This window comes from Gossypium raimondii, unplaced genomic scaffold (genome assembly GCF_025698545.1).
Source record: "Gossypium raimondii isolate GPD5lz unplaced genomic scaffold, ASM2569854v1 Contig00257, whole genome shotgun sequence".
Lineage (NCBI taxonomy): Eukaryota > Viridiplantae > Streptophyta > Magnoliopsida > Malvales > Malvaceae > Gossypium > Gossypium raimondii.
Genome location: NW_026291357.1, coordinates 76449 through 148537, shown reverse-complemented (window position 1 = coordinate 148537; position 72089 = coordinate 76449). Strand labels below are relative to the sequence as shown.

Here is a 72089-nt window from a genome sequence, read left to right as displayed (position 1 = left end):
AGAGCTGACCGAGGTAAAAGCGCAGCTTCAGGAACTCCTTGATAGAAAATTTATTCAACTGAATGTGTCTCCGTGGGGGGCACCAGTATTATTTGTTAAGAAGAAAAATGGGTCGATAAGGATGTGCATAGATTACCAGTAGTTACTCAAGTTAACAATCAAGAATAAGTATTCGTTACCGAGGATTGATGACTTGTTCGACCAGTTTCGAGGAGCATCCGTTTTCTCTAAAATCGATTTACGCTCTGGTTACCATCAGCTCAAGGTCAAAGAGACTGATGTGTACAAAACTTCCTTCAATACTCATTACGGACATTACGAATTCCTGGTAATGCCTTTCGATCTAACGAATACCCTGGTGGCGTTTATGGATTTAATGAATCGGGTGTTCCAACCGTGCTTTGATCAATTTGTAGTGATTTTTATCGATGATATCCTAATTTACTCTAAAACTAAAGCTGAGCATGATGATCATCTTCGCATTGTACTTTAGATACTCCAAGAAAAATAGTTGTATGCCAAGTTCAGTAAGTGTTAGTTTTGGTTACAGAAAGTCACTTTTCTGGGTCATGTAGTGACGGTGGAGGGGATCTGAGTTGATCCTAAGAAGATAGAAGCTATTGTTAAGTGGAAACAACTGAAAAATGTATCTGAAATTCTTAGCTTCCTTGGTTTAGCCGGTTACTACCGTAGGTTTGTCAAAGGATTTTCTCTGATTGCGTCGCCTCTGACGAAGCTGCTGCATAAGAATGCTCCATTTGTGTGGTTTGAGGCACAACAGTCTAGTTTCGATAAGCTTAAGTCCGTTTTGACACAAGCTCCTGTCTTAGTTCAACCAGAATCGGGTTGGGAGTTTATGGTATACAGTGATACTTCACATGTCAGGTTAGGATGTATGTTTATACAAGACGGTAAGGTGGTCGCTTACGCATCACGACAGCTTAAGACACACGAGGGTAATTACCTTATGCACGAACTTGAGCTGGTTGCGGTTATGTTTACTTTGAAGATCTAGAGACATTATTTGTATGGTGAAAGGTGTATTATTTACACAGATCATAAGAGTCTCAAATATTTGTTAACCCCAAAAAAGTTAAATCTTCGGCAGCGTAAATGGGTGGAATTACTTAAAGATTATGGTTGCACGATAGAATACCACCTGGGTAAGGCTAATGTGGTAGTCGATGCTCTTAGCCGTAAAGTAATGACTGATTTGAGAGTAATGTTAGCTTGTCTGTATTTGGTTGAGGATGGGGGACTGTTGGCAGAATTACTAGTTAAACCGATTTGGGTAGAACAGATTCGAGCTAAGAAATTGAACGATGAGTTCTTAGTTAAATGATTAAAACAAATTGGTTCAAACGAGGCTGTTGGTTTTAGCTTGAATAGTGATAATGTACTATGCTTCAAAGGTTGGATTTGTGTACCCAATGATAAGGAGCTAAGGCATTCGATCCTACAGGAGACATATAATAGTCCCTGTACTATGCATCCTGGTGGGAATAAAATGTACCGAGATCTTTGGGAGTTCTATTAGTGGCTTGGACTGAAATGGGAGGTAGTTACTTTTGTATCCAATTGTCTGACGTGTCAAAAGGTTAAAGCCGAACATCAGTTGCCCTCTGGACTGCTTCAACCAATTAAGATTCCACAATAGAAATGGGAGCAGGTAACAATAGATTTTATTACGGGGTTGCCTTCAACCCCTGCTAAAAAAGATTCAATTTGGGTCATCACTAATCGATTAACCAAATCGGTGCACTTAATTCCCATCCGAACAGATTACTCCTTACAGAAGCTAGCTAAACTGTATATCGCAAAAATTGTGAGACTATACGGAATTTCAGTCTCGATCATCTCTGACAGAGATTTACGATTTACGTCCCGATTCTGGAAGAAACTCCATGAGGCTTTAGGCACCCGATTTAACTTAAGTACTACTTATCACCCTCAGACTGATGGATAGTTGGAGTGAGTTATTCAGATCCTAGAGGATATGCTTCGGGGTTGTGTGATAGATTTCAAGGGTAGTTGGGAAGAGTACTTACCGTTAGCGAAGTTTGCATATAATAACAACTTTCAGTCTAGTATTCAGATAGCACCCTACGAGGCCTTATATGGTTGTAAGTGACGTACTCTGTTATGTTGGACAGAATTAAGTGAACGTCGGATATTGGGTCTTGAGCTAGTTTCTGAAACTAAGAACATTGTGAAAGTGATTCGTGATCGCCTGAAAGCAGCCTGTGACGACAAAAGTCTTATGCATATTTAAAAAGAAAGAATATTGAGTTTTCAGTAGGTGATCAAGTGTTTCTAAAGGTACCACCTTGGAAAAAAGGTTCTCCGATTTGGACGCAATGGTAAGTTGAGCCCGAGGTTCATTGGATCCTGCCGTATTCTAAAGTGTGTTGGACCTGTTGCATATCAATTAGAATTATCATCGAAATTAGAACAAATTCATGATGTGTTTCATGTCTTGATGTTGAGACGGTATCAATCTGATCCATCATATATTGTTCTTGTCGATGAAATTGAATTGCGACTGGATTTAACATTTGAAAAGGAACTTGTCTAGATCTTAGACCGTGATGTTAAGGTGCCGAGGAAGAAAATTATTCCTCTAGTAAAAGTTCTGTAGCAAAACTACGGTATGGAGGAAACCGCATGGGAACTTGAAGAATCAATCCGCCGACTGTATCTATATCTGTTTAACTGAGGTAAAATTTCGAGGCTGAAATTTCTTTTAGGGAGAGAGAGTTGTAACGCCCCAAAAAATTTTAAGAATTTAATTGTGAGAATTTGTAGTAATTAATTTTTGTATCTCTGGTTCTATACTCTGCTTCTGTGTTTAAGGTCTGAAGTTCGAGTGACATCGTTAAAAGCTTTGTTATTATTTTTAAAACAACCTTCATCCATGTGTTTCGTAGTTAAGTCAAATTCTGGGTAAATCGGTGTCAATAATGAGCCTGCTATTCACTGGTTAAGCTTCTGTCTATATTCTGTCTGGTTTTGAGTTTGAACCCCATTGTATGCATTAGGAAATATTTTTTTTGCAAATGCCGGAAGGTGGGATGGTGGTTAACTTAAAATAGTCTGAAGAATTTCTATCGTACCTTCTTTTTTATTTTTTAAAAGTTTATTTTCTTTTTCGGTTCTCCTTTTGTTATTTTACTTTTCCTTTTACGGTATTAAATTCTGCGTTAATTGGAAGTTCTTCGTTGCTTGTAATGTTGACTGTGCAATTATTAAGTAAGTTTCGTCAATACTTTTCTCTCGTTTTACGAGTTTTGTGGTGTTAACAATATTCTGTCGAAACGAGATTTTGCTCGGTTGCTTGAATGTTCTGTTTAATCATTCGATTGGTTACCTTTTTAGGCAAGGTTATTGCAAGAGACGTTATTCTACCTTGTTAGTCTGATTTCCTCTGTTTCATGTGAGGTGAGTATGCGAAATGAGTTGGGATTGCGTTGAAACTTTCAACATAATCTTGGCGATAGGTTGATTTTGCTAAAATATTGAAATCAATGGTGTAATTGATTATTGAATGATTAATTAGGTTCCAGGCAGTCTCTGTGTTGTTTTCCGTCAAAGCAAAATCAGATGCGTACCGGAAACCTTAATTTTGCAAGTTTCGGGTAGCTAGAAATGGTGGTTGTTGATGTCACACAGCCAGGCACACGGGCGTGTACCCAAGCCTTGTGATTGGCCGTGTAACTCACTATTTAATGATTTGAGGCCTCACAAGCGGGGACACGGACGTGTGTCTAGGCCGTGTGTGGCATATTGGTGCAGAGTTCACACGGGCAACGGACACGGACGTGTGCCCAAGACATTTAACTCACTATTTATGGTATAAGACCACACGGCTAGGACACAAGTGTGTGCCTTGGTCGTGTAACTCATTTTTTATGATATAAAACCACACGTTCAAAGACATGGACGTATACCCAGGCCATGTGAGTCACATAGGCAAGGACACGTGCGTGTGCCCAGGTCGTGTAACTCATTGTTTATACTTCAGAACCACACGAGCAAGGCACATGGGTGTGTGACCAGGCCGTGTGTCATGTTATTGGGGCTCGAAACCTATTTTTGAGGCCGTGGATGTTGTTTAACATAGTTACTGACTTCCTCATTATAGGAATAGTTGAATTTGATCGTATGAGAGCTAATTGATATTCTGAGACTGACGTGTGAATAACATAGTTGTATGTATACTATGACACTTATTCTGAGGTTGAACTGTCTTATCTGTTGTGACGTGAAATAGAATAACTGAATATTCAATATGGGTACTTGTGCTCTGCATTTGCATGGGTTGGGGTGCTGTGAAGAAGGAAGTAATCTGTTCTGAATTAGTGGCTATGCCACAATACGTATAAATCTAATTCTGGCGCTTGTCGCATAATGAACTAGCAGCTAAGCTGCGTTTTTGTAAAAGTGTCAACGAACATTTTAAGGTGTGTAGGGTTGGTTGGGCAATGAATGTCTTTAATGGTGTGTTAGGATTGCCGAATATGGTGTGTAGCAGACGAGGATAGGCATATTGCATCTAAGTCTGATCTGTATCAGATATGAACTAAAATTGCATATATATATATATGTAGTTGATTTGCTCTGAATCTGAACTGAAATTACTTCTGTATCGAACCGGATCTCTGAATTTGGAACCACTTTATAAATGAGCATTAAATGAATAATTTCTTTTACGCACTGAGTTTATAACTCATTCTGTTATTGCTTGGATTTCAGGTGGTTCGCAGACTTAAACGGGTCGGTGCTGCAGGAGCTCGGTCGAACTATTAGCTTTCTTTAAAATATTTCGATAAGAGTTTCGTTAAACTATAATAGTATGACTTTGGAAGATTATATACTTAACTAGTCTTTGTGTTGAATTTTATGTGAATCATGGTTTGGTATTATTGTGTCTTGCGTAGTATTTGGGTTTTTTAATGACTTCCTAAACTTGGACTAGACGTCTAGACCGGGTCTAGGGTGTTACAAAGAGAGAATAAATATATCAACAAGTGTTGGGTGTATTTATTTATAAAACACATTATACTGTAAAGAAAAAGTTTAAGCTCAAACTTTAGAGATAATATTGTTTGAAAAAATCAATTTTGATTCTCTCTTAGAAAACTTGAATGTCTCAAATTAAAGAGTTCATGAGTTGTTTATAATGCTTATGTCTGACAGAATTCTCTCAAAAGATATCATACCCAATGATATGGTGCGATAAAACTTGTTCTATTTACATAATTAACATCGACATTATAATATTTGGGGTTCACAATCTAAATAGTTCATAGTTTCAATTATAAAACTCATAAACTTAATTTAGAGAAAGACTTATACTAAGTTATATCTATTTTTATAACACGTAAATTAAGTAAAAGTTATAAAATTTATAATATATAAACTTTATAAAAATTGTTTTCATAACACTTATTATAAATAATCTAATTTTTATCATAACTTTAGAAAGTTACTTTTATAAATAAGTTATGATAAAAAATTATAATGTTTTTTATGAATAAGTATATTAGCATCGACATATAAATAAATTAAGTTCATATTTGGCCATAGCTTTATATAAATAAATAAATTACAACATGTAAATTATTTTTATAATAAAATATTTTAGGATTTAAATAATATAATTTTTGCTATAACTTTATAAAATACATAATTTATTTTATAATATCGTTTTAGGATTTATAATATAAGAATTTTTGGGTTTTTACAAAAATAATATAAAAAATAAAATTTACCAAAATATTACAACTCTTTTTTATTTACCAAAACATATAAACTTTTTTTTATTTACCAAAATGTATAAAAAAACAAAACCTGCAAAAAAAATCAGACTGATGTGACAATTTACTAGTCACGCCAATGGTATTGGCGGCACCAATGGTATTGGCGGCACCAATGGTGCCAATGCCATTGGCGGCACCAGTTGGTATTATGGGGGGGTCGGTGGTGGGGGTAGAAAGAAAGAAAGAAAGAAAGAAAGAAAGGAGAGGAAAGAAAGAAAGGAAAGGAGAAGAGAAAAAAGGAAAGAAAGGAGAAGAGAAAAAAGGAAAGAAAGAAGGAAAGAAAGGGAAAGGAGAAGAGAAAAAAGAAGAAGAAGAAGAGGGAAGAAAGGAAAAAAAGGGAAAAAGGTAATTTTATTTATAAATTTGAATTTTTTTGTAATATTTGTGTGTTTAAAATTTATGTAATGTATATTATAGTTATTTTATTATTTTATTTATCATATATATTTTATGAAATATATTTAGAATGAAAAAATAAGTTAAAGTACATTGTATGTTGATTAGGGAATTTTTTATGAAATTTACTTATGAATTTGAAATTAAAATTTTAGGAAAATAGCATTAAAAGAAAATGACAAAGAAGTATGTTTAAGAAAACATAAAATACGAAAAGAAAAACGAGAATTGTATATTTATCGAAAATAATAAAATGCGAAAAATGTACATGTAATAAATGTAAAACATAATAAATTGAAATAATGTAAAATTATAAAATAAAAATTACGATTTTTAAAATAATAATATGCGGATAAAAAATACGAATAAATGGCAAGTAAGATCAGTATTAGTAAATGTTTTAAAAATTCAGAAATAATTTATACAAATAATTGGAAAAAATGTAGTGAAATAATATAAAATAATAAAATACAAAAGAATATAGTTTTATTGAAAGTAATAAAATCGGAAAAATAATAATACGACCAAAGGGCGGGGAAAGGGTTTATTTCGGGTTATTTACCAAAATATTACAAAAAAATCAAAATATTATAAAGTTTTATTTTATTTACCAAAAGAATAGAGGAAAAAAATGGTTATGGAGGGAATAAAAAGGCGGTACTAATATGTGGGTACTTACTTTTAATCCCTCCTTATTTATTAATAAATTTCAAACATTATGCACTAAAATAATGTAAAATGATAAAAGACTAAGTTAATGATATTTTTAAAGTAATAAAATGCGAGAAAAAATACGAACAAATGGCGAAATAAGAGTGTATTACTAACTTTTTAAAATTCGAAACAATTAATACAAAATATTTCAAATAAAATATACTGAAATAATTTTAAAAAATAAAATAGGTGAATAATATATTTTTATTTAAAGTAAAAAAATTGAGAAAATTATATGAGCAAAGGGCAGGGGTAAGGGTTAATTTTTTACAGCAAATTAATTTAAATAACACACTCGATTAATAAATTTCAAACATTATGCACTGAAAGAATGTAAAAATATAAAATTAGGAATTATGATATTTTTAAAGGAATAAAATGCGCAGAAAAAAATACGAATAAATGGCCGAAGTTAGATTTTTTTACTAACTTTTTTTTTCAACTTGTAGGCATCGCAATGGCTGAATTGATTCAAAGCGGTATTAGACACATATCTGATGCGGCTAATAACGCGGTATGATTTATTACTTGTTAATCAGGAGTTTTATTTATTTAAAAAGGATATACGCAATATATAGAAATAAATTATGCAATCGTAATATTTTTATGTTATTTAACACTATCAGGACTCATTCCGAGTATTAAGGGGCCGCGTGAGTGTTTTAAAGATAGCTCCGGATGCACGATTTATGCTGTACCTGGAGCTAGCCGGATTTGGGTCAGTAGCATTGATCCGGTCCTCCGACTTGCGATTTGATTTATTATCTGCGCTAGTGGAGCAGTGGCGTCCGGAGACCCATACTTTCCATTTTTCGTGCGGGGAGTGCACGGTGACGTTGGAGGACGTTGCAGTGCAGCTTGGGCTCCCAATTGACGGGAGTCCCGTTACAAGACTATCTTCATTAACCGATCCGACTGCAGTTTGCTATCAACTCCTAGGAGAGTCACCAGAGGACGGTGATAAATATTTTTTCGGCATAAAATTTACATGGCTAAGAGCCAAAATTTGTCGACTATCAGCGACCGCCAGTGAAGGTGAGTTGATGTGCGCTGCTCGAGCGTACATCATGCATTTGATAGGGGTACTACTCATGCCTGATGCAAACGGCGACAGTGTGCATTTGTCGTACTTGCCTCTGATTGCTAATTTGTCCACGGCTAGGTCGTACAGTTGGGGTTCGGTCGTTCTAGCAACGCTATACAAGGAGCTTTGTCGGGTGACAGAGCCGAAAGTTAAAGACATCGGCGGATGCCTCATACTGCTGCAGTCATGGGCACTTTATCGGATGCCATTTTTGGCACGCGTTAGTTACCAACCCTATCTATATCCACTGCCACTCAGGTGATAAAATAAAAATTGTCATTATTGTAGTCATAATATATTGAGTAATGTTACCAACCCTACACCCTATACTATTTTTGGTAGGTGGACGACCCGTCCAGGCATCGAGAAGTCGTGTGATGTCCCGATATACCGTATGAGGATTGAACAGCATGCCCGGGAAGGGGTAAGTTTCTATTCTAATATTCATGACATACATGGTATTTCTATATGTTACTCACATGTTATCGGTCTAACTCGTTACAATGTTATTACTCATGCAGTTTATATGGATGCCGTACCGGAGGCCAGAGATTACAAATGTTGTACCCCCGTCCGCACTCGTTGATTCTTACATATGGTGCACAAACACACCAATTATAAATTTCAACGTCGTTGAGTGGTATCACGACGATCGGGTGCTTCGGCAGTTTGGCTGCATCCAACCTATCCCGGATCCGCCGTGCCAGTTAGGGGAAGATCACGGCTTGACAAAGAGAGGAAGAGTTCAATTGGACTGGGGAATATATCACCGGAAATACGTCGCACTGTGGTACGATCGATTGTGCCGAATTCCTCAGATGGTTATGGCTACCGACCTGCAGCCATCTCGACAGTATACAGAATGGTACCATAGTCGCAGGAAGCTGTATTTACTTAGAGCGCAATCGATGATAATCCCCCCGTACGTTCAGCAAGTTGGGGGATCGGAAGCAGACGGCTCGATGGATCCGGATCCGACGGCATTTTATCCTCCACAACAGGCAGAGCCTGGACAATCAGAATCAACTGAGGAATTACATGGCTACCGACCGGATTTGTTGGGCGGTGAATATTATCTGAGCTACGCAGAGGGCGAATATGCATACGATTTTGAACTGTTTGGCTCCCCCCAGCCGCAGTACGGCATGCCCGGCCCATCTGACACGTATCCGCCGCATTATGGGACTCATGATGGTTCATGTTTGTCAGCGGCGAACAAGCGACAAGACATTCCCTCTATGTTTTCCACGCCCCCACCTGCGGACAATGAGGATGTTGGTCGTCGCCCAGGCCGTGAGCGTCGACCTCCGCGTAGGTATACCCCCCGGACAACACCATCGAACCATCAACTGTAGGGGTTTAATGCACCTTTTTTATAACTTGTACTATTTGTATTTTAGATATCTCGGATGTTCTTAATTTTATGTATGATATCAATTATTCAATTTTTTCATTATATTAAAGCTCAATCGAATTATGAATGCCTCTATTTTCGATATAATCTTAATAATTCCACAACGCTCACATGGTATCTTATAACTTAATCTGGAAACAATATGGATACAATTTTATAACAACATACATAAAAATTTTATAGCTTTAGCTCAATTTCGCCCCGATCCCGACGACTGTCCAACATGAAAGTTTCGGTTAGGGCATTTATTCCGGCTATGACCACTTAACCTACATATTCCACAGCACTTTCTGTCAGATTTCTCCCTAATGTCCATCTCATTACGGATTCTACTTGATTGCGGATGACCCCTTGGATTCCTCCGTAGCCCTCTATCTGGGAGAAGCTCGAAAGTGATCGGCGGCACCTCTCACGTAGATAGGTCCGGCAGGACAGGGAACTCATTTTCCCAGACACGCAATGTGCGCTCCAGCGTGTACACATCATCGACATATTGTTCAGCATCAAGGTTGACTTTAGCACACGCTGCCACGACATGCGCACAGGGGTAATGAAGTGTTTTGAACTTCTTGCACTCGCACCGTCTGTTCCGGAGATCAACTCCGTAGGACCTAGGTCGACGACCGATGTTCTCAGTAACTCGAAACGTTTCCAGTCATCGTGAATATATTTCCACATTCATTGACCTCGCCAACCGACGGTTTACGACCATTGCATCCCTCACATGTTCAACAAACACATGTCCCGCCTGAATCTGGTCGACTTGCTGCTGACCCATTCTTGGCATCAAAGTGGCCAGCCTGTAGAAAGTAGCAGAAAATACCGATGCAATTGGAAGATGACGTGTTTTCAACAAGACTGCATTGATCCCCTCAACTAAGTTTGTGGTCATGTGGCCATAACGAAAGCCCTCGTCAGCACTTTGAGCCCACTGCCACGGCTCCATTGTGCGCAACCATTGTCGAAAAGATGTGTTTGTCTGCCCCTCCATGTCACTCTCAAGTCGGGTCATTCTTTGCCGGAAAATATGTAGCTCTAACTCGTACGCTGCATGCGTATTAACGAAAAATAAGTTAAAGTAAGTCGATAACATCAAACATTACAACTTATATTGAAAATATAAGGTTATCATTTACCCATTGCCACGACTTGTCTCTTCCAATCTGCATTCTTATAATCTTTATGGAAGTTTGACGCAATGTGATGAATGCAGTAAACGGATCTCCACGGCACACCGGAACGCCTAATAGCTGCAATTAAACCCTTCCCTCTATCAGAGATTATGCAAATGTTATCGTTCCTAATAACATACCTCCGCAGATTTGTGAGGAAGAATTCCCAAGACTCCATGTTCTCTTTATCTACGATAGCAAATGCTATCGGGAGCACGTTTCTGTTACCGTCTTGAGCAACTGCAATAAGCAGTATCCGTGTATATTTTCCATACAGCCAGGTCCCATCCACCTGCACAAGTGGCTTGCAGTGGGGAAATGCCCGCAGACATGGATCGAACGTCCAGAACATCCGATGGAAAATCTTTTTTACCGGCTCTAACTGCTCATCCGGGCCGTAAGATGGACTGGTTTGCAACTCAATCACAGTCCCCGGTACGTACTCCCGCATAGCAGCTATCCAACCTTGAATCTCGTTATACGACGAATCGTAATCCCCATACAGTTGCTCCATCGCCATCTGTTTAGCTACCCATGCCTTCCGATATGAGACTCGATACTGGAATCGTGCTTGTATTTCCGCAATGAGTACCGAAACTCTAATGGTCGGCATATCCTTCACCATTGGCATGATACACATACAAATAGTTTTCGAATCAAGTTTTCCATGATCTTCTGTTATACGTGTTGATGTGCATGTATGAGGACCAACAAATTTTCGTATCTCCACATCGAGAACTTCTAATGAATGCAACAGACGTACCCAATTGCGCTCTTCCACGCCTTCCAACACTCCCAACATATATTGTTGGAGTAGATACTGAGACTTTATAATCCACCGATATCTTCATGCTGCATGCTTAATGGCATATACGCAATCTTCTTTACAACCGAATCTCTGGCCTATGAATAACTCATCATCATCAGATGTTACGGCCAACCCGTGAGAATGAACTATTTGTGGTACTCGAAACTCGGATACATACGTTGCGTCGGGATCTATGAGCGACATGTGTGGCCCAGGATTATTATGTATCACAATACGCCGTATCTGCTCCCCGATCGAAGAAGCGTTAATGCCTTCATCGTTGTTGACATCTTCAGCGTCAATATCATCAGGTACATCGTCCAAATCGGGATCAGCGTCACTATCGACCTTTTCATCCCAATGATTGCCACCACCTTCTTCTTCGCCGGCACCTTCTTCTTCACCACCAACCATGTCAACATCGGGTGTAATATTCAGGTCGATACCGATCCCACCCATAGTTGATTCACTATCAACGTATGATATTGGAGCCACCATTCGCGGTTCTTCAGCCCCGTCTTCTTCATCAGATGCATTTTGCTCCATACCAACTAACTCAGCAAATAAGTGAATCGGTGTCTTCTTCTCACTCTCATTCCCACAGTAGAGATTGACCATTGTCTCCACGTCTTCGTCGTCTACAAGTTCCATTTCGACGAATTTGACCAGGTTTGTCGAAACTGGAAACTTGTAGAAAATTTTTGATATCCTTCTCCCACAACGTCTATGGTTTTTTGCATTAATCCTTGCCTTCATTTCATCGAACGATACATTTCTATTAAATCTCATTGCTATTTGTTGCCGACATTCAAATACACATCCAACACTTGTTGTCAATATGACTCCATCGAAATAAACGCATACAAGAAACTTAGCATCCATCTTCAATATTTAATCTGTCAAAAAAAACAAAATCTCATAAAAAATCTCGAATAGTAACTGAATTATTTAAAAAAAATTATACTCAAAATAATACACAAAATAATACACACTAAAATTATTAAATTTATACTATGAATAATATTAATAATTTTATACTCAAAATAATACACACTAAAATTATTAATTTTACTAAAAAAAACTAACTATAATAATAATACTAATTTTTACTAACTAGTTTATTTTTGTAAATAAAAATAATAAATAACCATAATAATAATACTAGTTTTCTCGCTAACAATAATATTACTAAGTTACATCTTAATACATTAATAACATCTTCATACTAACAACAACAACAACAACAACAACAACAACAACAACAACAACAATAATAATAATAATACTAACTAATACTTTTATTTTGAGTTTTATTAATCTTAATAACTAAACTAAAACAAAAAATATTACAAAATATACAAAATAATAACAACAATATAATCAATTATTTAAAAAAAATACCTCCTTTTTATGCTCTTTTTCTTTCTTTTTCTCTTCTTTTCCACGCCAACTCTTTTTTTTTTGATTTTTCTCTCTTCAGCTGGGTAGAGGTCGTATTTGTAATACGAGTGGTGCCGCCAATTAGTATGGCACCATTGGTGCCGCCAATGGCATTGGCACCATTGGTGTCGCCAATTCCATTGGCGTGACCAGTAAATTGTCACATCAGTCTGATTTTTTTGCAGTTTTTTTTGGTTTTTTTGATATATTTTGGTAAATAAAAAAAAGTTTATATATTTTGGTAAATAAAAAAAATTGTAATATTTTGGTAAATTTTTATTTTTTTATAATATTTTTGTAAAAAACCCGAATTTTTTTTTGCTATAGCCATCCCAAAGGCTCTTATGTGTTCATAACTATAATATAATTTTTTGAATAAATCTATAATATAATTTTATAACTTATATAAAATATATTTTTTAATTTAGATTTGAATGTAATTACTTGTGTAATTACGTAATTCACACTCTCGCTTTAAAATTGAAAAGTGTAATTGAATGCTTTAATTACTTCAAAGTTAGTGAGATTTATCAATTATAATGTTGATCCAAACATATTAGTATTATGTAAGTTGATTGAGTCTTAGCTCGATTGACATGGGTATTGTTGCTAATATAAGAGAATTAGGGTTTGAGTGTGCTGAAGCGCATTATCCTCTTATTTAAGGGTTGAGCAGGGGCTATGGGTAGACTTGTTCATGGGTCGGGTTACTCGACTCGACCCGAAGGTCCGTTCAAAAAGTGGGAGGGTTTGGGTAAAAATATAGTCCCCAAAAATGGACTTGAGCAAAAACAAAGGGTCAAGCCTTGGGTAAGACTTTTTTGGCCCGAGCTCGGCCCGAATTTGCAAAAATAAAAATATGCTATTTTTTTATTGTTTTACTGCTATTTTCTTGTTATTTTCTTACTATTTTGCTGCCATTTTACTATTATATTGTTATTATTTTGTTGTTATTGTTTGGATATTGTATAACTCTTGTTTTATTGTTAATTTTGTTACTATTTTAAAGGTATTTGTTTATTAAGTTGCACATATCTTAATGTTATTTAATATACATTTTTTTTAAAATTTATTTTTAATTTGTTGGGAAACATTTATTTTAATATTTTTAGTATTTTTATGTATTTTATTTTAAAAAATTATATAAAAATTAATATGGGTGAACCGAATTTTACAAAATTTTAGACTTATTTTTTAGGCCAAGCTGATCTTGAACCTAACAATCGGGCCTAAAATTTTAATTGAGCTCAACCCAAATCCAATCCCGCATGGACACTAGGGGCGAAGTTAGAACAATTTTTTGGGGGGGCCGAATGAAATTTTAATTTTTTATGATCTATCATTACAATTTTTAAAGAATTAAATCGAATTTTTATAATTTTATAAGAGCTAAAGTGTAATTTTAATTTTATTAATTAAAATTTTAAAAGAATTAAAATTAAAATTTTTTATTTTAAAGGTAGGGGCCCCATGCGCTCCCCTAGAATCGCCTCTGATGAACACCCCTAGCTATGGGTAAGGAGAAAAACGATTACACTACCTAAATAAACTTCTAGAGTAAGTAAAAGGCGAAAAACGATTTTTTCAATTTTCCTTATTTAAGTCGGTCATGCTTATTTACTTTTTTGTTCAACTTCTTCGATGGCAACGAAAGCACGGCACCGCCTTAAAATTTGATGGTTTTTGCCTTTCTGTTGAAGATTACTGTAATTTATTTATGGAACTTCCCGTACAAAAACAGAAGTAATTTTTCAAAGAAAAGAAAACCCAAAGTAATAAAAAACAAAGGCAATCCCCCCAATTCATACCTTCACGAACCACGAGCAAGAGCACACAGTTTTTATTTTATTTTTTCTTTTCTAGTTTTCTTTGGTCCCTGGTTGGTACTTGGAAAGAGAAAAAGAAAGTGAATAATAAAAAAAAGCAATGGCGAAATCAATTGTTTCAGCCGTTTTGGAGAAGTTGAGTTCCTTGTTAATGATACCTGGAGAGATAAAACACAACTTTGAGTTGGCCTTAGCTCTCGAAGAAGAAATTGGAAAAGTGATTGCTCATTTTCAGGATATTCAATCAGTACTTCAAGATGCAGAATCAAAACAGGTACCTGTTGTCGCTATTCATTTTTTTTTTTGAAGTATTAGTTTGTGGGTTATTTTTGTCTTGTGGATTATTATATATGGATTTCTGAGTTGACCGTTTCAATCATGGGGCCCTAGTATCCTTTCCTCTCGTACATAATATTTATATCTAACATGGAGAGGGATAAAGTTTGATTTTAAAATCTAATTCGGGCACCTTCCTCGAAATATCAGTGTAAGCGGAAAATAAAATGTATTATTGAAATTGAAATCCCGTGTTTAGGGTTTGAAATTTTAATTCTGGAAATTAAACGATCAGTGTTAGATTTGAGATCATAGTTGACTTAAGCGGGTTGAATAGTGGTATTCGATTCCTTACTGAAATTATTGGAATTCAAGATATTAAATGAAATTTATGTTGTCCATCGTAAATCTTATCTTACCTTTCAATAGGTAAAGGATGCGAACGTGAGAAATTGGTTGAAGAAACTGAAAGATGTAGCCTATGATGTTGATGATGTGGTGGACGAGTGGAATTCTGAGAAACTGAAATCACAGATTGATAAAGAACAAAAAGGAGCCAGAAATTTCCCCTTGCTGAAGAAGATGCGCAATTCTATCTCTTGTTTTACCTTTCAAACTATTTTATACTATAAAATTGCATCCAAGCTAAGCGGAGTAAATGAACAACTTGATAGTATAGCCACCGAAAAAGATAGGTATAAGTTCGGGTTAGAGAAGGTAGTTGAAGAACCCCGAAGGCTAATAACTGCCTCTTTCATAGATGATGAAGAAGTTTATGGAAGGTGTCAAGAGACAGAGATTCTAGTGAATATGTTGGTGGGGAACAGTAGTAGTGGAGGAGGGTTGAAGCTCCCTGTCATATCTATCGTGGGGATGGGGGGTATTGGGAAAACGACGCTTGCTCAATTGGTTTACAATCACAGTGATGTTGAATGTCATTTTGGTAAGAGAATATGGATATGTGTCTCAGACCCTTTTGATGAGATAAGGATTGCCAAAGAGATCCTTGAAGCATTTAAAGGCGAAAGTTCGAATTTAGTTGGAAAGGATAACATCTTGCAGGAAATTCGTAGCCATGTTTCAGGGAAGAAAGTACTTCTTGTGTTGGATGATGTGTGGAGTGAAGATGCAACAAGATGGGAGCAATTGAAAACCTCCCTCAAGCATTGCTCTCCTGGGAGTAGAATTTTGATAACCACTCGAAACGAAAAAGTTGCTATAATAATGGGAACAACATCTTCAAACTTATTTCTATTAAATACTTTGTCTCTAGAGGAATGTTGGTCATTACTTAGCCGTAGAGCATACTATGGGAGGACAAGAGAGGAAAGTGAAAATTTAGATGATATTGGTTGGAAAATTGCTGACAAGTGCCAGGGCTTGCCCCTTGCTGTGAAGATTCTAGGTGGTCTCTTGCGGTTCAAGAGAACCAGAGAACAATGGCAAAATGTATTGGATAGTGAAATGTGGGACTTTGAAGAGGCTGAACAAGATCTTTTCCCTCCCTTATTTTTGAGTTATTATGAGTTGCCTTTGGCTCTTAAGCAGTGCATTTCATATTGTGCTGTCTTTCCGAAAGGTATGATCTTAAGAAAAAATGAATTGATCAAGCTGTGGATGGCGCAAGATTACTTGAAGGGAGTGCGGTGTGAAGAGATGGAGATTGTTGGTGAGGAATATTTTGATGAGCTACATATGCGTTCATTTTTTCAGGATTTTGGAGGGGGTGAACTAGACAGCGGTATTATGAAATACAAAATGCATGATCTAATTCATGATTTTCTTCTAGTTTTAATGAAAACCGAATGTGTGATGCTAGTAAACCATGATTCTGAAGAGTTAAAAGTGGACTTGTCATGTGAAAGGGCTCGCTATGGAACATTGTTTCGTAAAGAAGCTGCACCAACAGAATCTAATATTTTCCGTTTCAGAAAGTTGCGTAGCCTCCTTATTGACTCAAGCTATCATGATACCTCATCACTAAGACTATATTTGCCCAGGTTGTTTGATCAATTGACTTGCCTAAGGACTTTAAATTTGAGTAACGGTTTGTTCAGAAATTCAATTGAAGAACTTCCTGATGAGATAGGAAAATTGGTTCACTTGAGATATCTTAACTTGAAGAACAATAAAAAATTGAAAGAATTACCTGAATCACTGTGTGGGTTATGTAATTTACAGACCTTAAACCTCAAATGGTGTGATAGTCTTAAAGAATTACCGTGTGGAATTGGAAAAATAATCAACTTGAGGCATCTTGAGAATGATCAAACAAACTTGAGCCTGATGGCAATACCAAGAGGAATTGGAAGATTAACAAACCTTCAGACACTAAGTTTGTTTGTTGTAAAGGGTAATAGCGATGCATCTACTCTTGGAGATCTTCAAAACTTAATTCATCTTCGAGGACTTCTTAAGATAAGTGGATTGGGAGCTGTGTGTGATGTGACTGAAGCTAAGAAAGCAGAGCTTGAAAACAAGAAAGGCCTTCGGACTTTGATATTTGATTTTACTATTTCAAAGGGGTTAATGTCAAATAGGTGGCAGAGAGATGATGGAAGACTCCTTGAAGCTCTGCGACCACCTCCTTGCTTGGAAGAGCTAGAGATATGGTGGTACAGTAGCCCCACCATTTCTGCCAACTGGATGATGGGCTTGACCAAGTTGAGCCGTGTTTCATTGGGTTATTGCTTGCACTTGAAGTCTTTGCCTCCCTTGGGGAAATTGCCATCCCTTGAATCACTCTATATAGGGGGAATGAGCAGAGTGGAAAAAGTGTCAGTTGAGTTTCTGGGTGTAGAAAGAGAAGAGATATTAGCACCTTCATCATCTTTGGAATCACCTTCATCATCTGTTATTGCCTTCCCTAGTCTAAAACATCTTGAATTTGAATTTTTTGATTTGGAAGAGTGGGAGGATTGGATGCCATTAACAAGCAGAGAAGAACATATTAGCATCATGCCTCGGCTTTGTTCCCTAACTATTAATTCCTGCCCAAAGTTTAAGGCACTGCCCTGCTACGTTCTTCATAATACAAGTCTAAAGCAATTGAACATCAGTCAGAGTCCAATTCTATCAGAACGTTGCAGAAAGGAGACCGGGGAGGACTGGCTAAAGATTTCTCACATCCCAAGCATCATGATCGACAGCGTACGCATACAAGTAAACTGCTCTTCTGTTGAGGAGTTCGGGGTATTGCAATTTCAACCACTACACAGGTGTTCTTATATTTCATTAATAACAATATTATTATTGTCTGTCCAAATTACAGTACATTCAAATATATATTTGCTGAAATTTGTGGTTGGATTGTCTAAAAGTTTTCTAATATCTGAAACCGTTACTCCATAACTGGCATGTGATAAGGATTTATCTTTCTGATGTGTTACATTGTGCTAAAGATGGTACCCTTTTGATCTTTTAATAACATTTGAACTCCATTCTTACTCCTTTTTCTTTTATTTTAGTGATGCTTTTTTCGCTATTATATTTTAGGTTTAGTAATGCCCTCAGTCTATGTGCTGCTTGAACTTTTGAAAGTTGTATTTTTAATTCTAGGTTTAATTTAAAATTGAAGTCCAGTTGGTAATACTATTAATGAACATACATTAGATTTGAATATGTGACATTTAATATTCGAAATTCTGAATTAAAATCAAAGTTTAAATGATAACACGGGTTTAAATTTAACAGGAGCCTGTGTTATCAATTGAACTTCAATTTTTAAATCAGGCAAGTAAAAAACTTCTTCGAACCATTAAAGTAGAAGGATCAAATTTCAAAAGTTAAAAGAGTACATGGATTAAGGGCATTATTAAAACCTAATATTTTAACATTTGACTTTTAGCAAAATGAACTTGTGAATTTTATTGTTTTTGTCAGCACTAAAAGAAAAGAGAAGCTGTATTGCATCAATGGCCTTATGCCTTTACCTTAACTAATTATCTCCGCTACTTGTTATGTTTTACAGCTCTTCGTTAAGTTCGAAAAATTTTCTCAAAGCGTTCAGTCAGAATTGATATGTATTACAGGAGAGGTACGTATGAACTCTAGTTATCTTTATGTCATTTGTTGTCAAACGATAATAAAATTTTTGGAGTACATGATCTTTGTTTAACCCTTTCTTTTACCTTCTTAGCAATCAACTTGATGTTAAGTTCTAGCAAGAAAATCTAGTAACGATCGGAAACTTTTAGAACGTTTGTTTTGTTTCGAGGGCACATTTGTAAAATTTTCAGAATGTTTTCTCGCTAACTTCTAATTAGTAGCATTTGAAGTTCCATGTAACATCAAGGTTTATATTTTTGATTTCCAAGCATGTGATGATGAAATTTCATTTGTAAACGCTTAGGTATTGCATGGAACATAGATTTGATAATAATGATATCTTAAATGTTAATGATAAATGGAACCAAGTGATTAGTAGTTTAAAGTTTAGGCATATTAGTTCCGAATTGATGTTCTCTAACTATTTGCCAGATTGATGCTGTGAAGACAGGAACTGTGTTTTAAGGCAAGTTACATGGGATGCCACTGGCAAGAAGGAAGGTGACTGGAGCATGTTGTGCCTCTTTGTATCTCACGATTTTTTCTTAGTAGAGGTCGACAAGTTCGTTGTACAAAGGGTTATCGAACGAAGGTGTGATCGCTCATCCTTCTTGGAATTGGTTATTCAGCCTTCTTGTATGTAAAATATTTCTTACCGATCACCTATTTCCTTTCTTCAAGTTACATTTAATTGGTCATTTAATTTTAGAGGACTAGGAATGAAGAAAGCTTTAAAGGTGGAGATTACGCTTACACATGACAATATTATGTATTCGTATGTATTCCTGTTCATCCAATCCTGTTGGCGTCATTTTCAACTTGTATATTCCAAATTTTTATATTTAATCAGTTGCAGCACTAATTATTCAAATAGTTTCTCATTACTATTTTTATCCAATTAACAAAACCCATATATACTTTTGACACGAAACGTGAGAAGGGAAAAAGAAGTCATGATTTTCCCTTGGGTCATATACAGTAACCAAATTTAATACAGTAAGCAAACAAAAAACCCACCTTCCTCTCAACAGCACAAACACCTTTTCCTTGCGCACTATTCTTTTTTAAGCTGTGTTCTTGTAACCTTTTTTAGAAGTGAAACTTCAACCTAATTTTTTCTGACGGTGATATTTTTTGTTAGTCAATTATTATTCAATAGTAACGTAACTCGCTTTGTTTGTTGTGATTAACATCATATGTACATTTGAACTGAACTTTCAGATTAAAGATAATGTATTTTCTTTTAATTAGGCGGGATCACGGATGATATTGTGGAAAGAGTCTATGAAATAATTTCTCTAGTTTTTATATAAAACAAGTCCGTGAAGAGAGGAGTATTTCAAAATCATAGAGAATCTCTACTACTATAGAACTACACTATATGTTTCTTCAATAATAATATAATGATCAAATTGGTTTTGGTCTTTCTATTATGCTAACATTTTTATTTAATATTTATATTTCAGTTTGACATAATTTGGTTATTTTCTTTTACAAAGACATTAGTTAATCTAAATAGTTAATATCCTTTAATTATTTTGGTTGATATAGTGAGCTTGAATTTTTTTATTAAAAATACTTTTTGATACATAGTATCAAAAGAGATAGAGGAGAGGGATAGTATTGAAGAAGGTTGGTTTATCCACCCTAGGGTCAAGAGCTGGATAGGTAGAGGGATTAAGGATGAATGCTTAATGTATTAGGGTTTTGGGAGTGGAGAGGAGTCCCTTTACAATATTGATGCCTTTGGGTATTTATATTGAAGTGAGAGTTCTTATTCAATTATGTTACTTAGTGGGTCCTAAGTGACCCAATGGAGGGTCCAATTAAGTCTAAGTTGAAGTAGGGATATAACAATAGTTTTTCCTATCGAGAGGTAGGTTATAAAGTAATTGTGCCTTGAGCCGATCTTTAATAATGCGTTGGCGGATGATACTTCTATTCGCAATTTGCTTGTATAAGTTTTACTTTGTGATTTAGCGGATTTAAAGGATTTGGAGTTATGCAGTGGAGATATGTCATAAATATATTAGCGGATGTGATTATGGGAAATGTAAACTAGAAGAGAATGAAGTCATCTTGTAATACCCAAAAATTACTACAATAAGAAAGTAGATATTATCCTTGATATAGTAAAATAAGGAAATAAAGTGACAAAAAGGGAAATTTTGAGTTATGTCAACATTGGGAAGTATATTATGATATATTAATTCAAAAAGGATCAAATCATAAAAGTAAGATAAGTTTTGTGGCCCAAGAGTACATACTCAAAATTTGAGGGTTAAAGTGTGAATATGAAAAGTTGAAGGACCAATAGTATAAATATTTTAAGGGTGGAAAAGTAAGAAAATTGGTATATAATTATAAATAAATATTATTATTACTATAACTTACATCTCCAAGGGTTGAAGGCAAGAGGATCCTCATAGGTATCAAGATGAAGGGCAACAAGAATAATCAATAGAATCCAACCTTTTGGTATGATATACCCTACAATGGAAAAACTTATATTAGGATGATTGTAAAATATGTAATTTTTAAGCATTAATAAAATAATGTTACATCATCAATTTTAAAGACATATAAATATTATTCTACACTCAATCATATATGATATCATCTCTAATTTAATTTCACTTTAATTAAAATAATTAAACATTTGGGGGAAAATGTTGAAACTGTGCCCCCCAAAAAATAATCAGAAAACATTGAAATTATATGCTGGTTCGAACCTTGGAGACAACATTGCTGGAATGGACAGTCACGAACCCCTAACATGGGCCGTGAAATGAACATAAATAATACAAAAAAAATGATAAAAATCATAAGCAAAAGTTGAAAAAATAACTAAAATCAACCATTAAAAATTCAGAAAAAAAACACTAGTAAAAATTGAAATTTGAAAATTATAACCACCATATGGTTTTATCAAATTCTGAAATTTGATTAAAAATAAAAAAATAGAAATAGAAAATTAAAATTAAAAAAGAATAAATATTAAAAGAATAAAAATTTTGACTACATAAAAATAAAACATAATTTGAAAGTAAAGAAATAAAAGATGATTAAATTTAAAAGAAAAACTAAAAATAATTTTAAAATTATTGAAGAAGAAAACATGTTTGTTTATTTATTAATTTTTTAATTTGTTAAGTAATTTGTTAAATTAAATTAGAGAAGATAGTAAATATGGATGAGTGTATAATAAAACTTACATTTTAAAAAGTTGATGATGTGGCATTATATTATTGGTACCTAAAATTATATATTCTAAGAGTCTCTTAATATAATTTATTACCTAATTTAAATTAAGGATTATGAATGACCAATTAATTAGTAATGAATAAATAGTTAAATTTTATTTTTGTTCAAATTTAAAATTTAATTTTTATACTTTTGATTTCACATTTTTTTAAACACATTTTTTCTCGGTACAAAGTGAGGGAGGGAAATTACATCGATAGAGTACAAACCTTGATTATTAAAGTGTCGGCAATAAAAATCATAGACGAAGAGTAGAAGAACATAAAACATAATTTAACTACTAAATAATCATATTATTATTTAAAAAAAAAGAAATAGATAAAGACTTAAACAGGAATGTCAGCTATGGTTCTTCTGAAGATCCTAGGAAGGAAATTGTCTAACCTAAGCGTCTTCACTCACTATTTATCTTTTAGATAATTTAGAATTTATAAATATATTCAACGAAATGCAAAATTCAAAAATAATATAAAGAAAGTTGAAAATAAATTCAAAAAAATTAGCATGAATTACAATGGATTGCCATGTGGGCTACCGTGTTTAAAATTTGAACATGTTAGTGAGTATTTTTATTGAAAAACAACAATTCAACTATTTTTAAAATGTTGATGTTCATGAACTCTTTTTAAAAGGTTAGGGAACAAATTTAACTAAAAAAAAGGGGTCAAATTGAAAAAAAGATGTAAATGTTAAGAGTCAATTTTAGCTTAAAAACAGAATAAAAACCAATTGACAAAACGACATAAACATTGAGGGTAAACCTTTTATAAAAGGGTTAGTATATATTGAGGTATCTAACTTGACAACTTATACTTAGTACCTAAACTTTTTTTGGACCTAATTGGTATTTGAACTTAGAAACTGTAAGTTAATTTGGTACTTTTTTAAGTACTTGACTAATCGTTAAAATATGTTGATGTGGCAATCGATGATATTATGATGGACTAAATTGTAATTTTACCAAATTAAGTGATGACTCAAGGATGAAATTTTAAAAGATCATAAATGGAAAAATGGTCAATTAGAAAGAGAGAGTACTAGAAGGCAATGATGATATTAGAGATATTTTGATGATATTTAATTAGATAAATATTATTTTATTAATATTTTAATGAGATATTTTATTTTATTTTATTTAGTATATAAGAAAAGAAAGATGAAGAATTCTCTTCATCTTTCCATGCACCCACGTGAGAAGAGAAGAGAAGAAAGAATTTTTTTTTAAAATTTGGTCATTTTATCAAAAATTCATCATTTTCACTTAGAAATCAAAAGAATTTCCATAGCTACCAAGAGAGTAAAATAATAAGGAGACTATGGGGAGCTAGAATACCAAGTTAGATTCAAGAAATAGAAGCTGGAGGAGAGAGAAAATCAAGTTAAAGATTGAAATCAATAGAATAAGGTAAGAACATCAAGATTTTAATATATTTTTAAGTTTGATCACTACACAAAAACAGGCTTTTAGCGGCGTTTGGATAAAAAACGCCTCTAAAGATCGAGCATTAGTGGCGCTTTCTGGAAAACGCCGCTAACAATAAGCATTAGCGGCATTTTCTAAAAAGCGTCGCAAAAAACCTAAGCCCAACGACGTCGTTTTGTGAGCTTTCGGGGATTTAACGACGTTTTTGAGAAAGCGCCGCAAAAAACCTAAGCCAAAAAGACACCGTTTTGTGAGCTTTCGGGGATTTAGCCGTTTTGTGAGCTTTCGGGGATTTAGCGGCGTTTTTAAGGAAGCACCGCTAATGCTCAGGGCTTTAGCGGCGTTTTTGAGAAAGCGCCGCAAAAAACCTAAGCCAAAACTACGCCGTTTTGTGAGATTTTGGGGATTTAGTGGCATTTTAAAGGAAGCGCCGCTAATGCTTAGGGCTTTAGCTGCGTTTTTGAGAAAGCACCGCAAAAAACCTAAGCCAAAATGACACCGTTTTGTGAGCTTTCAGGGATTTAGCGGCGTTTTTTAATAAAGCGTCACTAATGCTCAGGGCTTTTAGCGGCGTTTTTTAGAAAGCGCCGCAAAAAACCTAAGCCCAACGACACCGTCTTTCGGGGATTTAGCGGCGTTTTTAGGAAAGCGCCGCTAATGCTCAAGGATTTAAAATAATTTAAAATATTTGTTAAAAATGGAAAAATTAAAATACTATTATTTAAAATAATTTTAAAGTTTTTTGGATACATTACTGATTTTTTTAATTTATATATTAAATAATTTCTTATATAATCGTAAAAGAGATAGTATTAATTTTAAAATATTGAATTAATTATCACTATAGTTTAGGGTTTTTGGTTTAGGGTTTTTGGTTTAGGGTATATGGTTTAGAGTTTAAGGTTTAGGTGTTACCATTTTAAGGCTTATGGATTATGGGTTTAGGGGTTATGGTTTATGGTTTAAAGGCTGGGGTTTAAGGTTTAAAGGTTATGTGCATGTTAAGGGCTTATGGTTTTAGGGTTTAGGTTTATGGTTTAGGGTTTAGATTAACTAGTGTTTTCTAATTTATATATTAATTAGTTTCTTATATAATTGTAAAAGAGATAATATTAATTTGGTTCTTCAAAATCATGTGAAGATTTGGTTCTTCAAAATCGATATAAGCTATATTCAAGGATATCCCTATATTATCCCATCCCGGTTCAGTATTTTTAGCTCTCGGTTCAATTTTTTTATCCAGTTCAGTTTTTTTCGTGTTTTGCCTTGCCCCCGCCGTGATCAAATAATTATATATGGATTTAGGGATTATGGTTTAAGGGTTGGGGTTTAAGGTTTAGGGGTTAGTAGTTAGGGGTTAGGGGTTAAGAGTTAGGGATTTAGGAGTTAGGATTTAGAGATTTAAGGGTCGGGTTAGGGTTTAGATTAATTAGTTTTTTAATTTTTATATTAAATATGTTTTTATATAATTGTAAAGAGATAATAATAATTTTAATATATTAAAATTATGAGTATAGTTTATATTATTTAAGAGATATATAATAGATAGACTTTATGTATATTGAATGACTAATTTAGGGTTTAAGGTTTATTTGAGATTTGCTAAATGATACAATATTTTTATACAATTAATTAATGCTTTTATATTTAAAAATATTTAATCTAAACCATTTGATATATTTGATATGGATATATAAGTAATTATTTAATTTGGATAGGACCAAATTATAAGAAAAAATACAAAATAAAAATAAAATAAAATGATATGGATATATAGGTAATTATTTAATTTAGATAATTCTAACTTAATAATTAATTACAACCATTTTATCATTTGTTTTCTTATTAAAATATATAGTATTTATTTTGAGAGTACTTGGTTTTTTTTATTTTATAAAAAATTAATTTATAAAAAATAAAATAAAAAAATTTTAGCATAGTAAAACAGCGACATTTTATTTAAAATAAAAAGATAAGTAATAGCGGCATTTTTTTAAAAACGCCACAAAAAATAATTTCACTTTTAAAAATGGCGCGTTTTATCCCAAAATTCCCCCTGAACCCCTAAACTTTCCCCCCTAAATTTGGTACCCTCAAAACACCAAGTGTTTCTCTCTGCCACCACCGTCATCATCATCATCTTCCCCTCTCTCCCTCTTTTTGCATACATCTCAGAAGTGATACTGTTGTTTTTACTTGAAAGCAAGCATATCATAGCTTAAATGATCTATCATTTCCATCGTGCGTTAAGCTATCATAACTGCCATTGATGTTAGATTGGATTGTCTTAAGCTTAGACCTTTTTCGAATTTTCCCTCTCAACTACTCTCTCTAAATCTCTCTTCTTCTTCAGTTGTTTGGCTCTTTTACTGTTCCTCATTAGATCCGATTTCTAATTTCAAAGGACTTTCCTTTTTTTCTTTTCCTTTTTGTGAAACGCTTGCAAAACTCTACTTTTATCCACTCTTCTTCATTATTTTTTCTTTTTTTGTGTGCTTAATCTTAAAGAAGGGATAAAACCCTAGAAAAAAATGGGGGAATCCATGAGAATGATCGATGTGGAGAAGCTGATATCTTACAGTGACGACCTGGTGGAGGTATTGAACGACATTAACAACTTGACGCAGTGTTTTCAGCACTTTAACGATCTCCGCTCGCATTGCGACGCTGATTCCAACGAGGTTCATCAATTGCTTCGAGGTGTATTTCCTTTTCTACTTATTCTTTTTTCCCCTAGAAATTAAAAGGAGAACTAAGAAAGTAAAGAAAGATCTTTTATTCTTTTTTGAAAAAAAATGCAGAATATGAGGAAAAGATAGAAGCTTGCAAGAAGAAAACAGAATAGGCAAAATTGGAGGTTGCTGATAGTGCTGAAATGGAGAGTATCTGTAGAAGGAATACCAAGAAGAGCTTGAAAAAGAAAGTGGACTTGAAGAGGAGCTTAGATAAGTATATGACTTTTGAAATATATTTAATGTTTTGGTGTTATGGTGTTTGATTGATTTGTTAAATCTTATTCTATAAGAACACAGCTGTTAGCAATGAGATAATTGAACTGGAGCGCCAGAGGGTTTCTATTGAAGAACGCAAGAAAAACCTAAGGAAATATGAGTAAGACAAACTCAAAGAACAGTAAGTATAGGAACTGATGTTTTTGTTAGCTTGAATGTGTTTTCTTGGACAAATAAGAGAAAGATCTTGACTTTGAGTTCCATGTCTTTAACATTGGTTATCTGAAATAACATCTGTAGTATCTTGGGATTTGTCGGAACTGTTTTTCGAGGAACTTGAGATCTTTTGCTATGTTCAACAACATTTTCTTATTCAAGAATGTGTTGCAATAGCTACCATACTTTCCCAAGTTGTCTTTTGCTTGGTTGATGTCTTGAAAACGGGGGAAACTTGTTATGTGTCTCTAGGACAGAGAAGAAACTTTGATTTACATGTATATGCTCATTGCTCACACCATTGCTTTCTGTTCTGTATGTGGTTAACTGAGGTTGTCTTTTGCTATATAATCAACAATATTTACTCATTCAAAAATGTGTTTTGACAATAAACATTTTAGCCTTATGTTCGGTCTCACTGTGGATAATGGCATGTGCATATAATATAAGACTAACATGCTTGTATAGAATATGACTAACATGCTAAAACTTAATGATCATGCATTCTGTCATTTAAAGAAAAATTGTCCCACGAGCACCTTTGATCTTTATTTTCTTTGTTACAATTCTCTTAGTATTATCAACTAATGCAGTCTTTTTGACTAATATTTCTTTTCAAATTCTCTTCTCTACTTCTTTTTCCCTAATTGAAGATAATCTAATATTGATTTGTATTATTGTTTTCCAGCCAAGAGAAGGAAGAATCTCGGGTTTCAGATTTTAAGGTATGTTGAAATTAGAGTTACATGTTAAATTTTCTATTTTCTTATTATTATTGGCTTAGTTGATTAATACGTGAAGGTTTTGTTTGGTTCAACTGATGAACGTGCTGGAAAGTATTTTCATGTATATTTTTGTCCTTTAATTAAGACAAATTAATCTTTTCGGATTCTTTTTTCTTTTTAAATTGCATCGTTTCTTTTGCTATCATCCTTTACCATCTCGATATGGTGTGGGTGCTTGAAAGACGGTTATACCCTCGGCATGTATTTTTCGGGCTATCCATCTTTCACATTCACTGTTTTTCTCTTCCTCATTTCTTTGCGGAATTATTATGTTCATGAAAATTTTGTATTATTTGAAACTGGATTAAACCTTTTTTTCTCTTGGAGAAAATCTGTTCAGTTGTAAATTCTTTTGAAAGCAGCCTATTTGTAATTATACGTTTATGTCATATTCCCCGAGCTTGCTAGTATAGGATTTAACTCATAAGATGAGCACCTGAGGTAACTAACAATTTCAAGTTTCAATTGTGCAATTAAAATCCATATTCTAAACATTCCAACACAGTTTGGTGAAAGTTGAATAAGTTAATATCAATGAAGCACCAAATATTTACGTCAGACTGCACTTGTTTTGATTTCTATAAAGTTGTTTATGATAAGCTGATTAGAATTAGATCAAACATGCTAAGCATCAGGAAGTAGAAATCTGTGCAAACAAAATGGTTTAGGGTTTTGTGCAAACAAAATTTCCTAGATTGTTTGTACAGGAAATGAGAACTTGAACTCTTATTCTTTTCCTGCTTTGGCTTTATGCTCATTTTTCCAGTAGACTTGATGCAAATATGGCCATGAGAATTTAGGCTCTTATTGGTTGTCACTTTTACTCCTTCGTTTCTCTAGTTGATTTTTGCTTCCTAAAAGGTTGCTAAAAAATAAATCTAAAAGAGAGAAGCAAAGTCGTAATTGATTGAGAATATATAAATGACTAGAATACTATAAAATTTCTAGTATGATTGTTCACGACCAGCTTGTTGTGAAAGCATTTGTTTGCTATATCCCCGTTCATTTTTATTCTATAGTTAAGTTAAGTTGCTAATTTTATTTTCTTATCTACCTATGTATCTGAATGATGTTTTATGAATACAACCATGCTTCCAATAATGTGTTAGATGGGCTGAACATGTTTGATGGAACTGATGGTCATTATTCTATACGGGGTTAAGGGGTCACCACTCGGTGTGGGATTCTCATCTTTTTAATTATGGAAGCTGAGAAGTATGTACTTCTACCTAAACATTTCTTAATGAATAGCTTGTTTAAAGATTTTGGCTTCCTCCCTTCCAGTTGTAAATATTATTTCTTAATTGTTGCTTTAGGTACTGAGGTATCTTCTTTCAAATGCAAGATGGTGGCCGGAGGAGTATAAGTTTGATGGGTACAAATTTGATGGTGTGACTTCAATGATGTACAAGATTTCATTGATTAAGTAAATGTATTATATCTTTTATTACCAAGATTTACTTGATTAAGAAAATGCATTGTATGTTTTATTATCTTGCATATGCATTATTTATTTTAGTTTTGATTCTAAATTTTTATTTTTACTTAAGAGTTCTAACTTTTGGATTTTAATTGTGTTATTAATTTATTATTTTAAATTCTAAATTTAAATTCATTAATTTTTATATTTAGTTTTAAAGTTAAAATTTTTGTAGAAAATTTAATTTAAATAATATTTTTTATTTATCCTTAAAACATAATATAATATTTATCATAGAAATAAATATTGTTTAAAAAAAATATTTTTTTAAAGATATGTTTTTAGCGGCGTTTGTGGGAAAAGCACCGCTAAAAGTCATGACCTATAGCGGCGTTTGTGGTAAAAGTGCCGTTAAAAGTCATGATCTTTAGCGGCGTTTGTGGGAAAAGTGCCGCTAAAGGTCTTGTTCTATAGCGGCGTTTGAGTGAAAAGCGCCGTTAAAGGTCTTGTTCTATAGTGGCGTTTGTGGGAAAAGCGCCGCTAAATGTCTTGTTCTATAGCGGTGTTTGTTTCTAAAAACGCCGCAAAAGTTAGCGGCTGTTTCAATAGCGGCATTTTTTACGTCGCTACTGAAAGCGCCGCTAAAAGTATTTGCGGAGTTAAAAAGCGTCGCTAAAGGCCAAAAAAAACGCCGCTAAAAGCCTGTTTTGGTGTAGTGCGATATTATTGAAAAAGCATGAAAATGATGTTAAAATGGAGTTTTATTATATAAGGTTCTATGTTCTTGATATGTTAGTAAAGGGAAATAAGAGGAAGTGATGAGAAATATTGTAGAGAAAGGAAATGAGGGTGTTATGAACTTAGTTATCAACATTTTACACTAAAACAGTTTTGGACAGCAATAGTAGTCTGACTTTGAAAATTTACCAAAAATTATAGAAATTGAATTAGATGTTAATTAAACTGTTAAATTAAATCCTATTGAGTCTAGTTTTACATAGAAGAAACCGTGTAAGAAAAAGAATTTCATATTATGAGATATATGAATTTTTGTGAGATAAGGTCAGATTGATTTCGGGTTCCCCTGTTTTGACTTTGGAAAATCATCAAAAATTGTAAAAAAATAATTAGGGTTTAACTTAATATTTTTAAATTATTATTGAGTCTATTTTCAAGAGAAATAAACGGAAACATCATCCAAACCTTGTACTAAGAGATAATTAATTTTAGTAAAGAAAGGTTGAAGTCACAAACAATGTAACAAGGATAAATTTGAAGATTTTACTTGTACTTATTGGCTAGATATTAAATTATGAAATTTTTATGGTAAAAATATATTTGAGTCTAGTTTCAAAAATATCAAGCGGATCTTAATTTAGAATTTTTAGCTCAATATATAAGTAATTTAGTGACTATGACTCAAGTGGATGACTTTGATATGAACATAAGTAAATAGTGGAATTATAGATAATAACATATAAGCATGTTATATACATTAAGGATGTGGAATGGAGAGGAGGAAAATATATGAATATTCAGCTAGCATGGGTTTACACTAAAATGGCTAATTTGCATGTTTTAGGCTTAGGGCTAAATTGAATAAAAGTAAAATTTTAGGGTAATTTTGTAAAAATTTCAAAATGACCAAATTGCATGAAATGAATTGTTTTATTGTCTAAATTAATATATATTGAAATAAATTATTAAAATCAAGTGGTTTTAGAGCTTTAATTTTGTTGTATGATGATATTATAAAATGATTTTGTTAAATATTGATGTTAGTATCAAATTGTGAAAATAGTTAAAATATTAGGGTTTGGTATTAAATTTATATTTTATTAAGGGTTGTATGATAGCCTAGAATATTTGGATAAATTATTAATTGAGAAAAATTAGTTGATTTGATAGATTAACTAGTTAAGGGACTAAATTGTAAAATTTGAAAAAATTGGGGTAATTGTGTAAATTAAAAAATTTAAGGGTATAAATTGTGATATAAATGGAACTGAAATATATGCTAATGAATGAGTAATTTTATATTTTAGATCAAGATTCAAAAGATATTTGTGAAAAAGGAAAAATAGTGGAATAGTCCTTGAACTCCTGCAATTATTACAATTCAATTCGTAAGTTCGTATGGTTAAAGTTTAATAGTTATATTGAATTGATGAATGATGTTACGTATTTAATATATTGTTGAAAAATGGAATGTTGTTAAATTATTATGCACTTAGCATATTGTTAAAAAAATGAAATATTGTTAAATTATGAATTGAAAAGAATATCAGGTTAAAGTGGAACACGGGATTGAGTACAATCGTTCTGTGGCAAAGAATGAATTGACGGAAAATGAAGAGGATAAATTGACGGCAAATTACCCAAGTAAACTGAGGTTCAGCATTTGTTGCGAACTTTCGTGTTTACTTTCTGTTTAGCTCTCACGAGTTTCTGTTAACTCATATGAGTTTCAGTTTAACCCTTATGGGTTTCCGTTAAGCTCTTTTGAGCTTCAGTTTAACCCTTATGGGTTTCCGTTCAGCTCTTATGAGCTTCCATTCAACCCTTATGGGTTTCTGTTTAGCACTTATGTGCATCTGTGCAGCCTTCGGGCTTCTAAATACGATGTACTCATATCCGTAAGCCGTAAGCCATTCCCCGATTCGGTAAGATCTAATAAGTGACATATGAAATTAATGTTTGAAGACTTAAGATTATTATTGGTGTTGATCTGAAATAAGTGTATTCATCGATTGAAATTGTGATGAGTAATAAACTCAAGTGTGATATGTTGATAAAATAAGTTTATGAATGTTGAATTTATATGAAATATGTTCAAGTATGCTAACAAATGTTGTTGTTGATGTTTAGGCAAGTGTCAAGCTACTGGTTAAATGGTAATATGTTTATTTATATGATGCGTTGAAAGGGTAAGTGCTCAAATGAAAGTATACTTGTGCTCATGAAAGAATGGTAAGTTTTAAGTTATGCAATTTCTTATGAAATGGTTTATCATGTGATTAATGTTAAAAAGGGCTACCTTCAAATGCATTAGCTTGTGGTTATGGTGGTATGGTATGTTTATGACTGGTGAGTTATACATATGAAATGAGCAAGGAAAGTAAAGAAATGAAAATGAAAATTTAGAAATTTGGAATAGTTAAAGTTGTTGAATATACTTTATGAATATTGGGGTATCAATATTGGATTATTCTGGATATGTATAAATTTCTTATTTAAAATGAATTGATATGATTAAAGTTTATACGAGCATACTAAGCATTCATTGCTTACGTAATTGTTTTCCTTTACTTTTCAGATTATCGGAAGCTCGATTAGGTTGAAACTTGTTGGAGATATATCACACTATCCATCGGTTCTATCGGTATTTTCGAATGTTTTAATTTTAGTCATAATGATATGTATAGGTATTTTATTTAATGTTGGTTTATATGTAAATTGTTGAGATTAGCCACTTATTTTAGCTGTGTTGAATGCCATGTTATAGTTTGTAGATTTGTGAATTGATGGGGCTGGGTTAGTAAAAAATTGGGTGAGAAATATGACTTGTAAAATGACCTATTTTTGTCCACACGGGCAGAGACACGGGTGTGTGTCTCAATCGTGTCTGACACACGGTTAGGTGACACGGCCGTGTGTCCTCTGTATCTTAAATTTGCACAAAACATAATGCTCACATGGGCTAGCACACGGGCGTTTGACTTGGCCGTACGACCCAAGTCAGTATACTCACACGGGCTGAGACACGGTCGTGTGTCCCTATTTCGAATGCCCACACGGCCTGAGACACGGGCATGTCTCCAAACCGTGTGAGTCACACGGCTTGGCCACACGGCCGTGTGTCCCCTGTAATGTTGAAAATTTTAAATATTTTTCAAATTTTTTTGACTATTTGATTTAGTCCTTATTTGTTTCTAATACGTAATTTGGGCCTCGAGGGCTCGTTTAAGGGACAATATGTATGATTTTGATTGGTTTCTAATATGAATGCTAGATGAAATGAAATGTCTAATAATTAATTGTAAACTCTAATAATACTCCGTAACCCTATTTCAGCGATGGATTCGGGTTAGGGGTGTTACACATCCATTAGCAATACAAAATGTAAGAGATACGACCCATTTGGTGGTAATATGGAATGCAAGAAACGCAAACTATCCATTGGCAATATAAAATACAATAAGTATATACTACCCATTGTGTAAGAAATGCCTGTTAAAATACAAGCAAGAGGACAGTTATAAATAATGGTAGAAAATGTAGCTACTTGGCCTAAGTTTTTGACGAATAATATTGAATAAACACTTATGGAAGGTGGTATTGTAATGTTGATCCAAAAATACTATCAATTTGGAAAAATAGAGTGCATGTGCTTGTAGCTATAAAATTTATTCGTTAACCTAACTCTGGTTTTTATGAAGGAGATATGCGTCACCTTCGTCGAGAGCTCAAAGAGGTTACGGAGGGGTTCATATGTCGAAGATATGTCTCACCTCCGCACCTCCTCCGAGAGCTCAAAGAGTTGACAAAGGTGCCTGAATATGGAAAATATGCCTCACCTCTGACAATAGTCCAAGGGTTCATGAAGGGACTCGAATGTCTTGCTTCCAGACACATGGGGGAGGCATATAGTAGATAATAAAGCGGTCTTGCTCCTAGATGCATGGGGGAGACTTATGAAAAATAATAATGTGGCCCTTCTTCTACACACACCAAACGAGGCTTATGTTAGGTAATAAAGTGACCCTGTCCCCGGACACATGGGGGTAGGCATATGGAAAGTGGTAAAAAATGCCTTAATCCCAAATGCATGGGGGAGGTTTATGGAATGTGGTAATAATTGACTTGCTCTTAGACTCATGGGGGAAGGCTTATACAAAAATGGTGGTGATTCTTCCACACATGGTGGAAGGCTTACGATAGATCCTGCTCCCAGACGTATGGGGAGGTTTATGGTAAAAAATAACTAGTCGATCGCAATATTATAGGTCCTCGTAGCACGGAATCATGTGAAAAGTGAAATCTTGCCGTGTCAAATTGTAACCTTCAACAATGTCTACTCGCTTGAATTTACATGAAGAAAATAGAATTACAGATATAACATGTAAGTTTATAGATATGGCAAAGTGTAGGATGTAACTATCTATGGGAGTCCCCCGTGAGTTACTTTTGTCTAACAATATAATATGTGTACTTATATGCAAAGGGGCCTAACCACCCGCGAGAACCCCTCGTATAAATAAGTATACCGGATGGTAAGTGTCCATGGGATGTTACCGTCCATGGGGTGTGAGAATAAAGACATCGGATGGTAACTGTCGGTGGGGTGTAAAACGAAAATTGAGATTCCTGGCTGCTATAATAACAGTTTTGTTGGACCAAAGATCAACAAGGAATAAGTCAGCGAAGGAAGCAGTAAAACAATATAAATATTCATCCTTTTAAGCCGCAAAAATTTGAAGAATAAGGCAGTAAATGCATGATTAAGTAGCAATTTAAAAGTTGATACTGGATCCAAATTAAGGTCAGCAGCAATTTAAAAGCAAAATTGAGAATACATATCGACAGCAAATCGAAACTGATAACCATCCATGGGGCATAACCGCCCGTGGAGATTGCTATAAGCCTCTCATGGGCTTCCTATAATTCGACAAATTATATGAAAATCCACCAAGTATAATCCTACAGATACTACATATTGGACCAAAGTGCAGAAATAAAAACAATAACAGGTGTGCATGATTTCATTTCGATTATGTTAATGGTATTTTTTTTTTTACCGAAACACATGCCTCTACTACTTGTAGTTCCAGTTGCAACTTTCAATCATCAGCTCAGCTAGAACCTTTTGACACGGTCAAAGGAACATCCCTGACGAAAGCTATTGAGTAGTTACTAGAACAAGACCGAACGCCGGGTGCAGCTAAGCATACAGCATGTGGTCCAGGGACAACCTAAAGAAATTTCCACCAAATCGAATCCAGGAATAAAATGCCTTCTCATAGTAGAAACTAGTGAAATAATCAAACAAAACAAAATCACAGCTACACCAAAAAATGTCATTTTTAAATAAAATAATATAGTAAAAATTAAATTAAATACCATAGGCTTTAGAGCTATTTTTAAATAAAATAATATAGTAAAAAATGTCATTTTTAAATAAAACATATGATCCATGGGACATCAATATTAGCCGTTTGGGCGCACCAGTGATTTTATCCATGCGCTCTTTCATGTTATCACAGTTTTGTTTGCAAGCTTTGATCTCATCAAGGATGAATAGAACTTTAAGATTTTCAACTGGATTACACAGGCGTTGGGTAGCAACAAGCTCTTCCCCAAGTATATATATAGCGGAGTATCAGAAAATATCATAATAAGTATCCATATTCACATGTAGACAAACACCAGGATCTGATGAAAGGAAATGCTAAACCCGCATTTTGCTATAAAGCAATGTAATTTTCTATCAAAAACGTCACTTGACTCAAGGAAGCCAGTGACCAATTTAATCTAAAACTGAATAGGTTATTTATTGGTATTAATAAAATATAGATGAAGACATAGCAGAGCATGAGGTGGAAGTTTTTGAAGCAAAAAATTAAAGAATAATAAACTTTAGAAGGATTGTAGTCCAATAGATATGAGAGGAAAGGAAAGATGCGTTCCAATTTTCAAGAATTCAATAAAGTTGTTTGGAGAATTTCATCGTACATTAAGAGTGTCCATATATCTGGAAGCACTGTTTTTAACCGGAAGAAGTGAGAAGGTACTTTAAAAGGAAAGGAAGGAAGACAATAAAAGGCTAGAATTTTTGAGATACTCAAAGGGCGAGAGAAAAATTCTATCTTCTAGATTAAGTGATTCATTTTTCTACTCATTGTAACATCAGACCAAAGCCTAAAGCCAAATAATTACTTCTGGCAAGCTCCCAATTTCCCTAATTACAAATCTCAGTACCACCAGCTATTGCATCTTTGTTATTCAACAGATCATCTAATAGTATCTTTCTCGCTTCACTATTATATACAAAGCAATTCTGATACTCCTTAAGCAACCAGTTAGCAAAGGAAAATTAAAAAATGTCTACTTCACAACAATACATATTAAAACTCCTAATTTGTTGAATTGTAAACTCTGAATGACTAACTTTTGAATTTCTCAATCGTAAAAGGTAAGAAAAAAACATGAGATTTTTTCTTTCTTTTCACCAAAGCTTTCGGTCAAAATAAAAGCCTTCTTCAATTAATTTCTCAACCTCAAGAATGGTCACGCACTAACTTTAGTCCAACGTTTGATCTAGTTCAAGGCTTAAGATTAATGGAGGTCGACGGGGAGATAGAGAAGAAGAGAGGGATGGTGTCTAATGCTTAAGATTAATGGACGTCCACGGGGAAATAGAGGGACCTAGGATGAATGCTTAATGTATTAGGGTATTGGGTGTTGAGAATTAATTCAAAGTAGTGGGTTGTTTAGTTGACCAAGTATCTCGGTAGAATATTTGTTAGTTCCAGATTTTCAGTTTAATTATATAAGTTGTTAGCTATTTTTGTGTTAAGGTTGTTTCTTTGTAAGCCTATAAATATAGGCATTTATGCTTTGTTTTATCAATTCAGTGTTCATCAATAATAGAATAACTTTGATGCATATTGTAATTGTCTCTTTCATGTTTCCTTCTTCAACAAATTTGGCATCGGAGCAAGGTTCGATCTTTTAGGCAATTGAGTGAAAGTTAGGTTTGGGTCCACTGAGTATTTGAGAGAAACACCTTTTTGGGTCTTTGGGAAACACGAGAGAAGAGAGTGTGTGTTCTTGGAATGACATTAGCTGGTTTTTCTTCCTCTTAACCACTTATACCCATTTTCAATGGTGAGAAATATGAGTGGTGGAGCATCAAGGTGAAGACATTGCTCAGATCACAAGAGCTATGGGACTTGGTCAAGTACAAGTTTGCTGACATTCTTGAACCTGATGAAGAAGAAGAAAAGAGATTGAAAAAAACCAAGAAAAATGATGCTAAGGAATTGTTCATTATCTAGCAAGCGGTTCATGACTCTATTTTCTCACGAATTGTTGCGACAACCACATCGAATGAAGCATGGTCAATTTTGCAGAAAGAGTATCAAGGTGATTCAAATGTTATAGTGGTGAAATTACAATCACTACGACGTGATTTTGAAACCTTGATGATGAAGAATGGGGAATCAATTGCTGATTTTTTGTCACGAATAAGGACAATAGTCGGCCAATTGCGCTCTTACGGTGAACACATTTCATAAGAGATAATTGTAGTGAAAGTTTTGCAAAGCTTGACGACAAAATTTGATCATGTTGTGGCTGCTATAGAAGAATCCAAAAATCTGTCAGTTCTCTCCATTGATGAACTGATGGGGTCTCTTCAATCTCATGAGGCGAGAATCAACAGATCAGTAGAAAAGAGCGAAGAGCAGGCATTTCAAGTGAAGGAGACATTCACAAATCAAGGCGACAATGACCGTTCAACAAACAATGATCGAGGAAGAGGAGGATTTTGTGGTGGTCGTGGCCGTGGTTATGGTAGAGGTACAGGCAGAGGAAGGAATGATGGACAGAGGCAATACAATGAGTAATGTAACATAAAATATGGCATACAATGTTATCATTGCAACAGATATGGCCATGTAAAAGCGGATTGCTGGTATAAGGATCAAAAAATTAACTTTGCAACAGAAAGTGATGAGGAAAACAAGCTTTTTATGGCTTGTATTGATGCTAACCTTAAGCTAAGTGATTTGTGATTTGTGGACAGCGGCTGTTCGAATCATATGACAGGCACCAAATCCTTGTTCAAGGTGCTTGATGAGTCACAAAAGATAAAGGTGCAGCTTGGAAACAAAAGGGAGATGCAAGTTGAAGGGAAAGGTACGGTGAATTTTTTTTACTAGCCATGGAGAAGGAAAAATTTTGGACATTGTTCAATTTGTTCTTGATATAGGATACAATTTGTTGAGTGTTGGACAACTAATGGATGGTGGATATTCTGTCATATTTGATGATGATGCATGTATCATCAAAAATAAAAAGTCAGGCAAACAAGTCCATGTCCACATAACTCTAAACAAAATGTTTCCATTGGATGTTTCAAACATGGAGAACTTTGTTCTTGCTGCAAGTACAAAGGATGACTCGAAGCTATGGCATTTGAGGTATGGACATCTCAATATTAAAGGCCTAAAATTGCTAAGTGATAAAGGTATGGTTCTTGGACTACCAAAAATTGGCTTTCTTGATTTATGTGAGGGGTGCATTTATGAAAAGCAAACTAGGAAGCCATTTCCTATTGGAAAAGCATGGAGAGCTACTGAATGTTTAGAATTAATTCATGCTGATCTATGTGGTCCTATGCAAATCGAGTCATTGGGTGGGAGCCATTACTTCTTGTTGTTCACTGATGATTATAGCCGCATGAGTAGGGTGTATTTTTCGGAAAACAAGTTAGAAATTTATAAAAAGTTCTAGAAATTCGAGGCTATGGTGGAGAACCAAAGAGACTGCCATACCAAGGATATAATTCTTTTTTCCATATGGGTAAACAGCTTCAAAAGCTGTTATTATATCCTACAATTGATTAGCAATGACTTTTCATAACTTGAAATTGATAAGGGCTGCGCGAACGCAAGCCCCCACTGCCACAAATTATGACGTAGTCTCTCCCTCTTGGGGAGACCTTAAAGCAACACCCCTCCCAAGTGCAATGTAGGTCACTGCTCTAGGCCATGAGTCTTCCTGATTACTCATTAACCCCGTCCAGGTAAGTATGTTTCAATGTTGCCCTATCCTCTCTCCTTATACACCGCCCCTTATGTTTTGTTTACTATATATTAGCAATGTGGGATTCAGGTTGCATTGGGGGTATAAAGATCTAGAACATTTCTATCTTTCAATGCTTCTAAACACTAATTATTAACATTTCCCAATCCCAATTTCTTTCGATAATAATATTGTTTTATTTTATTAACATTGTTCTTAATTTTATAGTGATGTGTTAAATACTTCTAAATATCAAATATTGATCGTTCAAAATACCCATAAATATAAAAGTACGCCTATTGTTGCCTTGTATAATACACTTGAATTCCAAGTGATATTTTCATGTTAAGTAATTTAAGATTGAAATACCTTTTTAAATCAAATTCGATTTAGGATTATTAAGTGTGTAAATCATATCTATATTTATAAATCCATTGTACAATCTCTATTTAGAAGAAAGAAAACCAAAAGCCTACCTAATCCTACTTAGTTAATAATAAAAGTACTTATTTGGATAAATTGATTGAAAAAGATTTATTCCCAAGACAACAAATTTTATTGAAGTAGAGTCTACATAGTAAAAAAAAAAATTATATTCATTAGATATGATTTAGCCCTTTTCTCGATAGTTTAATTTATACAGCGATGTGCTGAATCCAAAGAAAAGAGCGGATGAGCAATGCATACATAGTGAAAATGGTAAGAACAACATAATAGGAAGACAAAACATTAACTCATCTCAATTCCTATAACGTACACCAAATTTCTATTCTAACTTTTTCAGACTCACCTCCTTATGCTTATTCTATCAAAGCCTTGTAAATTTCCCTATCCATATAAATTGGTTGACTGAGTTGGTGTCACGAGTCAACTCAATATTAACTTAGTTGTGAAAGTACTAAAATACCCCTACTTTAAAGGTAATTAATATTATTATAAGGGTATTTTCATACTTTTATATAATTTTCAAATAAAACAACTGAAAAACATTATTTAGTAATTGATCACAAGAACAATAAATTTATATAAAAACTTCTTTGCTCACAAATAATCATTTGTTGATATATTTTAGGAAAAATATTTAGTACACTGCTAATGAGTGTTCTATAGGGTATAGCAAAATATTAAAAAAATCAAAAATAGAGAGATACATGACAACTTTTTAAGGCCACTATAAAAAAGTACATTGCTAGTGTATAAAATACTAATTCATATTTTTATAGTAATGTTTTAATTATCTAATATTTTATTCATCCCAAATTGTGAGTGCCATAAAATTTAAAAATATTAATAAGCATTGTAGCTATCATTATGAAAATTATCGGAAGTTAACAAACAATCATTCTACTTAAAAATATAAGGTTAGAAATCTCATCGAAGCTAAAATGTTATATTTTTAGAAGAAAGATCCAAATTCCCTAAACAATTAACCATTAAAAGAGTTTGAAGTCATGAAAAGAGGAAAAAATGGTGTAACTCATATGAAAGTGAATTGAAACCAAGCTTACTCCACCCATATGTTCCCAACCATACCCCATCAATACGATCCAACTCAAAATGTGTATTCTTACACTTCATTCCTGTAACCTTATTCAACCAGTTTATTACAATTTCTATAGTTGCGTTTAATACCTCATCAAGTTCTTTGATTAAATCAAGCTCACAACTTTCTTATCATTGGTGAAAGAGGCTTGTTACCCCTGTAATACTTATTATTCTCTTTGTTCTTATTTTTCAATTCTCCATTTTTATTGCTCTTTTACTAATTTTAGTATCTACTTTTTCTTTCTATTATGTTACATTTTCTTTTTATTATTTCTCTAGTAGATAGTAATTACCTCGTATGCAATTAATTAATTCAATTAAAATTTTAAACTTATATATTTATAGATCGAATTTTGTGAAATAATCAACAATTGAATTATAAATGGTTGTATCAATTAGTTAATAAATTACCTAAATTTAATAAAAATTATCAAGAAATACTAATTGTTGCTACGTATAATACGCTTGGATCAACAAGTTTATCACAACCTTTCATTATTGTGTCCAACACTTGATCAAGAATTTTCGGAATGCATTTTTAAATACAAAAATCTCTTACAAATAAAATAAATGTTGAAATGCTAAATCCTTCAAATATTTTGAACACCTTAAGTTGATAAACAAATTGTTTCATCTTAATTTTGGGGGAAAAAGAAGAGCAAACTCATTAACTAGAAATTGTAGGGTTTTACCTCGAAGGGAACTCTTCCAGAAATTCTCAAAGGCTATGTAACACTCTAAACCCAGTCTGGACGTCCAGCCCAAGTTTAGAGAGTTACCTTGTCAATTACCAAAGGTCACACCACAATACAATAAAGTTAAACCATGCTTCATAACACATTCATCAGAAAACTAATTAAGTATATAATCTTCAAAATTCATACTACTATCGTTTACCGAAGTCCTAATATATACTACTTAAGGAAAGACAAATGCTTGACGGAACATCTGCTACACTGACTCGTTCAAGGTTGGGAATCACCTGAAATCCAATCAGAAAAAATGAGTTTTGAACCCAGTGCGTAAAAGAAGTTTATTCAATTAGTATTCATTTGTAAAGTAGTTTCAAATTCAGAGATACGATTTGGTACAAAACTATTTACAGTTCATGTTCAGAACAGATCAGTTATATACCAACTCATATATATATATTGCAAATCAAATTTAGATGCAAATATTCCTAAATCCCATCCGCTGCACACCATCTTCGACCATCCCAACACATCGTTAAAGACATTCAATGCCCATCCAACCTTACACACTGCTTACACACCGCAAGTTTCTATTTGACCCGTTCGTGTACCTAGCCGTGTGGCGTCGACAACCACCATTTCCAACGACCGAAACATGCAAAATTAAGGGTTTTTCTACGCACTTGGTTTCGTTTTGACTGGGAAACAACATGGAGATTACCTAGAACCTAATTAATCATTCAAAAACCAATTACACCATCAATTTCAATATTTAGCAAAATCAACCCATCGCTAAGATTATGTCGAAAGATTCGACGCAATTCCAACTCAATTCGTACAACCACCTCGCACAAAACAGGAGAAATCATAGTAACATGTTGGATTAACGTCTCTTGTAATATCCTTGCCTAAACAAAATAACCAGTCGAGTGTTTAACAGAACGTTAAGTAAACGAGCAAAATCCTGTTTCGATAAAAAAGTGCTAACACAACAAAAATAGCAAACGAAAGAGAATCACAACGGAACTTACACAATATCAACCTTATAGGCAACAAAACTTCCCAATTCACAAAAATCAACCACAGAAAAATAAAAAGAAGAAAGAACAACAAAAATAAAGAACTTAAAAGTTTAGAAACGTAAAAGAACGATAACATTTCCTTAGAATGTTTTAAATTAACCACCACCCCTTCCAGCATTTGCAAAAAAAATATATATTTCCTAATACGTACGATAGGATTCAAACTCGAAACCAGATAGAATACAGACAGATGCTTAACTAGTGAACCAGCAGGCTCATTCTTGACACTGATTTACCTAGAATTAAACTTAACTACGACAAGCATGAATGAAGGTTGTTTTAAAAACAATCACAAAAACTTTTTAACAATGCAACTCGAACTCTAGACCTTAAACACAAAAGCAGAACACAGAACCACATATACAGAAATTTAATTACTCCATATTCTCACAATTAAATTCCTAAAATTTTGGGACGTTACAACTTTCTTCCCCTAAAAGAAATTTTAGCCTCGAAATTTTACCTCCGTGAAACAAATACGGTTACAGATATGAAATTGCTTCTTCGGGTTCCCACGTGGCTTCCTTAGTACTGTGGTTCTGCCATAGAACCTTTACTAAAGGGACAATTTTTTCCTCAGCACTTTAACATCATGCTCCAAAATCCGGACAGGTTCTTCTTCGAATGTTAAATCCAGTCGCAACCCAATCTCGTCAACCGTAACAATATGCGACAGATCTGAACAATACCGTCTCAGTATCGAGGCATGAAACACATCATGAATTCGATCCAGGTCCAGCGGTAATTCCAACTGGTAAGCAATGGGTCTGACCCACTTTAAGATACGATAAGGTCCAATGAATCTCGGGCTTAGCTTGCCCTTGCATCCAAATCGGATGACCTTTTTCCACGATGATACTCTCAAGAAGACTTGATCACCAACAGAAAACTCAATATCTTTCCCTTTTAAATCAACATAAGACTTTTGCGAATCCGATGTGGCTTTTAATCGGTCCTGAATTACTTTCATAGTGTTCTCAGTTTCAGAAACCAGCTCAAAACCCACTATCCGACGTTCACTTAGTTCTGTCCAACATAACGGAGTACGACACTTACAGCTATATAATGCCTCATAGGGTGCCATCTGAATACTAGACTGAAAACTATTGTTGTATGTGAACTTCGCCAACGGTAAGTACTTCCCCCAACTACCACTGAAGTCTATCATACAACCCAGAAGCATATCTTCTAAGATCTGAATGACTAGCTCCGACTGTCTATTAGTCTGAAGGTGATATGCAGTGCTAAAATTAAGTCGGGTGCCTAAGGCCTCATAGAGTTTCTTCCAGAATCGAGATGTAAATCGCGGTTCTCTGTCAGAAATTATCAAGACAGGAATTTCGTGTAGCCTCACAATTTTGGCTATATACAATTTAACTAATTTCTGCAAAGAGTAATCCGTTTGGATAGGAATGAAGTAAGCCAATTTGGTCAGCTGATCAACTATGACCCAAATTGAATCCTTTTTAGTAGGAGTTAAAGGTAACCCCGTAACAAAATCCAGTGTTACCCGCTCTCATTTCCACCGTGGAATCTTAATTGGCCGAAGCAGTCCAGAGGGCAACTGATATTCGACCTTAACCTTTTGACACGTCAGACAGTGGGATACAAAAACGACTACCTACAGTTTTAGTCTGAGCCACCAATAAAGCTCTCGGAGATCCTGGTACATCTTGTTCCCATCAGGATGCATAGTTTAGGGACTATTATGTGCCTTCTGCAGTATCGAATGCCTTAATTCTTTGTCACTATGTATACAAATTCGGCCTTTGAAGTATAACAATTGTTGCTGTTCAAACTAAAATCAGAATTCTTGTTCGAGTCAATATATTGCATACGCTGGACTAAAGATTTGTTGTTCAATTGCTTAGTTCGAATCTGCTCCACCCAAATGGATTTTACTTGTAATTCAACCAACAACCCTCCATCCTCAACCAAACTCAGACGAGCTAACATTGCTCTCAGGTCCGCCACCGCTCTACAGCCAAGGGCATCAGCTACCACATTAGCCCTCCCTAGATAGTATTCTATGGTGCAATCATAACCTTTAAGTAACTCAAACCATCAACATTTACGAAGAATTAACTCTTTTTGGGTTAACAAATACTTGAGACTCTTGTGATCGGTGTAAATAATACACCTTTCACCATACATATAGTGTCTCTAGATTTTTAGAGCAAACACAATAACAGCTAGTTCAAGATCATGCGTAGGGTAATTACCCTAATATGTTTTTAGCTACCGCAATACGTAAACGACCACCTTACCGTCTTGCATAAGCACACATCCTAACCCTACATATGAAGCATCACTGTATACCACAAACTCCTAACTCGATTTCGGTTGAACTAAAACGGGAGCTTGGGTCAGAACTAACTTGAGCTTATTGAAACTAGACCGTTGTACCTTAGATCACACGAACGGAACATTCTTACGCAGTAGTTTCATTAGAGGTGACACAATTAGAGAAAATTCTTCGACAAACCTATCCTTCGACAAACCTTCAGTAGTAACCGGCTAAACCTAGGAAGCTACGAAGCTCAAATACTTTTTACGGTTGTTTCCACTCAACAATAGCTTCTATTTTCTTGGGATCAACTCGGATCCCTTCCACAGTTACCACATGACCCAGAAAAGTGACCTCCTGTAACCAAAGCTCGCACTTACTGAACTTGTCATATAACTGCTTTTCTTAGAGTATTTGAAGTAAAAAGCCAAGATGATTATCATGTCCAGTCTCAGTTTTAAAGTAAATCAGAATATCATCGATAAAAACCACATAAACTAATCTAGGTACAGTTGGAACACACAGTTTATCAAATCCATAAACGCCACCAGGGCATTCGTTAAACCAAAAGGCATGACCAGGAACTCGTAATGTTTGTAACAAGTCTTGAAGGCAGTTTTATACACATCAACCTCTTTCACTTTGAGCTGATGGTAACCTGAGCGCAAGTCGATTTTGAAGAAAATGGATGCTCCTCGAAATTACTCGAACAAGTCGTTAATTCTCGGTAACGGGTATTTATTCTTAATTGTTAACTTGTTTAATTACCGGTAATCTATACACATTCTTATCGACCCGTCTTTCTTCTTAACAAACAACACCGGTGCCCCCCACGGAGACACACTCGGTCGAATGAATCCTTTATCAAGGAGTTCCTGAAGTTACGCTTTTAGTTCGGTCAACTCCTTCGGTGCCATACGATAGGACGCAATAGACATTGGAGCAGTACCTGGTAATAGGTCAATTCCAAACTCTACCTCTCTATCTGAATGTACTCCAGGAAATTCCTCGGAAAAGACATTTGGAAATTCCCTCACAATACGGATATCTTTGATTGAAAGTTTTACGGGGAAAAAATCAAATACGTAAGCAAGATATGTCTCGCACCCCTTTCGTACTAACTTATCTACTACAAGGGCAGAGATTACATTAGAGAGGTAATCTCGATGCTCACCAACTATAACTACCTCGTCATTGTCATTCGGTCTTAGAGTAACTCTTTTAGTTGTACAGTCCAGACTAACCCGATACTCAACGAGCCAATCCATTCCCAGAAATAAATCAAACTCATTAAAGGGTAATTCCATTAAATCAGCTGGAAACCCCATAACTTGGAGTTCTAGAGGTACCCACCTGTATACTCTATCAACTCGAGTTGACTGCCCTAATAGACTAATCACAAAAAACTCTTTAGTAGTATTCTCACCAGTTAAACCTAGATTTAAAGAAATAGTACTAGCTATATACAACTGAATAGATTCAATATCAATGAGAGCATAATACGAAACAGAATGAATAAAAAAGGTACCTGCAATGGCATCAGTATCATCGCGCTCCTCGTGGCGTCTTGCCACATAAACTAGTATCGACTGACGAGCCTCAACCTGACTTACACCTCAACCTAGTGTTCGTTGTCCTCTCCCAGATCCATTACCATTACCCCTACCAGTACCACGACCTCTAAATGGTTGTTGAACCTCTCTCGGAGGTTGAACTGAATTTAGAGCTGAAATATGTACCGTAGCTGACACTGAATTTGGGCGACGAGGGCAATCCTTAACTCGATGCTCCATCGACTTACAACGGAGACACACTCCTAACTTCTTCCAACACTCGCTCGAATAGTGCTTCCCACATTCACCACACAACTGAATCTCAATCACTACAGGTGGTGCCTTGGCCCTCGAGGGCCTATCAAACCTTGCTCGCTTCTTAGGGCATTGAACAGAATTAGAGGGACCCGAATCCCTCTTAACCTTATTCTGATCCTTCTCACGATCACGATGTTCGCGCTCAATGCACTTCACTTCTTCCACTATCTTCACTTTGTTAACTAGAACTGCGAAAACCTGCTCCCTTTGAGGAGCTATCAGAACTTGCAGGTCATACCTCAATCCCTCCTCAAATCGCACACATTTATCGTAGTTGAACGCTACTAAAATCCATGCATATCTATTCAGTCACAGAAACTCAGCTTCATATTCAGCCACAGACTGGTCGCCCTGAACTAGGCTTATAAACTCACGTCGGTGAGCCTCAACATAACTCGCCCCCACATATTTACCTTGGAAAACTTCTTGAAATAGTCCCATTTCACTTGTTTAGGCTAAGCACATTGCTCAACGGTTAACCACCACTGACAAGCTTTGTCCTGGAGTAGGGATACAGCACCCCTCAATTTCTGAGTAGGAGTACAGTCAATGTCTGTCATAATATGCTCGGTAGCCTCGAGCCAATATTTAGCAACAGTAGGTGCGACTCCTATAACGCCACTAAATAGTTCAGCACCATTCGACTAGAGTCGTTCAGTAATTGACCCTCGGCCTTCCGATCTCGAATGGCTCCTAACGACCCTCTCCAGTGCCCAAATCATGGCTTGGGACAGTGTGTCTTCCCCAGCCGTCGGAGTATGGGAATACGTCTCAGCAGTGGGAGTACCAATAGTCTCGCTGGTCTGCAGATTGGGCATACTACCCATAGAGAATGACTCAGCTCGAGCTCTTCCTCGGTGTCCTCGACGCCCTCGCATACCACGTCTACGACTACCGCTCGAACTCATTTTAGCATGCTAGCTACAATATCAGAATACACAGATCAATTCAAACATCTAGTAGGATGATTCCACCAGTTCACCTCAAAACATTTTATCCACAACAGGTTAAGGGTTACAGTCTTTATAACAGAATAGAAATACTTACAGGGTCAACGTCGGAGACTCGGTCGTTTACTAGAGTTTCAGTGTTTCTATATTGGTTCAGATACTAATTATCACTAAGATACTTTTCTCACACATTATGAGCCCAAACACAGTCCGGTATTGACAAACCTGACTCTGATACTACTAAATGTAACACCCTAAACCTGGTCTAGATGTCTAACCCAAGTTTAGAGAGTTACCTCGTCAATTACCAAAGGTCACACCACAATACAATAAAGTTAAACCATGCTTCATATCACATTCATCAGAAAACTAATTAAGTATATAATCTTCAAAATTCATACTATTATCGTTTACTGAAGTCCTAATATACTACTTAAAGAAAAAAATGTTTGACTGAGCATCCGCTACGCTGACTCGTTTAAGGTTGGGAATCACTTGAAATCCAATCAGAAAAAATGAGTTGTAAACCCAGTACGTAAAAGAAGTTTATTCAATTAGTATTCATTTGTAAAGTAGTTTCAAATTTAGAGATACGATTCGATACAGAACTATTTACAGTTCATGTTTAGAACTGATTAGTTATATACCAACTCATATATATATTGTAGATCAGATTCAGATGCAAATATTCCTAAATCCCATCTGCTATACACCATCTTTGACCATCTCAATACACCGTTAAGGACATTCAATTCTCATCCAACCCTACACACCTCAAGTGTCTGTTTGACACGTTTACAGTAACATAACTTAGTTGCTAGATCATAATACCTCATAACACCCCGACCTATGCAAATGCAAAGTACAATTATCCACAATACATTTATAGTTATAATATTCATACGTTCATTATAGAGTATTAGAGAGTTCTCATTCAATCAAATTCAGATCATTCATACAATGGGGAAATCATTATTAGACATAAACAACATTTACGGCCTCAAAAATGAGTTTCGAGCCCTTTTTACAATGCCACACGGCCTGGATGCACGATTATATCCTTGCCTGTGTGGCTCACACGGCCTGGGCATACGCCCATACCCCGACCCGTGTGGTTCTAACGTATAAATAGAGAGTTACACATCTTGGACACACGGCCGTGTCGTTGCCCGTGTGACTCACATGGCCTGGGCACACGCTCGTGTGCTTACTCGTGTGGTCCTAAATCACAAACAGTGAGTTATTCGACCTAGATACATGCCCGTATGAACCCTGCACTAACATGGCCACACACAGCCTGGACACACGCTCGTGTGCCTTGCCTGTGTGGCTCCAAATCAATGAACAGTGAGTTACACGGCCATCCACACGGCCTGGACACACGCCCGTGTGCCTGGCCGTGTGGCATCGACAGCAACCATTTTCAGCGACCGAAACTTGCAAAATTAAGGGTTTCTCTATGCACCTAGTTTCATTTTGACGGGGAAACAACATTGAGACTACCCATAACCTAATTAATCATTCAACAACCGATCACACCATCAATTTTAATATTTAGCAAAATCAATCTGCCGCTAAGATTATGTCGAAAGATTCGACTCAATTCCAACTCAATTCGTACGTTCATGTAACAGCCCAATTTTGACCCTAGTCGGAATAGTGGTTTCGGGACCATGAATCCGAGTTAGAAAAATATTTTAAAATTATTTTCTGTGTTTATTATGTATGAATTTACTTGTGTGAAAATTTTGTGCTTTAATTTTGTCGTTTGAGTGTCCGATTAAATAAAATGATTAAATTGCGTAAAATGAAAATTTAGTGGTTATTTCAAAAAGGGCCGAATAGTGGTTGTTCTTTAATTATGGGGGTTTTATGTTGCAATTTGACCATTGAAAAGATAGTGGACGGCATTATGTTTAAAATATATAGTTTTTATATTATTTATAAAGGTTATAATAATAATTTATATATTATAATGTTATTATAATAAAAACAAAACATAAGAAAGTGGCCATATTCATTATCTTTGTGCCAAATGAAAAGAGAAAGAAAATAAGAAAACCAAGCTAGGTATTCGGCCCTTGCTCAAGCAAATTAAGGTACGTTTCGGTTTCGGTTTTTGATGATTTTTATGTTTTTGAGATCGTTGTTTCGAATACTACTCGACCCATGCTTAAATTTTTGAATTTGATGATGATTTTGTGTTTTGCAATTGTTGAAAGCTTGTAATTTTGTTGTTTAATGATAGAAAATAAAATATATGAAATGGATATATATATGTTGAAATTGAATTTTTGATGTTTTTGAGTAATTAAGGCTAAATTGCAAAAATAATAAATTGAGGGACTAAAATGTGAAATAAATGACATGCATGGATTTATATGAGCTTAGTGCATATTCGGCCAAGCTATTGTGCAAGGAAAGTTTGTTTATTTTGTATTTTTGTGAAATAGGGACTAATTTGTGAAAAATGTGAAATGTTAGGGGCAAAAGTATAATTTGCCTATTTATGTGTTTTTGGATTTAATTAAATGAATATGTGGTTAAATTAGTTAAATTTGAACTTATTTAGATCAAGAACAGAAGAAAACGGAATTAGATCGGGGAAAGTCGAAAGTAGTTGACTATGTCTGTCGATATCCGAGGTAAGTCTATTAGCAATTTAAAAGTTAATAAATCAATATTTATACATGTATATCGATTGTATACTTGATGAGCTGTAATTAAATGTTTATAATTTGAAGTATAAGTATAAATTTTATATAAGTATTTGATAGTTTCTAATATACAAGTATAATCTTGTATCATGAGTTAAATTATAGGTTTAAATTTTATATAAGTAAAGGTGAGATTCGGATAGGCATGTATATATATGAAAATCTATTGTAATGAAATTAGGTAAGAAATTATACTTGTATATGATAGATTCAAAATATATGTAATAGCATGAATAAACCTTGAATTTAGATAAAGGTATGAATATGTGTATATATATATATATATTTATAATTATATACATAATGATCGAATATATATACATATATATATAGTTTTTGAATTTAGTGGAAGTATGAATGTTGTATATGTATAAAATCTTGGTTTTAATCCAAGGTAAGTATGATATATACATATATATGTATATTAGGTCCTAATATATGTATATAAATATATATATGTATAAACTCTTAGATTTGATTAAGATATGTAACTTATATTTGTATATGTGAGTCGGTAATTATATATATATATATTATATTTGAATGATCGGTATACATACACGTATATGATTTTATAGTGAATTTAGGTATGACAATTATACAAGGTTACATGAGGTTCGATTATGATAATATACAAGCATATATTAATGTAAAGTTCTTGAATAGCATTGAAAGTATGAAATTATTAGTTGGATTATTAAAAGATGATCGAATATATGATATTAGTAGTAGATTAATGCATTAAGTTATATATATATATATATGTTTGGATGTATAATTAAATTATTGAGCTGGAATTGATGTTTGAACTTTATACATCTATGTTATTTAAAGATATAGTTTATAAATTATTGAGCTGAATTTTATGTGGATTCTGTATACAAATATGAGATACAACTTATGTGAATTGAGATTTTTTTTAAAGCTTAGTACCAATCAGATTAAGTGCCGGTGAACTGAATCAGGCTATAAGCCTAGCAGGCTAAGTGCCGGTGAACTGAATCAGGCTATAAGCCTAGCAGGCTAAGTGCCGGTGAACTGAATCAGGCTATAAGCCTAGCAGGCTAAGTGTCGGTGAACTGAATCAGGCTATAAGCCTAGCAGGTGAAGTGCTAGTGAATCTGTTTAAATTAAGTGATTATATGCATTGGGTATATATATATATATATATATATATATGATTTTGGTTATATGTAATGGATAAATATATGAACATTTGTTTCAATGTATTTGATGAGCATATAAAGTTCGGATCTTTGTGATTAGTGAGTATGTACATATATTGGTTGTCATGAAATTGTTGGATATATATATATACATTCGGCCAAATGTTAAACTTATGTGTATTTGGTTAAATATGGATTTGATGTATAGTACGTGTTTGATAAATGTATTTTTCGATTATGGAAATGTATATGAATATTGAAAACATGATTTGATTTTGTTGTAACTAATTAAATGTTGTTAAGTTATCTATTTGCTTATGACTTACTAAGCTGTAATAGCTTACTCTGTGTGTTTTTCTTATGTTTTTAGAGTTCTAAAGACTTGCTCGGGTTGGAAGACGTTGGAGTCGTGATCACCCTATCCGGTTATGGCTTCGGTAAATTAAAGCTTTGAGTTTTTGGTTATGTGGCATGTATTGGCTAGTTTTAATTTAGTTTTGTATATATATTTAGCCATGCGAAAATGGCTTGATCTAATGCTAATGATCCAAGGTTTAAGTAATTTTGGTCATAGTAAAGGCGTGGGGAATGCTTGGTATATGAATTTGATAAGACATAATGATATATATATATATATGTGTGTGTGTGTCTTTGATAAGTTATTTGATAATTCGGTATGTAAAGGACTAATGGTTTTAATGCTTGAATTACAAAATGTGTTATATGTATACATAGTGGTATGATCGATTATGGTAATTGACTTATTATTGTAAGTATGAAATATTTGCATTGGGTGTGTATATGAAATTTTGATATGATTTATACTGTATGGAATTGGCATGTTTTAAATGGCTAAAGTACTTGGAAAATGGCTAATGTTAGTCAAGTTAATCAAGTATGTATTGATTTTATATGTATTTTAGGCTTAATAATTAGCATGCGAATTAAGTGTAAATTGTATGGTTAGTTTGCTAGCCAAATAGAAGATAAGATGAATGGCAAAGCATACTCATGTTTTGTACTTAAATGGGAAGTTAGGCATGTATGACTTATTAGGTGAGTTTAAAAAAGAAAAGAAAAGTGGTGCATAGTTGATAAGGTTAAATGCATTAGTGGCTAAGATGTTTATATGCTAAACTTGACTATTTGGTGAAATTGATTATGTCGCATTTTCTAATGGACAATAAGCCGAGCGATATGGATTGTTTGGTTTTATGCACATGAATAGAAGTATGAATTGATATATTTGATATTCAGCTTAAGAAGTAAAATATGCTTGGATGTCTTAATGTATGTACATGGAATTTGTAATGTGATGAGTCATCTTATAATTTTATTTTGAATGATATGAGTAAGAGGTATATATGTTTCGAATGATGGGATTTTAAAGCATGTGTAATATGACTATTTTGAGCCGTGTTTTATATGGTAATGCCTTGTAACCTTATTTCGGCGACGGATACAGGTTATGGGTGTTACAATTCACCTCGCACGAAATAGAAGAAATCATACTAACATGTTGGATTAATGTCTCTTGCAATATCCTTTCCTAAACAAAGTAACCAATCGAGTTTTTAATAGAACGTAAAGTAAACGAGCAAAATCTCGTTTCGACAGAAAAATGCTAACACAACGGAAATCGCAAATGAAAGAGAATAACAACGGAACTTACACAATATCGACCTTACAGGCAAAAAAACTTCCCAATTCACAAAAATCAACCGCAAAAAAGAAGAAAAATAAAAAGAAGAAATAACAACAAAAACAAAGAACTTAAAAGTTTAGAAACGAAAAAGAACGATAACATTTCCTTAGAATGTTTTAAATTAACCACCATCCCTTCTGGCATTTGCAGAAAAACTATATTTCCTAATACGTACAATGGGATTCAAACTTGAAACTAGAAAGAATATAGATAGATGCTTAACCAGTGAACTAACAAGCTCATTCTTAACATTAATTTACCTAGATATTATACTAAAGCAAAACCATGACCATGAAAAATGAATGTTTTATCGAGACTTGAGTTATTATAAAAGTTAACGCATCTATTTATATTACAAAATTTTAGTTTTGATGGTTAATTTAAAATATTAAGTTTAATTAAATATAAATACAAAGTTAAATCTAACAATATATTTAATCAATATAAAAAGAAAGCTATCAGATAATCAGTGATGAAACTGATTAAATATAAGTGAAGTAAATTAGAATAAACAAGTTGAAAATGATGCTAATAAGATTGGATGAACAAGAATACATATTTGGTCATGTCTAAGAGTAACCTCCACCTATAAAGCTTATTCATTCCTAGTCCTCTTAGATTTAGCAGTTCGTATCAGATCAAATTTATTTTTAGGTTATTTGTTGGATTTAGTGCAACAAACAGCAAGGTTCAGCAAGAAACTTGCTCAGCAAGAATCGTGACTTGGAGCAGAAACAAAGAAGAAAAACAAAACAGAACTTTAAAGCAAAGCTAAAATAGAGAGCATATAGATGAAAACTTGACTGAATTCATTCAAAAAACTGAAATGGCATGAAGCCAATACATAAATCAAGCTTACAACTTGTCAAAACAGTAGGTTAACCTAAACAATACCTACTACCACTAAGTATTCTACTAACTTGAGCTAATTAACTTGTACAACTAAACAAAGTCATTTAATCAGCTCAATCAACATCAATTTTACATCAAATACAAACCTAACATAGTCCAAATTGAACTAAGTTACATTTCATCAACTTAAATACAAAATGAAACAAAAACATGCTTGCTGACTTGATGAACTGACAGCTTCAGCAGGTGATGGTCTCTATTGACTTGTTTGCTGCATGTTGACCATGCTTCAACACTCCTATTTGGTTAGCATGTTACAAACTCCCATTTTAGCTCTCAAATGTTGGAACTTTGAAACGCTGAGGGCTTTGGTTAAGATATCAGCTAGTTGCTCATCAGAACTGTAATGAACCAGTTTAACAACATGAGCTTGCTCCATTTCTCGAACTGCATGAAACTTAATGTTGAAATGCTTTGTCCTCCCATGAAAAATAGGGCTCTTTGCAATTGCAACAGCAGATTGGTTATCACACATTATCTCTGTTGCTTTCTTCTGTTCAAGATTGAGATCATTCAAAATTTTTCTAGGCCATATGGCTTGATTAACTGCTGCAGCAGCAGCTACATACTCAGCCTTTGCAGTAGATTGAGCTACTACTACCTGTTTCTTTAAACTCCAGCAAATCATAGCAGAGCCAAGGTTGAATGCATAACCTGAAGTGCTCTTCATATCATCCAATGAACCAGCCTAGCCACTATCACAGTAACCAACAAGCTTCAAATTTTCTGCTTTGGCAAACAACATTCCATAGGACAAAGTTCCCTTGATGTATCTTAGGACCCTTTTTGCAGCTCTAAAATGACTTTCATTTAAGCAATGCATGAACCTCGAGAGTAAGCTCACAGCATACATTATGTCAGGTCTAGTGGCAGTTAAATATAGCAAACATCGAACTAAACTTCTATAGGTTGTTTCACAAACCTTTTCATACTTGTCTTGGCTCGATAGCTTTTCTCCAACAGCAACTGGTGTGCTGGTTGCTTTGCAATTCTGCATTGAGAATTTGTTGAGAATCTTCATAGCAAAAGTTCTTTGACTTAAGCAAATCCCTTTTTCTCCTTGTGTCACTTCCATGCCTAAGAAGAAAGACATTAACCCCAAGTCTGACATCTTAAAAATTTGTTGCATTTTGGTTTTAAAATTAACCAACATAGCTTGATCTCCTCCTGTCACCAACAGGTCATCCACATACAGTGACACAATTAGATGAGTTTTAGCATTGGTCGATTTAACATACAGAGTTCGCTCGCTGAGGCTCCTTTCGAATCCCAGACTTGTCAGATAACTATCTATTCTACTGTACCAAGCCCTTGGAGCCTGTTTCAAGCCATACAAGGCTTTGTTAAGCTTGTACACCATTTCTTCTTTGCCATTTACTTTGAAGCCTTGAGGTTGCTCAACATAAATCTCCTCTTCAAGGAATCCATTAAGAAATGCTGATTTTACATCGAGTTGATGTATCATCCACTGCTTTTGTGCTACTAAGGCAACTAGCAGTCTTATGGTGTCAAGCCTGGCCACTGGTGCAAAGGTCTCCAGGTAATCTGATCCATACCTTTGACTGAAGCCTTTCACAACCAATCTTGCCTTCAACTTATTTAAGCTACCATCAACTTTGTTTTTAACTCGATAGACCTATTTGACACCAATGATCTTCCTGTTTTTTGGCCTTTCAACTAGATTCCAGGTTTGATTCTTCTCAATCATTCTGATTTCATTAGTCATTGCTTCTTTCCAGCCTTGATAACTTTCTGCTTCTTCAAAACAACTTGGTTTAGTAATGGCCATTTGTGCTCTTTCATAAACATCAATCAGTGATCGAGTTCCTCTGACTGGTTTATCATCTACATCCAATTCAGATGTGTTTTGATCACTTTGAACTTGATCCAATGCAAGGTCTTCAATTACTGCCTCTAGTTCATCTTTCTCCCAGTTCCAGCAACCTTTTTCATTGAACACAACATCTCTACTTACAAGGATCTCTTTTGTGGATGGTTTGAGGATTCTATAGCCCTTTTCAACTGTGCTATAGCCAATTAGAATCCCTGCTTGAGCCCTTTTATCTAACTTGCCTCTCTTCACAGCTGGAACCTGTGTATAGCAAAGGCAACCAAAAGTTCTGAGATGAGCCAGTGATGGCTTGAATCCTGACCAAGCTTCAAATGGAGTCTTCTGAGGTAGGGCCTTGGTTGGAAGTCTATTTTGGAGGTAGACTGCAGTGTTTGTTGCCTCAGCCCATAGAGTATTAGGTAAATTCTTCTCAAACAGAAGACATCTGGCCATGTTCATCAAACTTCTATTTTTCTCTCACTTACCCCATTCTGTTGAGGTGTATACACATTGGTCAGTTGATGTTTGATGTCTGTATCTTCACAGTAGGCTTGGAATTGAGCTGAGGTATACTCAGTTCCATTGTCTGATCTTAGTGCTTTAAGCTTGCAGCCAGATTCAGTTTCAACAGCAGCTTTAAACTTCAAGAACACAGGTGCAACTTCTGATTTTTGCCTCAAAAAATAAATCCAGCAGTATCTTGTATAATCATGAATAAAGAGAATAAAGTACCTGTTCCCTTTGAGAGATTCGGTCTTCATTAGTCCACACACATCAGTGTGCACAAGCTACAGCTTCTCTGAGGCTCTCCATGCTGTGCTTGCTGGAAATGGTAGTCTTGCCTGTTTCCCTTGTTGACATACCTCACAAAGTTCATCATTCTTCACTGAATTGATGAAGTTTTCAGCCAGCCCTTCATTTACCATCTGAGTAATAGATTTAAAGTTTGTATGTCCAAGCCTCTGGTGCCAAAGCCTGGAGTTATCAGTGGAGGCAATACAGGCTGAATGTGAATCATCTGGCTAGTCTGCTTCAAAACATTTGTTAGTCATGGTGACTATTATAAAGTTTGATCCATTCGGATAAAAAATTTGACATTCTTTCTTCTTGAACACCACTGAGTAACCTTTCTCAAGTAATTGAGCTATACTGAGAAGGTTCCTATCAATTTCAAGTACCAGAAGTACATTTGAAATGATTTTGCCACCTGCAGAGGTACAAATCAGCACATCTCCTATTTCTTCAGCATTTATAAACTGACCATTTCCAATTTTCACCTTGGTTTTGCAGGTTCTGTCCAAGGTCTTGAAGATAGTTGCATCTGGTGACATGTGGTTTGTGCAACCACTGTCTAGAAGCCAACCCTTTGAAGCCTTCTTTTGGTTTGCTGCACATGACACAACAAAAACATGTTCTTCTTGATCACTGCTTTCCTCAGCCACTTGAGCTTCAGCCTTTGGCTGCTGGAATTTGTTCTGTCTCGGTTTGCCTTTGCTTTTGCAAACCTTTTCAACATGGCCCTTCTTCTTGCAGTGTTGGCATACTGCATCTGGTCTGAACCAGCATCTATCTTCTGGATGACCAGCCAATTACAATGCCTGCAGGGTTGGTCACTGCTTCTAGCGGCATCAGGCTTAGGCCTATTTTCTAGAAATTTTTGCCTTTATGAGCATTGATGCTTGAGGCTTCTCTGGTTTTGGCTAGAAAAGCCCCTTCCTGGTGCTCCTCTTGTTTGCTGGCCCTTCTTTGCTCTTGTGCATACAATGCATTGATTAGCTCAGTTAAGGAGATAGTTGTCAAGTCCCTTGAATCTTCGAGGGATGAAATTTTGGCTTCATACCTCTCAGGTAAAGTGGATATAACTTTCTCCACTATTCTAGCTTCACTGAATTGCTCTCCTAGGAGCCTTATGCTGTTTACTACAGCCATAATTCTATCTGAATACTACTTGACTGTTTCTTCCTCTTTCATCTTCAAGTTCTCGAAATCCCTTCTCAAGTTTAGCAGCTGTTGTTTCCTTGTTCTTTCAGTTCCTTGAAACTCTTCTTTAAGTTAATCCCAAGCCTCCTTTGGTGTCTCACATGCCATGATCCTTATGAAGATCACATCTGTCACACAATTTTGTATGCATGACATGGCCTTGTGCCTTTTTGTTCTTTCATCAGTGTGCTACCTTATTTGAGCAACTGTTGGATTGGCTCGAAGAGGTGTTGGTTCAACATCTGAGTTAACTACTTCCCATAGGTCGAATGCCTACAGGTAAGTCCTCATTTTGACTGCCTAAATGTTGAAGCCCTCTCCATTGAAGACAGGTGGTGAAACTGGTGAAAAACCTGATGAAGCCATGGTTCCTCTTGTTAAATTATAACAGGTCCTCTAAGAATGTAGCTCTAGATACCAATTGTTGGATTTAGTGCAACAAACATCAAGGTTCAGCAAGAAACTTGCTCAGCAAGAATCGTGACTTGGAGCAGAAACAAAGAAGAAAAACAAAACAGAACTTTAAAGCAAAGCTAAAATAGAGAGCATATGGATGAAAACTTGACTGAATTCATTCAAAAAACTGAAATGGCATGAAGCCAATACATAAATCAAGCTTACAGCTTGTCAAAATAGTAGGTTAACCTAAACAATACCTACTACCACTAAGTATTCTACTAACTTGAGCTAATTAACTTGTACAACTAAACAAAGCTGTTTAATCAGCTCAATCACTGTCAATTTTACATCAAATACAAACCTAACATAGTCCAAATTGAACTAAGTTACATTTCATCAACTTAAATACAAAATGAAACAAAAACATGCTTGCTGACTTGATGAACTGGCAACTTCAGCAGGTGATGGTCTCGATTGACTTGTTTGCTGCATGCTGACCATGCTTCAACATTATTTAATTATCGAAAACGTTGAGCCTAAAGCCTGGCATTAATTTGTTTTACTACCTTTTTTTGCTCGGCCATCAAAATGATTATATTAAAAATAAAACAACCACTGAAAACAGTGGGATTACAAAGATAAAACAACATAAAAAAATAACCCAACCAAAACGATACACCAAAATAAAACCAGAAAACACCAGTAAACCATATAAAACAAGCCACATAAAACAGCTCTAAAAGTCAACTAGAGAAAAATCACCACCACGCAAAACACACGAGCACGATCAAAACTCGGCATTAGCCATGCTGTTGGCGTTGCGGAACAACACCATGACACATTCACAAGAATGCCACCATAAAGACACTCGTTGCCTTCAAGTCTTCCTCTGAGATTAGTCAAGCATTTATCCAACTCCAATACCTCCGAGTTTAGAACCCTAAGTTCACTCAATTGATGAAGATCCTCCATCAGCTTCACAAAGACAACAGCCTTAGTGTACAAGTTCCAAACTCCATCTCGATTACGTGGTATTTAATTGAAGAACACGGCACCATGTGTGTGAAGCCATGTAAATGTTATATACAAATATTAAGCATTGTTTCTATGCTTAGAACTTCGAACGGTAGATGCTTATAAGATTTTCAATGATCGTAAAAGAGAGAAAAATTAAAATCAAATAGTTTCTATAATCAAATTAAAATGATTGGAATTTAGAACTGAAAAGCCAATTAAATGATTGAACAAAATTCTATGCGCCAACTACAAATGATAACAATGATTATACCTTTTATATTTATGGATATTGTAAAAGACTGATATTTGGTATTGAGAAGGATTTAACACATCACTATAAAATTAAGAATAATGTTGATAAAATAAAACAACATTATTATTTACAGAAATCAAGATTGGGAAATGTTAATAATTAGTGTTTAGAAGCATTGAAAGGTAAAAATGTTCTAGATCTTTATGCCCACAATGCAACCTGAATCCCACATTGCTAGCATATGGTAAACAAAGCATAAGGGTGGTGTATAAGGAGAGAGGATAGAGCAACATTAAAACATACTTACCTGGACGGGGTCAATGAGTGATCAGGAAGACTCATGGCCTAGAGCGGTGACCTGCATTGCACTTGGTAGGGGTGCTGCTTTAAGGTCTCCCCAAGAGGGAGAGCCTACGTCATAATTTGTGGCAGTGGGGGCTTGCGTTCGCGCAGCCCCTATCAATTTCAAGTTAAAGTAATTGGTACCAAATTGTAGGATAATTCTCTGTTCTATTTGGACAAACAGATTCAAAATCTCGAAAAAGAGTGTAAAGTGAGAGAACCTTGTGAACATTCCATGCTTTAGTTGATACCAGCAAGAAACGATCCTCTACAGCTTTAGTAGGCTCAAAGGCAAATATCAGTTGGTTTCAACTGTCAAGCATACTTAAGAACACCAAGGTAGCCTCCCAAAAATTCCAGGCGGGCAGGTAAGAGGAGACTGACATAATTTAAAAAAGAAATTAAGATAATTATTCAATTCAGAATGTTCACAAATAAAGATGTTTACAAATCTACCTATTGAAAATTATGTCATAGTAACGATGCCCCTGCAATTGGGCTTTGAAAACTCTTTTTTCCGAATAAATAAATAATTAATTATTCTGTCCATAGCAACAAATGTTCAGACCTACTCCAAGACCAACTCCAAGACCCATATCGAGAGCACAAGCAAAGGGTGAGGCGAAGGTACATTATAAAATATAAATCTAGACATTTATTGATCCTTTTCTCTACCTTTTGGCTAAGATCAAGAGTAGTATCTGTTTCTATCAGTTTAATATCTGATACGTCCCCACTGCGTTCGCGCAACCCCTATCAATTTCAAGTTACGAAAAGTAATTGGTAACCATTTGTAGGATATAATTATTTTTTCCATATGGGTAAACAGCTTCAAAAGCTGTTATTATATGCTCTCTCCTTATGCAACACCTTTAGGTTTTGTTTGTCATGTGGTAGGGATGTAGGTCCAAGTTGTTGGCTTAGGTTGTGTTCGGGGCATAAGGGTTTAGGATATTTTTAACCTTCAATGCTTATAAGCACTAATTAACATTTTTCAATCTCGATTTCTATTTATAATAATTTTATTTTAATCAATTAGCATTTTTCTTCATTTTATAAAAATCTATTAAATACTTTTCGATATTAAATATCAGTCCTTTAAAGTGCCAGTGAATATAAAATCCATCGTTTTCATGTTTAATACACCCTAATTTATGTGGTATTTTCATTTTATCTAATCAAATGGATTGTTCTTGTAATTTTGAAAAATTGAAATATCTCTTTAATCATATATATATAAATCAGTCATCCAACTTCTATTTCGAAAGGGTGAAAACCTATCTAATCCTATTTAGCATAAGGCATATGATTCATAATATAAAGTACATAACTGAATAGATTGATTAATCAAGATTATTCCATTAGTAACAAATTTTGTTAAAGTAGAGTTGGCATAATAAAAATGCTATCCATATAACACATTTGTCTACTTTCGCTTTGAATGGTTAATTTGTACAGTAAATGTGCTAAATCCAAAGAAAATAATAGATAAACAAATTTTTCTTCAAGTCTAATTATTTTAACTAAAATTTTTAAGTAATAAATGTTAGTTAGATTATAACTATTTTTATTACTTAGTTTTATCATTTTAAATTAATGGCTTTGAAGAGAAAATATGCTTTTGAGGCATTCATCGGTAAATGTAAAGGTGTGTTATTTAAAAAAAATTAAGATGTGAATTTTATTAATTAATTATTAAGTTGCAAAATAAAAGAGTGATCGTGAATTATAACTAACTATTAGTTTTCTTTACTCGATTAATTAAATTATTTTTATTTTTTCATAAAATTTTCAATAAAAATTACAATTTAATAATATATAAGTTTAATTTTATGATAATCGATATCAGATTGAATTTTAAATAAATGATATTTTGAAATTATTTTAAAATATAAATATTATAATAATTGTACAAAATTCTATATTTATATATAGTTTTTAATTTAATTTTAATTATTAGCTAATGAATATAGATTGTTAATTTAATTTAAATATTGTGACCATTATTTATTGCAACATTATTTATATTTTTAAATATTTGATTTAGTTTTAAAAGTTGCAATGGTTTATTGTGTAAAATTGTTAGTTGAATTATTAAATATAGGTAAATTGAAATGGAACTTGCAAAACACCATAAAAATTATATATAGAAGGTAGAAGGGTTTAAGTTGCAATTTTCTCCTCCACAAATGTTTACTTTCTTTCTTACCATATGTCAAATTTTTATAGTGTGAACACCTCGATAAGATTTAATATATAAAAATCAAAGTATTTATTTGTTCTATTTGAATTAAAACATTAAAATAAAATAAGTTTTGGTCCTGAACTTGGTAATTAGCTCTACTTTGGTAACTGTATTTTTTTGGTCCATTTTGATCTTTGAACTTGGCAACTACATCCATTTTGATCCTTGAACTTGGATTATGTCAAGTTTTGATGATGTGACCAGTGTTACAGAACATGATGGAATTGAACGGACTATGAATTGGTCAATATAATTGTCCGAAAAAAGGGGTTGAACCGATTAACTTAAAAACTGCTTGAAATTGGTAAAAATTGAAAATTAGGACAAAAAATGATAGTTGAACATGTTGAATTGATTAACTTAGAAACTGCTTGAAATTAGTTGATGGGTGTCGAATCCACCAATATAAACCTACACCTAATTTGCAATTTAAGCAGTATAGGGAGTAGGGTCGATCCCTCAGAGACTGGTTTACTGCAAATTGTTAATCTCTTGACCAGATTTATGTCGGGGCAGTTGTCGTGCCCAAGAAGTTCGGGGGGATAAAATTTGAAACCTGAAATAAATAAATAAAATGCGTAAAAAGTAAAAGCTGAAAATAAAATAATAAAATGCAGTTAAATAAATCTGAAGAAAAATGAATTAAACTAAGCTCAGCTTTAGGCACGGGTTTTTCTCGTCTTTGAATCGATCTTCGAAATTAGATGAACCCCTCTTTTCCAATAAGCTAGTTATAGCTACCAAGGATGCCTCGGACACCAACTCTTCCTTGTGTAAATTAGTTATGGAACGTCCAATAACTAACCCTTACCGATTGAACAACCAACGAAACATTCGTGATTTAGAACTTCGGCAGCTTTGCGTTCTAAAAGAGCCTAGCTCGAACCAATGCCCTCAACCACGCGGGACATTTAAATCTGGTTACTACTACCCTTGACGGAACCAAATAGCAATCCCCACTTGGCACGCCAATGTGTTCACGGAAAACCAATCAGACAATCGATCCTTTCGAAATTCCAACTGTACTTCTAACCACACTAACTCAAACGACGTCTTTTTGACTTAGTGTTGATCTGACTTTGTGAGTTGACAAAATCATACTCTTAATCTGGAGAAATAATAAGTATTGGAATTTAGGAGTTAAATTGCTCGGGTTTGTAACTCACGGGTTTTGACGGGGCTAACTCCGACCTAAAGCTGAAAATGAATTTCGTTAACTAAGGTTTGGGGCATGTTGGTATTGGGCATAAAGTGAGAAGGTTGAATAAATGAAAAAGAGATGAAAGTAAATGGTGAAGGTGACGCAAGGTTGGAAACTAATAGATGGAAAAATATAAGAAATTTATGTCAGCAACTAAATTTGCAAAAAGGAAAGAAAAGGTTGAATTGCAAGAGATAAAAACTTAATTGAAAAACTTAATGATTAAAAACTTGATGGAAAACTTTATGAAAAGACTTGATGAAAAACTTAAAAAGAACTTGATGCAAAACTTAATAACAAAAAAAACCTTGGTAATTAAAAACTTGATAAAAGAACTTGATGAAAAACACTTGAAGAAAGAAAACACTTAATGAGTGACTTAATTGAAAGCTTGATTCATGAATTGATGATAAAATGAACAAAGTAGTCCTATATTTATACTAGTGGCTTTGCTAAATTAAGAGCCAACTAGCCATAGAAAATCAAGGAAAAATATTCCATGATATAGAAAAATCCTAACATAATCTCCCACTAAGTCAACAAAAAATTCAGCTAATTAATCTTGGAACAATTCTGCTTTGGTCCTCCTTTGCTTCTTTCATCAATCTAGCCCAATTGTTTCCTTTTTCTTCTATTTAGCCCCAAATTGCATCCCTGCACAAAATTCAACATAAACATGGAAAAATTAGTGGTGCACTCTCATAAATTAACCAATTTAATTACATAAAATATGTAACTTTAGCATTTAATCAAATCCCCCTTACTTAGATTATGCTAGTCCTCGAGCATTTTGTATGTATCTGCAAAAGGAAATTTTTTCTCCAAAATAGGACTTAACCCTCATGGTTTACACAATTCAACAATTTAATCCTAGCACAATAACATCTCAAATAACCTAGCCTAAGAAGTAAGTAAATATATTTCAGAATTTATTAGAGCTTGATAGACTTACCTTTCATTTTATTATTTTTGTGCTTAGGACATTTTCGAATTTTTTGACGCAAGACATGATGACAACCCAAGCACCATGTTCCGGTTACTCAATTCGGACGTCTCTAAGCAGGTTATTTCACCCTACTCATGATAACTTGTTAGCGGAGTGAGTGCAAAGAAATTGGATAGCCACACGAACCTTTTTACGCGAGATGTGATGACAACCCAAGCACGGCGTTCCGGTTACTCAGCCTGATGTACAACCCCAATTTTTCACTCTTAACATTCGTATTAGAGGAGTATTATTATTATTTTTTCTTTTTCTTTTTTTTGTGCATTCAAAAATTTGGCATGTGATAAAAGGTAGGCAGTCAAGCAAACTCATAATTCCCAAAAATTTCTTACCCACTAAGTCTAGGTTATTGAAAAAATTTTATGTGTAACGAACTAAATAGCTAAATAGGTCAAACCATAAGTGTACCATCCTAACTTATCAAAAGAAAAATTTTACCTTTTACCGAAAACATGCAAAAATAGCGATGACAGATAAGCAAAATAGAACCGATATTTATATTCCCCTCCCCCTACTTATTGTACATTGTCCCAATGTAATTTGAATTATTTAAAGGATAAAAAGTAAAACTAAGTAAGGAAAGGAAAAATTAACTCCCCATGTATTTTAACGTCGTGGAGGGTGCCTCGTAGGTATGTCCACGGTGTTAAATGGTGGGTAGGTGGATTGGGCCTTGGCTGAAATTAGAGGAATCTTGTGGGCTGACATGGGGGATTTAATTTTATCTTGGAAAGTTTACCTGCAAACTAAGATAAGATAAAAATAAAATAAAATAAAATAAAATGTGCGTTTTCTATTATTTCTCGAACTAGCTAAGGCTATGCTTAAATCTTCAAAAAATAAATTATTAAAAACTAAGATTATGGGATTTAGTAAAATAGTTGTGATAAATGCACCAGGTAAGTTCCCAAAAAAGAGAGGTGAGTCACAATGGACATTCTTAAGTACCAAGTCTTTCCTTAGATAGAACCGATCCTCGACATGCATTTTCACTTCCATTTTACCTTCCAAAAATTTTTTTGCTTAAAGGAAAAATTTGGGTTGCCTCTCAATAGCGCTTTGTTTAACGTCGTTAGCTCGACGACCTGTTATTCAAATTTTGGGCTCCTCGAGAGCAATCTCCTCAACTGTGTGCGTTTGAAAATTCTTGTAAAAGGGCTTCAGGAGTTGACCATTCACCTTAAAACACTTTCGGGTTTCTTCGCTTTGAATTTCCACTGCATCATTTGAGAATAAATTAGTAATAGTAAATGGACCTATCTATTTGAATCGAAGCTTACCAGCGAAAATTTTTAAGGTGGAGTCGTATAGGAGAACTTTTTTGTCCTATTGAAAACTGCTTCCTAGTGATCATCTTATCGTGGAACGCCTTTGCCTTTTCTTTATAAACTCGAGCATTTTCATATGCATCACTTCTAATTTCCTTTCGAGCCCTTCTTGCAGTCTCCATCTCCATATTGCATTATTTAACTGCCCAAAATACCTTGTGCTCTAATATGACCAGGAGATGGCACAGTTTACCAAAAATGAGTCGATAAGACGACATGCCTATTGGTCCCTTGTAAGCTATCCTATAAGCCTAAAGTGCGTCATTTAGTCTCAAGCTCCAATCCTTTCTGTTAGTTTTAACAGTCTTCTCCAAGATGGACTTGATTTCACGGTTTGACACTTCGGCTTGCCCGTTTGTTTGTGGATGGTAAGCAGTGGCAATTCGTTGAGTCACTCCATATTTCTCCATAAGTGCACTTACGAGCTTATTGTAGAAATGAGTTCCTCTGTCACTGATTAATGCTCGTGGGGTGCCATACCTGGAAAAGATAGAACTTTTAAGAAAGTCAACCACAGTCTTAGCATTATCATTGCGAGTAGCCTTTGCCTCTATCCACTTAGAAACGTAATCAACAGCTAAGGGTATATAAAAATTACCGAAAGAAAAAATGAAAGGACCCATAAAATCGATACCCCACATATAAAAAATTTCGCAAATATGAATAGGAGTAAGGGGCATCTCATTTTGACGACTAAGATTGCCAACTTTTTGGCATCTTTCACGGGTTTTACAGAATAAAAAGGTGTCACGAAATATATTTGGCCAAAATAGTCCGCACTCGAGATTTTTATGTGCGGTGCGTTTAGGTCCAAAGTGTCCTCCACATGCATAAGAATGACAAAAAGTTAAAATAGACTATACCTTTGTTTTTGCTACACACCGTCAAATTACCTGATCGGAGCAATGTTTCCAAAGGTAAGGATCGTCCCAAATATAATATCGAGCATCATTTTTTATCTTATCTTTTTTAGACCTTGGTAATTCCGAAGGAACAATACCTGTAATGAGATAATTTACTATGTTTGAGTACCAAGGATGAACCACATTTGCTGAAAATAGGTTTTCATCAGAGAAGTTGTCTTTTAATGGTGTGTCATCTACTGGAATCAGTAATCAACCCAGATGGTCAGCTACTAGGTTTTCGCATCCCTTTTTATCTCAAATTTCAAAATCGAACTCTTGTAGGAGCAGAATCCACCTAATCAGTCGAGGTTTTACCTCCTTCTTCCCTATTAAATATTTCAAAGTTGCATGATCAGAAAAGATAACCACTTTAGTTCCCAACAGGTAAGATCTAAATTTGTCTAAAGCAAACACAAGAGCTAATAGTTCTTTCTCAGTGGTTGTGTAATTGCTTTGGGCAGCATCTAGTGTCTTCGAAGCATAGTAGATAACATGAGGCTCTTTCCCTATTATTTGGCCAAGAATAGCTACCACACTTCGATCGCTTGCATCACACATGATTTCGAATGGGAAGTTCCAATTTGGTGGTTGCACTATAGGAGCGGAAACCAATTTCTGCTTCAGCAAGTCAAATGCATCTTTACAAGTTTGGTCAAATTCAAATTCTTTATCCTTTTGTAATAGACTGCAAAGCGGTTGCGCGATCTTCAAGAAGTCTTTTATGAATCGTCTGTAAAATCCTGCATGCCCAAGAAACGAACGTACTCCCCTCACAGATGTGGGGTAAGGTAATGAGTCAATAATATCCGTTTTTGCTTTACCGACCTCAATACCTATGAGGAAACTATATGACCCAAAATTAATCTTTTGTCAACCATGAAGTGGCATTTTTCATAATTTAAAACAAGATTAAATTCTAGGCATCTTTGTAATATCTTAACAAAATTATCGAGACATTCATTAAAAGAGTTACCGTACACCGTGAAGTCATCTATGAAGACTTCAATGATTTTCTCAACATAATCGGAGAATATGCTCACCATGCATATTTGGAAAGTGGCTGGAGCATTCCAGAGTCCAAACGACATTCGTCTATATGCAAACGTTCCGAAGGGGCACGTGAAAATTGTTTTGTCTTGATCTTCAGCTGCCACTGGAATTCGAAAAAATCTTGAATATCCATCGAGACAACAATAATGGGTCTTACCATCTAATCGCTCGAGCATTTAATCGATGAAGGGAAGTGGAAAATGGTTTTTTCGGGTAGCTGCATTCAACTTTCTATAATCGATGCAAACCCTCCATCCATTCTGGACTCAGGTAGGAACTAGCTCTCTTGATGAATTTTTCACCACTGTCACGCCAGTTTTCTTGGGCACGACATGAATCGGGCTAACCCAATCACTATTGAAGATCGGGTATATCATTCTAGCATCTAACAGTTTCTGGATCTCCTTCTTTACTACCTCCATCATGGGTGGATTAAGACGCCTTTGAGCATCTCTTTTGGGTTTCGTGTTATCTTCGATGGAAATTTTGTGCATACAAGTGGATGGACTTAGCCCTTTTATGTCGGCTATTGTCCAACCAATAGCTTCTTTATAATCCCTCAGAACTCAAACTAGACTTTCCTCCTCGTCTTTGGTTAGTTAGTTTGACACTATCATCGATAAGGTGTCTTTTTCTCCCAGAAAAACGTACTTAAGGTGGTCTGGTAATGCTTTAAGCTCCAAGGTTGGTGGCTGTAAAATCGAAGGCAACATTTTAGTTTGGAAAGGTAATAGTTCAAATTGGTTACCTTGATTCATCAACAATGGATGCGTCTCCAAGTGTTTGAAAATTTCTCGCAACGGTTCTTTTATAATTACTAATTCCTCGAGATGATTTAAAACATCCATGTCAATGCTTCTGTAAAGGACAGTTTCCAACTCATCATAGTCATGATATTTAGAATAGGATTGAGTTAAACCATTTATAATATCAATGCTAGAACTATTTGATAGTGAGTTAGGAAGACCCATAGCTTTGTAGACATTGAATTTCACGATTTCGCCGTCAAACTCCATTGTCAGTGTTAAGCTCCGAACGTCAATTTTTGCGCTTGCGGTACTTAGAAACTGTATTCCAAGCAAAATATCAGACAAATTAGTTGAGTTATCATCTTCCATATTAATAATGTAAAAATCTGCAGGGAAAACTAATTCGTTAACTTTAACAAGGACGTCTTCAAGCAACCCTTCAGGATAGACGACTGACCTATCCGCCAACTGGATTATTACTCCTGTCTCTTTTAAAGGACCCGTGTTAATCAACTTATTAATAGGATAAGGCATAACATTAATGGAAGCCCCTAAATCACACATGGCTTTCTTAATGCCTACAGTACCTATCTCACAGGAAATAGCAAACATACCTTGGTCCTTGTATTTGGATGGAACTTTCTTTTGCAGTACTGCGGAGACATTTTCTCCTACATTTACTCTTTCGTTACCTATTAACCTCCTCTTGCTAGTACACAATTCCTTGAGGAATTTTGCATAACGAGGGATTTTTTTGATAGCGTCAAGCAAATGGATATTTACTTCCACTTTCCTGAATGTTTCGAGGATTTCAGTTTCCTCCTTCTCTTTCTTATCCTTTGCGAGCCTCCCTGGAAAAGGAGGTGGCATCACAACTGGTTTCTAAATTTTTTATTTTGGTCTAGCTTTTGGATCAGAGATCTATTTTTCCCATTCCTTGTCTTGCCCATGACTTTTGTCTAGAACTGTTTCCAGAACTTTTTCGCTACGAAGAGTTATTACACTTGCATTCTGCCGATGACTCGGTTCTGTCTGGGAAGGTAATTTACCTTGAGATTCCAAACGATTAACTGCTATCGAGAGTTTACTAACTTGATTAGTTAACTCTTGTATTGATGCGTCTGTCCTTTGTTGGTATTTTGCAGCATCGACGGCAAGTCTCTCCATAATAGCTTCTAGAAATGTGCTCGGCTTGGGTGGCGGTTGCGGTGGTTGTAGAGGTCTCGGTTGGTATGACGGATTATATCGGGGATAGCTCTGTAATTCAAGTTGGGATGATCCTTCCACCCAGGATTATAGGTGTTGGAGAGAGGATCATAGCGTCTTTGCGGAGGTCCTGGAAAGCCTCCGACAGCGTCAACATGTGTCGTTAAATTTTTGTTAAGGATTGGGCACAAATCTATTGGATGTTCAGATGTAGTACAAATTCCACACAATTGGGTCAGATTCTTCTTTTCTGTAAGCATAGATTGAACAATATTAGTAAGCTTATCCAACTTAACTTCTAAGGATGAAACGTTTACCCTATTAACCCGTCTTGTGGGTTTTGAACTTGGCCGATATTGTTGAGAATTTTCTGCCATGGTGGATATCAGTTCTCTTGCCCTTTGAGGAGTCATATTGACAAGTGCCCCACCACTAGCAGCGTCAATCATCTTCATTTCCAAAGGGAGCAAACCCTCGTAGAAATATTGACGAAGTGATTGTTCAGTCAAACTGTGTTGAGGACAACTTGCACACAGCTTTTTTATATCGCTCCCAATAGTCATAGAGCGATTCACTCTCCATTTGGCGGATTCCTACTATGTCTATCCTAAGTTCAGCTGCTCGTGATGCTGGAAAGAATCTGTCAAGAAATACACGAGATAAGTCATCCCATGTTGTAATAGAACCGGGGGTAAGTAAAATAACCATTCTCTTGCTGTATCAACTAAAGAAAAAAGAAATGCTCGAAGTTTAATTTCATCTTCAGTTACTCCCTGAGGTTTCATGCTTGAGCAGACCATATGGAATTCTCTCAAGTGAGTGTGAGGATTTTCATTCTTCAAGCCTCAAAAAGTGGGCAAAAGGTGGATCAGACCTGACTTCAACTCGAACGGGGTTTCTCCAGTTGGATAGTTGATGCATAATGGTGTTTGCTCATTGGGAACAACCACTAGTTGACGAATGGTTCAGTTAGCCATCCTTTCTGGTTCACCGACTTCTGCTTCTTTTGTTTCAAAAAGTGGTTCGGTCTCAGGTTCAACCACTTCGACTTGTTTCCCATATAGAATTGCCTCTCCACGAATTGCTTGGCTCAACTTTTCGACGTCGGATTCTAGGATCCCTTGTCCTAGCTCAACTTCTGCTTTACTTGCACGTTTAAGAGCTTTTGTCTCTTTTCGTCGTGCTCGTGTCTATTTCTCAATCTTTGGGTCGTATTCGAGATCTCCGGATGAAGATTTGGTCATGAAGATGATTTGAACAATTATAAGTGTTGCCAATCCCCAGCAACGACGCCAAAACTGATGGATGTCGAATCCACCAATATAAACCTACGCCTAATTTGCAATTTAAGCAGTACATGGAGTAGGGTCGATCCCTCGGAGACTAGGTTTACTGCAAATTGTTGCTCTTTCGACCAGATTTATGTCGGGGCAGTTGTTAGGCCCAAGAAGTTCGGGGGGATAAAATTTGAAACCTGAAATAAATAAACAACATGCGTAAAAAGTAAAAGCTGAAAATAAAATAATAAAAAGTAGTTAAATAAATCTGAAGAAAAATGAATTAAACTAAGCTCAGCTTTAGGCACGAGTTTTTCTTGTCTTTGAACCGATCCTCGAAATTAGATGAACCCCTTTTTTCCAATAAGCTAGTTATAGCTACCAAGGACACCTCAAACACCAACTCTTCCTTGTGTAAATTAGTTATGGAACGTCCAATAACTAACCCTTACCGATCGAACAACCAACAAAACATTCGTGGTTTAGAACTCCGGCAGCTTTGCGTTCTAAAAGAGCCTAGCTTGAACCAATGCCCTCAACCGCGTGGGACATTTAAATCCGGTTACTACTTCCCTTGACGGAACCAAACAGTAATCCCCACTTAGTGTTGATCCTTTCGAAATTCCAACTGTACGTCTAACCACACTAACTCAAATGACGTCTTTTTGACTTAGTGTTGATCTAACTTTGTGAGTTGACAAAATCGTACTCTTAATCCGGAGAAATAATAAGTATTGGAATTTAGGAGTTAAATTGCTCGGGTTCGTAACTCACGGGTTTTGACGGGGCTAACTCCGACCTAAAGCTGAAAATGAATTTCGTTAACTAAGGTTTGGGGCATGTTGGTATTGGGCATAAAGTGAGAAGGTTGAATAAATGAAAAAGAGATGAAAGTAAATGGTGAAGGTGACGCAAGGTTGGAAACTAATAGATGGAAAAATATAAGAAATTTATGTCAGCAACTAAATTTGCAAAAGGAAAGAAAAGGTTGAATTGCAAGAGATAAAACTTAATTGAAAAACTTAATGATTAAAAACTTGATGGAAAACTTTATGAAAAGACTTGATGAAAAACTTAAAAAGAACTTGATGCAAAACTTAATAACAAAAAAAACCTTGGTAATTAAAAACTTGATAAAAGAACTTGATGAAAAACACTTGAAGAAAGAAAACACTTAATGAGTGACTTAATTGAAAGCTTGATTCATGAATTGATGATAAAATGAACAAAGTAGTCCTATATTTATACTAGTGGCTTTGCTAAATTAAGAGCCAACTAGCCATAGAAAATCAAGGAAAAATATTCCATGATATAGAAAAATCCCAACATAATCTCCCACTAAGTCAACAAAAATTTCAGCTAATTAATCTTGGAACAATTCTGCTTTGGTCCTCCTTCTTTGCTTCTTTCTTCAATCTAGCCCAATTGTTTCCTTTTTCTTCTATTTAGCCCCAAATTGCACCCCTGCACAAAATTCAACATAAACATGGAAAAATTAGTGGTGCACTCTC

The 72089-nt window shown here is 34.8% G+C and overlaps 3 protein-coding genes, 2 long non-coding RNA genes and 3 other non-coding genes across 10 annotated transcripts; 5 read left to right on the top strand and 3 right to left on the bottom strand.

Annotated features, from left to right (window-relative positions):
* Positions 1 to 14512: 14512 nt before the first annotated feature.
* On the top strand, positions 14513 to 19867 carry LOC105778100 (putative disease resistance protein RGA3). 3 transcript variants are annotated; one of them, XM_012601693.2, is made up of 4 exons: positions 14513 to 14947; positions 15379 to 18167; positions 18920 to 18985; positions 19448 to 19867. In XM_012601693.2, exons 1-3 carry the CDS (start codon positions 14774 to 14776, stop codon positions 18966 to 18968), a joined length of 3012 nt encoding a protein of 1003 aa, XP_012457147.1. In that variant the 5' UTR covers positions 14513 to 14773; the 3' UTR covers positions 18969 to 18985; positions 19448 to 19867. The 3 variants fall into 3 exon arrangements, with proteins under 3 accessions (XP_012457147.1, XP_012457146.1, XP_012457145.1); XM_012601692.2 differs by having other exon boundaries at positions 19444 to 19867; XM_012601691.2 differs by having other exon boundaries at positions 19429 to 19867.
* Positions 19868 to 25745: 5878 nt separating this feature from the next.
* Positions 25746 to 29207, top strand: LOC105778071 (uncharacterized). Its single transcript, XR_008193378.1, has 5 exons — positions 25746 to 26383; positions 26485 to 26815; positions 27539 to 27575; positions 28745 to 28850; positions 28952 to 29207. It is a non-coding gene; the product is annotated as an uncharacterized LOC105778071 (long non-coding RNA).
* A 9504-nt stretch (positions 29208 to 38711) lies between these two features.
* LOC128037431 (U1 spliceosomal RNA) lies at positions 38712 to 38871 on the bottom strand. Its single transcript, XR_008193388.1, has one exon. It is a non-coding gene; the product is annotated as a U1 spliceosomal RNA (small nuclear RNA).
* A 10437-nt stretch (positions 38872 to 49308) lies between these two features.
* Positions 49309 to 51751, top strand: LOC105775863 (uncharacterized). Its single transcript, XR_001127750.2, has 3 exons — positions 49309 to 49388; positions 49862 to 49934; positions 51543 to 51751. It is a non-coding gene; the product is annotated as an uncharacterized LOC105775863 (long non-coding RNA).
* A 2726-nt stretch (positions 51752 to 54477) lies between these two features.
* Positions 54478 to 57549, bottom strand: LOC105775227 (uncharacterized). Its single transcript, XM_012597757.1, has 6 exons — positions 57282 to 57549; positions 56799 to 57193; positions 56413 to 56546; positions 56106 to 56295; positions 55437 to 55881; positions 54478 to 55358 (listed from the first exon to the last, which is right to left on the bottom strand). The coding sequence occupies exons 1-6, from the start codon at positions 57547 to 57549 to the stop codon at positions 54478 to 54480; spliced, it is 2313 nt and encodes a 770-aa protein (XP_012453211.1).
* Positions 57550 to 59568: 2019 nt separating this feature from the next.
* On the top strand, positions 59569 to 59729 carry LOC128037429 (U1 spliceosomal RNA). Its single transcript, XR_008193386.1, has one exon. It is a non-coding gene; the product is annotated as a U1 spliceosomal RNA (small nuclear RNA).
* Positions 59730 to 60272: 543 nt separating this feature from the next.
* On the top strand, positions 60273 to 60469 carry LOC128037426 (U2 spliceosomal RNA). Its single transcript, XR_008193384.1, has one exon. It is a non-coding gene; the product is annotated as a U2 spliceosomal RNA (small nuclear RNA).
* Positions 60470 to 65642: 5173 nt separating this feature from the next.
* On the bottom strand, positions 65643 to 68965 carry LOC105784971 (uncharacterized). The gene is made up of 4 exons (XM_012610901.1): positions 68095 to 68965; positions 67270 to 67449; positions 66709 to 67036; positions 65643 to 65871 (listed from the first exon to the last, which is right to left on the bottom strand). Exons 1-4 carry the CDS (start codon positions 68963 to 68965, stop codon positions 65643 to 65645), a joined length of 1608 nt encoding a protein of 535 aa, XP_012466355.1.
* Positions 68966 to 72089: the final 3124 nt, after the last annotated feature.

Excerpts from the sequence above, each read along its gene's own strand:
- LOC105778100 (XM_012601693.2), top strand. The coding sequence starts at position 14,774 with ATGGCGAAATCAATTGTTTCAGCCGTTTTGGAGAAGTTGAGTTCCTTG. Across the intron at positions 14,948-15,378 it reads AAGATGCAGAATCAAAACAG|GTAAAGGATGCGAACGTGAG; the intron begins GTACCTGTTGTC and ends ACCTTTCAATAG. Across the intron at positions 18,168-18,919 it reads CAATTTCAACCACTACACAG|CTCTTCGTTAAGTTCGAAAA; the intron begins GTGTTCTTATAT and ends TATGTTTTACAG.
- LOC105775227 (XM_012597757.1), bottom strand. The coding sequence starts at position 57,549 with ATGGCTGTAGTAAACAGCATAAGGCTCCTAGGAGAGCAATTCAGTGAA. Across the intron at positions 57,194-57,281 it reads AAGCATCAATGCTCATAAAG|AAGATAGATGCTGGTTCAGA; the intron begins GCAAAAATTTCT and ends CTGGTCATCCAG. Across the intron at positions 56,296-56,412 it reads TGGAGAGCCTCAGAGAAGCT|GCAAAAATCAGAAGTTGCAC; the intron begins GTAGCTTGTGCA and ends TTATTTTTTGAG.
- LOC105784971 (XM_012610901.1), bottom strand. The coding sequence starts at position 68,965 with ATGCCACCTCCTTTTCCAGGGAGGCTCGCAAAGGATAAGAAAGAGAAG. Across the intron at positions 67,037-67,269 it reads AGATGACTTCACGGTGTACG|GATTTTACAGACGATTCATA; the intron begins GTAACTCTTTTA and ends TTGGGCATGCAG. Across the intron at positions 65,872-66,708 it reads AAAGAACTATTAGCTCTTGT|GTATGGCACCCCACGAGCAT; the intron begins GTTTGCTTTAGA and ends TATCTTTTCCAG.